Below are 72089 nucleotides of genomic sequence, written 5' to 3' on the forward strand. Positions count from 1 at the left end.
TACCCATTGATTTAAATGAAATGTTAGTACACCTTACATCTCCCTTTAATACAGAAAAGGGTCTGTTGAAACCTGTCTCTGGAATTGGTGACTTAGAAATTATAACCTTTAGAGGTAGTTGACAGGAGTATGCCTGTGAAGTTTTGTATGCTAGAGTTTTCTTTTTTTTTTTAACCTCTTTTCTCTCTTAGCCTTTAAAACAATGCAGGTGAGTATCGTTGCCATCATAATAAACCAATGAAAACATTCAGTTTGCCCTTTAGTATCTGAGATGAATAGTTCAGTTGTTAGATTAGGCCTCCCTCCCAATATCATGGCTTTAATTGGTTTCCTTGGCATTTAGGGTTCAGAAAAATTGAAGATAAGGAAGCCACTTGAAAGCTGTTGAAACATTCAATTTCAGATGGAGGATGATATGGCTAGCTAAGATCCCGTATGACAGTGAAAAGAGTTTCAATCCACTAATCCTTATTAATGAATAACAACTCCAAAATTCAGAGGCTTCGAACAGAAAGAGTTCACCTCACTCATGCTATATGTCTCTCACAGATGTGGGCTGTGCTCTTCTTCATATTTATTCCAGGCCACAGCAGTGGAGGGAAAGCAGGATGGTGAATCATGAATTTGCTCTTAAAGCTTCCGTTTTCAGGGGCACACGTGACTTCTGCTCACATCTCAGTGACCAAAGTAGGTCACACAATCTTACCTAACTCCAAGTGTTGGGAAAGTACAATCCTGAAAGGAAAATGCTAGAAATAGTGAGCAGTGCTAGTGACAAATAAGTGAGAAGACGTCATAGCTGTCATTAGTGCTGGCCACTGAATGAGTCTGTGGTCTAGGCTGCAGGTGGCCACGTTCTCTGTTTGTCCCTCCATGGTCTTTCTCTACCTTTTTTCTTCCTGCCTAGCCCCAGAGGCTGACTTCTATGCACTGTGTCAACCAGGCTCCCTTACCCTCTGGTTTATGGTTGGGGATTTGGCCAATGTGAGGCTTTGGCTAGAGCTTGAAGAATGCGAGCAGAAAGATGTTGAGACGTTTATTCCCCAATCCCTCCTTGCCAGTCTGTTTGTTAGAGGCTGAATTCCTCTCCAGAAGGTCATGGCCCCAGGTCGGGCGACCTTCTTCTACAGGAACAACTGTCTCCTGGGTCTTCAGGCTGTGGGTAGAAATGGCCTCTCTCTCTTGATACACCCTCGGTGCTTTACCTCCTTACTTGGTTTCTTTTAATCTGTACATACCATTCTATTGCAATAGAATCATCATTCATTTCTCTTCTTCTACCCATTTATAGTGATGTATCATCTGTTTCTTGCCAGGATCTGGACCAATAGGATGACCGGGAAAAACTCAGCAACTCTTGGATCCACATGGTGGGCAGCAAGCTGGCTGGGAGAGCTGCTCAGATTCCAAGAAAGGCATTATTTTCCAACGCCCCTGTAGATGTGGCCAAGGAGAATGAAGGAACAGGCAGATCTACTTAGAGCCAAGAGCCATGGATGGGAGAGCTCCTTTCTGGGTATCAGAATAGAGACAGGAGCAAGGAATGTTCCCTATTTATCCTAAGGGTCGAGGGCCCTCACAATGTCTCTCCAGAATTTCTATTGTCAGTGAATGTTCTGTATCTTCTGTTGTTTCCCTTTAGAACAGGTATGTTTATTGTGATCATCTTATCCCCATTTCATCATTGTATATTGAATATGCTGGGGAAAATAATTTGTCTAACTAATTTGTCTCTGCTCAAGAGGACTCATGTCCACATCTGTCAGAGGGAGTACTGTGCGTCATCACCCGAAACCCTGGATCTTGAGCTTGCTGCTGTGGTCAAATGGACTTGGGGATTTTCCCGCAGGGACAGTATGAATGTGCTTTACATGTGGGAAGGACAATGACTGAATGTTTGGTGACCAGTAGTGTGGTAGTCACCTGTGCTGTTCGTGAAATATTCCTGGCTTTCCTCCTTCTGAGTTTATGTTGGGATTGCACTCTGGAGTTAAACGTGGACATATAGCTTGCTTTGGCCAATGAAATGTGATGTGGGCTGTTTCTGGGTAGAAGCTTAGGAGAGCCAGTGCATGATTTCCCTGCTTTCACTTTCCCTTTTCCGCAGTGACCGGTAGTGTCTCAGAGAGGCAGCTCCCTGGCCTGCAGTGCAGAGCGACGAATGACGCAGAGTCCACCGTGACCCACACTGGCCGTGCATCAGGAAATATGCAACTGTGATTTACTAGCCTGAGATTTTGTGGGTTTTATCATGGCCTGATCTAGCATCTTCTGGCTCATTTGTAGTGAAGATAGTTCTAGACAGAGAGCAGCATGTGCATAGAGACCAGAAGTTTCTTGTCAGAGGGAACAGTTTGGTGTCCAAGGGGAGTAATGTTCTTGACAAATGAGGGGGATAGTGAAGCATTTTAATGCCTTGCAGAGGAGTGCAGGTTGGAGTGAAGGAGACATGTTTGTTGTCGTAAGAGGCTAATACAACCCAAACTAGGGCAGTGATTATGGAAATAGAAAAGAAGTAAGAAATGAGGGACCGTGTGGAGGTCACATTGATGCTACTTGATTTCATTCAGCAGGAGGTGGGTAGTGGGGACAGTGAGGGCTCCAAGATGACTGCAATAATTTGGGGGAGGAGCTTGAGAATCTTCGCTTTGCATTGGGTTGTGTGTTCGCGTTAGGAATTTTCAACAAATTGCCTGATTAGAACTCAAGGATATGCTTGTTCAGGGCTGGGAACACACAAGGTGATTGATTATTTGGTTGCTAATGTCAAGGGTGCATGTCTCCTCCTTCTCATCCTTTCTCTCAGTGGGATAGGGATGGATGTGGTGGATCACTATCCATATGTTTTTTCCTAGTTTTCTCCTCAGAAGTGTTGTAAAGGCCGGTGTTTGCCTCCAGAGAAAACAGCATTTGTCAACCCTCAGTTGTGCCATGTATTTTTTAGTACAGAAGAAACAGAAGAGGAGGGTGAATCTTTAAACCAATGAGATTACATGAATTTTCTTCAGAGTGCATTTCAGAGTCATATATACAATTTAAACATAGTCCTGAGGAAAACAGACTCTGTAAAAAAAAATTATAAGTGGAATAAGACTAATGACCTGGATAATTCACAAAATGACGTCATCCCTGCAAAGAGCACGTAGTTCAACTCTTAAAGGGTGAGGAGCATCTGAGATGTTTTAAACTGTCCTGAAATACTACATTGTGTCGGAGATGCAAGACTATTGGTTCCTTGACTTCAACTGTTTCTTAGATGCTTTCTTTCTGGTGTTTTATTAACCTGCAAGATGTAGTTGTTCGTTTTTTCTTCTTCTTGGATTCCTTTGGGTTCTGCTTCTACTTTTTTGAGAAAGATGGAGTTTCTTTTCATGCCCCACCTCAGTGGCACATGCCTGACTGAAACAGTATCACCACTGTGGCCATCACCCAGAGTCCACGCATCTATACCAAATCGATTTTGTGGCGGGGTCTCTCAAGTGAGGTTGCAGACAAGAAGCACTAGTACCACTTGGGAACACGATAGAAATGCACATTCTTGGGTTTCTACACAGACCTCGGGAATCAGAAATTCTGGGTTGGAGCTCAACAATCTGTTTTTATCAAGCCCTCCAAATGACTCTGAAGTGTGCCAAAATTTGGGAACCAGTTGTCTAGGGGAGCCTCAAGGACCTAACATATCCTCAATGGTGTGGAAAGATTTGAGAATGGTCTGTTGATGAGCTACTAAGGAGAGAAATCCCATTAAGTGGGCCTTGTGACGTGGAGCAAAATCACTTAACCTTCTCTGTCTCTCTGTGCCTTAGTCTCTTCACCTTTGGGACTGGGCAGTTGGAATGGTTTAGGAACCCACAAAGTAGTGTGAGGGGTTTGTCGACTAATTCTAATATTTCAGAAAACTTCACAGAAACTATGTTTCCCTTCAATATGCTGAAAAGACAGACCAAAATATCTTACTTGCTAGTTCTGAGCCAAAAATAAGCACTTAAACTGTGAGCTTCTTGCAGTCATTCATTTTCATGATTCCAGGGCTTAATCACACGGTCCAGCCCTAGGGGAGCCCTTCAAATAACATTATATAAAAAAGTTATGAACCAAGTTATGTAAAAAATAGTATGAAAATACAGATCACTTTATGTTAATCAGAAGCTGTGATAGACTTCCCAAAGGAAGATAATGGTGCCCACGTTTGTAAGCATGCGTCTTGAGGGTTGCAGCGATAGAGTCCTGCAAACAGAGGCTAGTCAAGGCAGGGACCAGCTGGCCTGCCCCCTACACTTGGCTTGTTAGTGCTTCTATGGACGATAGCCCAGTTCACTTATTCATAAGTCTGTGTGGTTTCAATTATTTATGATGTTCTGCTAAACCTGGATGTGGTTCATTTGGTCCTGGAGGAGGATCCATCTGGGTCACTGACAGGACCCCGCTGTGTCCATGTGTTCCGTGTGCTTCCTGGCAGTGCAAAATTCAGCAGCATGGCAGGGAAATCACATCTCCCAGGCTGGCGAAGGGGGTCTGGGGCCACATGGAAGAATGCAAGGTGTGCCAGGAACCTCCCAAATGCTTTGCAAGGGGGTCTCTTTCTCAGAATGATCAATCTGAACCTAAGGTTATCTCCTTCAGTCCTGAATGTTTTTTTAAGGGGAACAGATTGAAGACCTCCCCTGCCGGGCTGGCCTGTCAGAGGGAGAGAGAAGAGAGAGGCCGCCTGCAGCCCCAGAAGGGAAGTGAATCAGCAGGGCATTGGTTTCCTTCAAACACTAATTATTGTCTCTTGGCTTCGGAGATTGTCTAATCCCATGGCTACTCTTTGGAAATCTGAACTCTGGGGTCAGATATGTAAAGGGGCAAGAGACCAGACCGAACCTTTATTAGTTCACAGAACTCCAATTCTTTATTAATCACAGCTTGCTCACAATGACACAGGAAAATAGCACTAATGAAGAGTAAATATGCAGGCAGCAACCTTCAGGAGTTGGGATTTGGGGGAGAAACGACTTCAAAACTGCGATAGGTACTTATGGTGGGTGTCTGGTGATTCTTAGTTGGCACAAATGCCCTGCCTAGCCCCCTTAGCTGTACCAGCCCTCACAGATGGAGTTTCTTTTTATTTTAACAGGCAGGATTGCCTCACACTGGGGAAGAAAGACCAGCTTGAGTGAAAGTCCACAGTGTTTTTGACCTTGTTCGTATGTGTGTTTTAATGCAACAACCAGCTCACAGTTTCCAAGTGGAAAAATATTCAGTAGCATCATGTACTTGTACTATAGGTAAGAGCTTAAAATGACATCATCAATCATGGCATCCACAAATAAGCCACCTGACACATTAAGTAATTCATTCCATCAAAAGAACTTAAACTAGAGAATTAAGCCCACTTCATGAAGAGCGAATTCGTGGCTGCTTGAACCACTGGGATTTGGATCTGTGTTCAGCAGTTTTAAAAGGTTCAACGTTTTGCTTCTACCCCGACTGATCTCAGATCTGTCTTCTCATCCATCCCTTTCTAAAGCCAAAGCACATTTGTAGCACATAATCCAGTAGAAGCAGAAGTAAATGCTATGATTGGTGTGTGTTTGTTTTTTCTTAGCCTGGTTTTGTAGTTTCTAGGCAGTTAGTAGATTATGAGTGAACAAATGTGGAGGTTTGCGTGGAATTGTAATTAATACCTGTAACCTAGGCATGGTCTTAGTCAAGTTCAGAGATTACAAAGCCATCTAGGTCATTAGGCAATGGTGGGTTTCTAGCACCATGGACTGTCTACTGACCTCATTTTTCTGTTGGAGTGAAAAGGGCAGGGAATGGAGTTCAACATGAGGGCTTCAAAAAGAACAGACCTAGCAAATTCATTTGAGTGGAAAGACACAACATCAAAAGCCTGTTACAGGACATGTAAGATTATGAAATAACTTGCATAATGCAATACTTGTATTTTTTAACAAAAATGTAAGTATTTACAAAATAAGATCCAAGGTATTTTTTAAACATCAAGCAAAACATTCTGCAAAGAGACCGCATTGAATTTTTTTTTTAATTTTTGATTCTGTTTTTTGTTTTTTATAATGAGTTCTTTTTAAACCATGTCATACATTTCCCATACTGATATCGCATGATCCATTATAATATAGGCAGGGGGATTTACTAACAGTGGGGCGTGCCATCCCTCCATCGCTTCAGCCAGAAAGTTCAACCTGCAGCTCCTTGTTCCTGCGCACCTCGGCAGCATGCCTCTCCTGGAAAACACCAAAGGGAGAAGCAATGTCACAGAGCCCGGCTGTCTGCTCCACAGAGAACCAGGAAGGCCTGCCTACTCCTTTCCACAGTTTGTATCTCACTGGAAATCATGCAGTTGTTTGGTGTCTATCTTTAGGAAAGTTTCTCATTTCATGATAAATGACCACAGGAGACCCAGGAAGTGTCACGTTAGGGAAAACCGTATAAGACTTATGGAGACTAAAAAAACCGTCATGCCATATTTGATCAAAACCACGATCAGAAGGTCCTATGATTAAGAGAATTTTGAATATGCCAACTACTGTCCTAGATCCAGAAAATAGCAATAAAACATCACATTGTTGTTTACCCTGTCATTTTTAATGGTGTTCCCCCCCCCCCTTCCCAAATATATGAAGGGCTTTATAATTGCCGGTGGATACTTTGAGAGGATTAGTTGCAAGACTTTTTGTACGCTTCCTAAATGCTTACCCTGTTTGTCAGGGCCTTTCAAATCTTGTCCGAATCACCTTTCCAGCCTTGCCCTCCATTCTTCTCCTTTCCACGCGTACCTGATGCTTTTGTATAACGGAGTTGTCTTTTCATGAATTTTTAATGCTTGAGATTTCTAGTCTTCCGTCTCTATTTGGTCAGGATCTTAAACCTACTCTTTAAAGCCTGTAGCAGTCACGTTTTCCTCCATGAAGATTTTCAGGAGACCACAAAATAAAATTGATCTTACCTTCCCTTTGAACACCTGCATAAATGTTTGTTTATATGTGGCAGCCATTTTGTTTTAACTTGTACTATGGGCATTTCTGTTCTTGTCTCATCTTCTGTGTTAAGTAGTTGCTTATATATAAGCTCATTGAGGGCCAGGACTGTATTTTCTCACTATATAAGTTATGCTATACCTTGCTGGGCATAGCAGAGTGTTCTGCGTTCAGCCTGAAATTGGTAGACGTTTATTTATGTGGGGGACTGAGGTGCTAAGTTTGGTTTGGGAACTGAGCTTACTGTGGAGGGAACTGAGAGGAAAGGTGGATCAGGTATTTTTCAGTACATGGTTCTGTACCGAATGACTATAACCCCCTTGTCTTGCACATCATAGGTACTAAATAATTGCTTGTTGAATTGAAATTTTAAAATGCTAATGGTTACTAGTATTACTTCTTTTTCTACTTAGAATATTATTTATATTCCTATTTTTTTTCCTTGCAGTTCCAGAAATTTCTTGTGGCTCTATGGATTCCCTTAGTTCAGGGGCAAAGACCTGGACCGGCTATAAAGTAAATCTTACCATTAAACTCCAATAATCTCAATGAGTCTCTGCTTACTGTGTTCTTTATAATACTGAGCATTTATTAGGACTTAACATGGAATCAGTTCTGCATAAATACAGATTTTTATCTGTTAAGTTCCCTTTCTTCCTCACAACAACCCCATGGTAGAGGCGTAATTCTGGTTCCCACTTAACAGATGAAGAAACTGAGGCATGGAAAGCCTACCTCATTTGTCCAGGATCACAGAACTAACAAGTGGCAGAGCTGGGACTCCACCTCAGGGAGCCTGCCTCTACAGCCCACTCTGTTAACCACTGCTGTGCAAACTCACTGTTAGCAGAAGGAAAAAAATTTAATAGTTGTGAGGAAAAATGTGTCTTTTCAAATGTAGGTGTTGGGACAAAAAGGCATATAACATCTGACACTTTCTTTAAAGAAAGAATTGGAGTAAGCAGGAAGTTGACTCTAGAGAGTTGAAACACAATTTTATTTAATTGGTTTAAATGAGCTTTTTGTGTTTGTTGAAGAGCCATGAGGAGAAGGGGAAAAAGGCATTTTTAGGGAAGTCACCTCTGTCCCATCCAGAAATGTCACAGAGGAAGGAGCAGGGATAAAACGGGCTCTTCCTTCCTTTTGTCCCGCCATTACGAGGAAAAAGATGCAGCAAAACCTTTCTCAGGCAGAAATAAGCTAATTAGAGCTGAGCTCTGACAAAAATTGAGAAAAAGTCCAGACCATCAGTATACTGGAGCAAAATAGCAGACACCTAAGCCTAAGGATTGATACAAATTCAAATTTCTAACAGGGAGCATTATAATTAATATTACTGGGCTACCCTGGAGCGCACTTCTTATGAAACTCAAAATTAGTTGTAAGGAAATACGTTTTGCTATCGGAAAGAACAACTAGATCTGTGAGCTGGAGATAAACATTAAAAAAGGGAAATTAAATAAATTCTGAGTTTCTAGGAAAAATATTGTCTATTTTCAGGTATTTTAGTAAATACATTATTTGAAAACTTTCTATTCAAATCACCAAAGAGATACCCATGAAATTGTACTTTCACTTTCTATTAGAATGTGGGAGAATCAAAGGGCAGACATGCGGGAGTTTTTCAACAGTCTTTTTTTTTTTTAAATTTAAATCAGGAAACTCTAATTGTCAGAGGTTACTGACGTAGTTGTGATGCTCTGAGATAGCTCCTCAAAAGTCAAGGCTATTCTTTGATAAGATGCATCTCATTATTGAGCTTCTACTATTTGGTGGGTGCTATCAGACCTTTGGCAAGACAGACTGAAGCAGATCTACATTTACCAAGTTCTCTGCAATTTCCCTCCTTCCTCCTGTCAATATAAGGGAAGTGTAATACATCATCTTTTAGCATTGTATGCAACTATTCTCTTTTGATATACAAGCATGTATGAAAGGAAAAATTAGGAAAAATTCTGATTCCTTAAGAATATGTGATTAGAGATTTCTTTGAGGTCTTCCTTCTTTTTCCCCTTTACGTTTTAATGTCTCCCTTTCCTCACTAGGTATCAAATACAAACCAGGGATTTGAATTAGATGACCTAGACTATCAGTTCCATCTATGAAATTCTGTTAGGTGAGTCTATTTAAATGCCCAATGAGGTCAGTCAGTGTCATCAAGAATTCTTTTGACAAAAGAACAGGCACTTGTAAAATAAAAGAGGGATCAAGAGTGACCTGTGAGTGCCCGGAAGGCATGTTTTCATTTATATCAAGATGACAGTGATCACTGAGTATAAACTCCCAATGGTACTGCCCAGCTTGCTTACTGAGCAGTGTTTGATGATTGACAAAGAATTGCTGCTTTAGCTTAGTACAGACACTGGGAATCAAAAAGACGGGGGTTCAAATCTAGACTCTGTGGTCTACTTAGCTTTGTGATCTTGACCAAATGGTGTAATCTCTCTAAGGACAAAGTTCCTTAGATGTGAAATGGGGGCAGTAACAGGATCTCTTTTCAGGGTTGTTGTTTGGATTACGTGCAATAGTACGCTCAAAATGGTTGGTCTACAGGAACCAATCAGTAATAGCTGGGTTTAACTCCTCTTTTCCCTTCATTAGTCTTTCATCAGACATGTTCAACAGTAAATAGTTACATAAGTGGCACTTATGAATGAGAATGACCCCCCCCAAAAAAACAAAGTCCAATGAGAAGAATAAAACTTGACAATAGATGAAAACTAATAATGGCTGAAATCTTGATTTAAAGTTATATAACATTCTCTCAAACTATTTTTATTATTTTAAATTATATCACGTTATGTGATGTGATTGTCACTGAAATAATGGCTATGATGTTTTCAGTTCAACTTTTCTATATTGTTAGAGGTGAAATTTATCAATTATAGTAAGACAATATCCCTTATTTCCTAAGTGCTATCCTTTGTGGTTGGCTAGGTAAAGTAGCTGTCAAGGTCGTCTGTGTTTTTTTGCTTCTCTCACTCCTGAACGCCATGGAAAGCTCCTTTGGTCTCTTGTCACAATATTATGATCTGAGCTGTCTTGGCAGGGGCTAGTGAATGGTGGCATTGTGTTATCAAAGCAAGAGGATGTGGCACCTTTGAGTTAAGTGGAGAAGTCAACAAGATTCAGCGGAAGTCCTCTCAATTGACCTGCTAGGTTAACCAACATTCTCCATTCCCCCCACTATCTTGGACCCTCCTAAATGTTGGGTTGTTTGTAAGGCTGGGAGCCTCTTCTCTATTATCTCCACATACTTTTCCTCTCACTGGTTGAGCTATATAGCTTGCTTGCAGTCAGTTATATTTCCAGCCTGTTTGACCAGCTAGTTGAGAATTTCATTATATGATTCAGTTAAATATTATAGTAACAGAAAATTGTAAGGGTGGAGGGAAAGCTTTGGAAATACTCAGGAAAGGGAATTATGATCAGATAGTGGATCAAGGGGAAACTTGCTTGTAAAAAAGAAAAGTTGTAAAGATCCTATGTATCCATATTATTATACAGAAATTCTCACCCAATTTTAAAGAAATTAAAACTGTAAAACATAGCTAAGAGGATATAGGTGGAAAATGGGAGAAAAAAAGGACATGGGACCCCTATTAACTGATCCATTTCTCACAAAGGTCCTGGTCTACATCAAAAGATTGGTAACTGGCTATACATTTAAATGTTTGATGTTAAAGTTCTGTGTTTAATGAATGTATGTATTATTGTTAAAATGATTACACCTGTTTTAACTGATTTTTCAAAATTACCCACTACAGACTCTGTTCGGGTCTGATGAGAGAGGTGTTGCTCTTCAGGGCTCCTGAAGGGCCAGGTGGTGAATTTTCTGCAGGATACTGTCCAGCATTAGGGGAGGAAGAACATGTTAGGAGAGGAAGAAAGTGTCTCTTTAATCCTTTCCGTGTGGCAGGAACCGGTGCTTTTCTTTCTGTCTCTGTCTCTGTGTCTCTTTCTATTAAACTATTCCAAGAATAAGAACATTTGAAACTTCACCAGAGTGTCAATTTTTTTTTCTTAAAGATTTTATTTATTTATTTGACAGACAGAGATCACAAGTAGGCAGAGAGACAGGCAGAGAGAGAGGAAGGGAAGCAGGCTCCCTGTTGAGCAGAGAGCCCGATGCGGGGCTTGATCCCAGGATCCTGAAATCATGATCTGAGCCAAAGGCAGAGGCTTTAACCCACTGAGCCATCCAGGCGCCCCACACCAGAGTGTCAATTAACCCACAGACTACAGTTTCTAGTCCTGGGTATGACAATTTATGTCACTCAATTTGAAGACTATTGGGTATGTATAATTTCGATCTGAGTGACATAAACAGATCAGCCTAGTGTAGGTCTTTGTGACCTAGGCATTCTTTTTTCCACACCTTTCTCCATATTTGATTCTTTTCTATATAATAAGCTGGAGTGTTGAGATGAGGTGTTATGAAAACAGAAATTGAAAAAAAAAAGTGTCACATTCTTTTCTGAAGGAAAAAAGAACAGTTTTACAGAACAAAGGTAAAAAATATTTAAATATAATTTATGGGGGCACCTGGGTGGCTCAGTGTGTTAAAGTCTCTGCCTTCAGCTCAGGTCATGATCCCAGGGTCCTGGGATCGAGCCATGCATCCAGCTCTCTGCTCAGCAGGGAACCTGCTTTCTCCTCTCTCTCTCTGCCTGCCTCTCTGTCTACTTGTGATCTCTGTCTGTCAAATAAATAAATTAAAAAAAAAATCTTTAAATATAATTTATGAAAACCTAACAAAGCATATTTAAGGAGTCTTTAGCTCAGTAGTTCTCAACTCCTGCTAAATATTAGCACCTACCGGCAAATTTTAAAAGTAATGCTGATCTCTGGGTCCCATCCCAGACAATTATATCAAAATCTCTTAAAGAGCACTTTAGAGATTCTAAAGTTCAACTGAGATTGCTTTTGCTGTGGGCTTTCAGTTCTAGCTAAAGATTTTGAGTCTAGCATGGCTGGGTCTCCAAGAAGTCTGTGGAAATTTATCAGTGAATAACACCAAAGAAGCCACGAATACCACAGGAAGACATGCTCTGCTTGGATGCTCCGTTCTCTTATTTGAGGGGTCTGGGGGAGGGTGGCGGCGGGGCAGAGTGCTGGCAAGAGCTCACATGGAATTGTATCACATCTCCTGGTTAATTGATAGGGTCGGTGAGGCCTGTCAAATGGTGGGAATTTAGTGTGTTAGCCTTGATGTGGATTTATTTTTACTGACATTTTCCCAGTGTTTTTGTATTTACTATTTATATTGGTCCATTATGATATGTTGACTTATTCCCTAATTTTTGCTGCTAGGTCATTTATTGCTGGGTTTTATATTGTCTGCATGGGGAGAGAGATGATTAGTTAATGCTTTTTGATATTATGTTCCCTTCCAGGTTCCTAAGCACATAGTCGGTACTCTATCAATACTCACTGAATGACTTACTAATAGGTTTCATTTTCGGTGGTAAACATCTTTTGAAGTAGAGATTCCAGAATAACTTATGTATGTTAGCACTTTCATGGATTTTCAGCACGATTCTTATTACTGATTCTCTTTATAATTTTAATCTCATTGCAGTAATTTCATTCAAACAAAAGGCTAGATACTGGTATTAATAAAAAAACTTACTCTGTATTATTTTAGGAAAGAAAACACATATTTAAAATACATCAAAAGGAAGCAAATTTGGTATTACCTAAGAAATCTCTCCACTTCATGGAAAAGATAATAGATCTTGGGTAACACTGGCCAAAGATCTCAATAGATTTGGAAAATGTCTCTGTGGCTGTGAAATACCAGGGGAAATGTGGTCTTAAAAATGATCTGCATTATATCATTCAGCATGGGATAGAATATTGTCAGCTGAGGGAGTCTGGGTGGCTCAGTCGTTAAGCGTCTGCCTTTGGTCCAGGTCATGATCCCAGGGTCCTGGGACTGAGCCCAGCATCGGGCTCCCTGCTCAGCTCCCCCTGCTTGTGTTCCCTCTCTCACTGTCTCTCTCTTTTCACTGTCTCTCTCCCTCTGTTAAATAAATAAATAAAATCTTAAAAAAAAAAAAGAAGAATATTCCCCTGGGGGAAAAAATATATTATATGTTTATAAAATAAATAAATAAATAAAACCACTTCATCAAAAAAAAAAAAAAAAAGAATACTGTCAGCTGAGATTTAAATCAGAATAGGCTACAACCCCTAGTTATCAAACCTGACTGAATATTGGAGTCATCCGGAGGATTAAAAAAAAGAAAATAGGTTCTACCTCTGGAGACTCTGCAGCTTGATGTCAGGAATGCTAAGCTGTCCACAGGTTGATTATTTCCAGGACAAACTGCATGTCTGTATGCATCTGTGTGTCTGAAAGGGGGTAGAGACTAAATCTGGGTGAGAATGGGGAAGAGTGCAAGGTGCTGGGCAGGGAGTAAGTGAAGAGAAACGCACAGAGAAAAAGAAATTGCCTATTAAAATCCAACACTTCTGGAAATACTAGTTAAAACATGCAAATTTCATGTGCCATTTTATAATGTCAATCAAGAGGGACATGCTGTCTACTTGTATATGTGTAATTTCAAAAACAGTCATGGTCCTGGTTGTTGATAGTATAAATCTTGCACTGGATACTAAGGTTTAATGGAAAATACTGGAATATGACCAGTGTGCCCCATTCCTAGCAACTCCACATGATTTATTTTATTTTGGGCCTAGGATAGGAGATGGTTGAGCCATAATTATCCAGAAGAGAATACATGGTGGTCTTCTGCTGTCCATGGTACCAGCAAGAATCTCCTTGATTGTGCAGAAACATGTGAACTGAAGGCAAATGGAGGAAGACCGAATGGTTCAAAGTGAGGGGCATAAATTTTACCCAGTGGAACTTTGCCCTCCTGTATCTTAGCAAAGCACTGGCCATGGTACCACTATGTGTAACACGCAGAGAGTGGAAGGGCCACCTTCAAATTCTGACCTGATGTACCTAGATGAAGTACAATGACATTGTTCTGAGAGTGGGGAAACACCAGCTTATATAAGTAAATTAAATTTCAACTTTAAAGTTCTGACTAAGGCATTCAGCTGCTCTCCGTTCCCACCCGAGTCACCTAGTACTTCCTCTACACACTTCAGAGAGCCTCAGCGTCCCACCGCTGTATCAGAGCCCACACACACTTCCCCAGCAATGCTTTCAAAAGTTCCTCAAGAGCACAGATGCCTACCAAACTCTCCATGGAGTTAAATGTATCTATTTTCAGGTTTTATGCCTAATTTTCTTTGATTCTGGCCTGATATGTGTAATCAGAGAATGGGAGCAAAAACAGAGTCATCAGAATAGATGAGAACATCAGCACGGGATTGCCTGATCCTTAGATGAGATGGGCCAACTCTAATTGAAGACATGAGTCTTCCTAAGAAAAACTCAGAAAACAGGAGCACAGCTCCTGTTGTAGAGACTCCTAATGCTCTGATGACGAGGCAGTCCTACTTCTCTCTCCAGTGCCTACATGTTGTACTCAGTACTGGTGCAGGGGGCAATTGCTCAGAAAAGGACTTAGGCATTGTTTCTCAAAAGTCATATTTCTCAATGTTTCATCCAATTTCTGGAGGTGGACAAAGCTAAACCATTTGTAGCTATACTCCACATTTTCAAAGGAAAGTTTTCTGGGTGGTGGTGGTGGGTAGATAGCAGTGGAGCCCACAAAAGGGAAAGACAGAACACTTTCCAGAGGCTCTCCAGCACTCCTCATCCTGACTGAAGGGTTGGTGCGAAGGCACCAGGATATCAGAACTTGGGGAAATGAACATCCCTTACAAGCGCTTCCCTTTGCTTTGGTTTCAAGCAATGTTATTATACTCCAGTTTCCCATGTAGATTTTCCTACATGGAGAGTTTGGGCTTCCTGCTTTTTTTCATAGATATTCTGTCCTTTTCCTACAAAAATACAAATGTATTTTTCCAAGTTATTACTTTTATATTTAGCATCATGTTTTAATTAAATAAATTAAATAAATATTGAATTGAAATAAATATTGAATGTGTTATTTTATTATATATTATCATTACTTACTAATATATATTTGTATGGTCTAATTCATATTTCCAATTTAATATTTTTCTAAGGGATTGTTCTTCAAATTTGTACAGAAGTCTTTGCTATACTTGAAAAGCATGGATCAGCCTCCCTGAATTCATTCACTGCTTAAAAAAAAAATCAGACACAGTTCTAACTTTAATGTTGGATTCCCATTCTTCTACCATGTTGCAGTGCCCATGGAGTCAATGTTACAATGGGTGAACCTACCCAAACTGTTGGCTGTCTGTGCACTTGAAGCAGGTTTTGACTAAGTTTCTGGTGCCTGGACATCTGAGAGCTCACCCAGCTGTGTTGCATAGCAACACATGCTTATGCCCAGAACTTTGTTGGATTACCTTTTCCTGCAGACGTTCAATAATAGCAGCTAGATTAGCCTCACGGTTTTCTTTAATTTGTTCCATTTTCAGGATCAGCTTTTCCTCCGCCATTTTGCTGAAGTTGTTGTTCTCCTCCAAAGCCTTCTGGAGGACTTCTCGCTCATGTTCCCTCTTCTCTGCCAATTGCTTCAGCACCTGGGCCTCCTGAGACTGGGGAAGAAAAACATACTCATCTAAGAGTCACCCACACACAAACCTGGGGGAACAATGGCCTCCTGATTCGAGAGTGTTCTTTTCAAATGAACTCCACTTCTAGCCTTGAGCATGGTTGCCATTCAGTACTCATCTGCACGGCTTAGAGTTTTCTGTAGAATGTGGTTAGCTGGGAGATGTGGTCAGCTGAAATTTCAGCTGTGAGTTTTTTGGAGGCACTGTCTTAGAAGAAGCATTTAACCCCGACTGAGGAGTTTTTGTTTTTTTTTTAGAGTTAGTTGCTGCTAAGCATTTATGCAACCAGGATGCTGCAGTTAATCACTGGAGTGCAGCGTCCATTGAAGCCTCAGGAAAATATGGGAAGATTAGGGCAAGTTCTAGTCTTTTCCCTGCCCCATTTTTTCACCAGCTATAGGCTGAGTCCCGCAGAAAGCTTTCAACTCTAGCCAATCAAATCCCCAAATTCATTTTCTCATTTTATTCCACCCCCCACCTACTCCACCTCACTCGCCCCCCAACCTGCTTATTTTTCTTTCATTAGCCAAATTCTCTTTGGAGACTTGTGAACAGTACAAAATTAATGTCCACTTGGTGACAGAAAATAGAAAGCCCTTATTCTGGTCTTTTCTTGAACATGCTGGGGTCACCTGGGCAATCTTGGAAACCCTGGGGTTACTTATGATCAGAGTAGAAACATCAAAGCCAGACACACCCTACCCAGCACCCATCCAACATCCCCACATTTTGTGTCCTTATTTCTCCTGCAGCATCAGGGGGCTGTATGACTCTGTGCAGTGGAGGTTAGCAATCACTGAGGTGCTTGATGAAAATGCAGAGGCTTGGTATCCACCTCCCTTCCCAAATTCTAATTCTGTGGTTCTTTCCTGAGACCCAGGAATCTATATTTTTGATAAGCTTCTCTGGTGATTCTAATGCACTCTATTCACAGAATACCTTCTGGAAAATGCTCTGGCCTGGTATTTGATGTCAGGGCTGCATCGGTGACCCAGATGTGCTATTTAACTTGACTTTTTCCTCCATAATATGCAACGGAAAGAAGTCTTACTCAGTGCAGAGCTATCGAGGTTTAAGACTAAATTACTGCACACTCATTGTTCCTGGGTAATGCCTTAGGACTGGCCAGTGCTCTGAGGGGAAGCTTCACAGGAGTAATTGTAAATGTAAACACCTAAACAATGGCAGATCAAAAAAATATTTCATGGCTTGTCAAATACTGATTACTATTAGAAGCATTAATGGGAAACCATGGGGTCTTACAGGAGAGATCTTGGTATGTGAGAACTGTGAAGTATGACAGGGGAATAAGCTTCTCCTCAGATACAATTCTACAGGAATGGTAACATCAGGCAGCCTTAAAGACTCTTTGCTGATGTGTTTGCTCTGAAGTTCATCAGGAACAGGTCTAGTGACTCACTGGAGATTAGAACATTTTGGAAACTAGCCCCATGTCTCCTTTTAACCCCCAAACGGTTTCACTGACATCCTTGGTAGACTCATCAGTCTTGCTTCATTATAGCTGACAAAAAAAAATCAGTAAGAAAAATGATAAGAAAATGTTAACACAGAATAAATTCAAAATCAAATGGAGCTTTTTGGGAAAAAACATGAAAAAATATTTTCTAGCTGATACATCCTCCTGCCTCTAGGTGGGACTATTGGTAAAGCATCCTACACGGATTTTGCTTCCTTATTGCTAGGACTACTGAACTGGGACAGGGACACACTGACTACAGATGTGTGTGTGTGTGTGTGTGTGTGTGTGTGTGTATGTGAGCGCACACAGTTATACAGTTTCTCTCTATGGACTGCAGGGCAAGGATAGCTCATAGAGTTATCATGGATCGGTATCAAGGGGCAACTGAGGAACTTTTCATTTTCAGGTGCTCAAATTTACTGTGGCTCTTCTAAAATTGGGTTCTAACTTACAGTTTATATTTTGCATTCTTAGTTTTCTTTTGTGAAAGGCCTAAAGACAGTCAGGAGACGGCAGGGGAACAGAATCGAGAAGGGAAGCCCTGGGGACTCACAGGGCAATATGGCAGCATGTGTCTTTTCAAATGACTTCCTCGGTGGGGGACGTTTGGTCTGTGTGAACAAACACTCCCCCAGGCCCCATCACTAGTGACGGAGAGAGGCCTATTGCCTCACTGGGTGGAGCGTTTGGCTCCGTTCGAGCTGCCTCAGTTAATGGCATTACTCCTTCGGCAGTCGCTGGGACTAAATGAAGACTACCCAGCATCGCCGTCAAGTGTATTTCTTTAGCACAATTAATGGGGGTGAAACAGAAACAGAAGGCAGTCCAGAGCGTTCTCATGTGAGGCCACTGCTAAATGATGAAGGCCGGCCAAACTGGGCCAGGCCACTTCAAGGCTGTTCCTTCCTGTCGTGCCTTTTCTTCTATAGAGGAAAGGTCATATTTGCGATCGTCTCAACTAATCCATTTTTAGGACCTAATGATTACCTGTGTTTCAAATATATAAAGCTCAGGTCCATTAAAGAAATATATGACATGAAGTTGATTATGGAAAGAATTCCACACCGAGAAAATATTTATGACGGGGCCCCATTTTGGTTTCTCCTCACAAGTACTTAACTCTCAAACACATTCTTCCACAGAGCCAATAGACTTAGGGTCTTTACCTCAGTTCCTAAGGTCTCCATAATTCCACTGCTGCGACAGTCATATTCCTTTTTCTTTCTTTTGCAGCCTAGCACCCAGATATCTCTGCCTACAACTTCTCTGAATTTATTCTTGGGGAGAAACTGATTCATTCATATATACACCTTCATCTCCCAAGGGTGCCTGGATGGCTCAGTTAGTTAAGCCTTCAACTCCTGGTTTCCCTTCAGGTCGCGATCTCAGGGTGGTGGGATGAAGCCCCTCATCGGGCTCCATGCTCAGAGGGGAGTCTGCTTGAGATTCTGTTTCCTTTTCCCTCTCCCCCTCCTGCTCACGCTCTCTCTGTCTCTCAAATAAATAAACAAATAAATCTTAAAAAAAAAAAAAAAAAGGGGCACCTGGGTGGCTCAGCGGGTTAAAGCCTCTGCCTTCAGTTCAGGTCATGATCTCAGGGTCCTGGGATCGAGCCCGGCATCGGACTTTCTGCTTGGTGGGGAGCCTGCTTCCCCCTCTCTCTGCCTGCCTCTCTGCCTACTTGTGATCTCTGTCTGTCAAATAAATACAATCTTGAAAAAAAAAAAAAAGATACACCTTAACCTCTCAGTCACAGCCTCACAGACCGGAAGAAAACCGGTTATGGTTCTAATATTTCCATCAGTGAGCAAAAAAGAATGCAGTTTAAAAAACTGCCTTAAAGTATAAGGTGTGTGTAAGGATGTAGAATAAAAATATGTGTTAGACAAAACTGGATAAGTATCCCTTCATTTTGGCAGATGCAATGTTCTCACTGCAAGGTGGAAGAGGTGTTTTTTTATTTTATTCCTTGCTTGGGCAGATTAGCAGAAAGAGCCCTGACTGGGAGGCTTGAAAGGTAGGATTTGTTGAAAGTTGTTAAAAATAAATTGTTTAAGGGAAGAAGTCTGACCATGGAGGACCATCTCTGAAGAGCATGTACTTAATATAGAAGATCACGGACACAATGAAATGGAAAATTAGGGCATGATAATCATCAGCTGATACAATGCAAATGTCAAGGCAAACTATTTATAGGACCGAGACATCCAACATGACATTCTGGGAGATCAGGGAACTTTCTCCACCTTGCTTTTGTAATAATGGAGGTGCAGAATTGGTGAACACCTTTTCTAGGCATCAACCTCCTCACACTGAACTAAGTATCACTGCAATGATTACATGAGACTACATGAAGGGAAAAATAATGAGACAGGGAGAGGAGTTATTGTACATTTAGGAACACTTCAACATTTTCTAAAGAGGTTCATTACCATTCCTTGTATTACTGAGTATGAATTTAATTACTATCCAAATGAAATGGAAGATAAATTTGAGTTAAGTGGTATATAAAACTCACTTTATTTTATGTACACATAAGAGATTTAAGACTATATTTTAGATAGTATTAGTGTTCCACTTATTTCAGAAGTGAACACACTTCTAGCCCTTTATTTTATTGTCTCCTTTTATCATTTGAATACATTACTTGCCACTAACTAGAACCTTTTTTCAGACACGGAATCTCCTAGTATCTCAGTGTCTTCACAGTGATAGGTTGGAGGATGTGTCTTCAATTATTGGCTTTACTATTAACAATGAAAAAACATTAGTAACCCAGCTGGAGCATAAAAATGTCTTATTAAGATATAATAATTGAATATAATTGTGTAAAACAAAAGGGTGCCATATTCACTTTGTGTTGGCGTGAGAAGTATAATAAAAATTTTAAAATGATTAAAACCTAAAGACCTTTAGAATGAGCTCTTAGACTAAAGCCTGTACTGATTTTACTGTGATGAACTAGGAAAAGAACTACCGGGGGTAGGGCTGCTCTTCCTCGAGGGGACCACACACAAGAAGGTTCTGTGGACCAAGGGTCAGATTCACCAAGGAGAAGATGCCTTCTGAATGGTGAATTACAAATAATCTAGCACTTTAGCTCATAATCCACTGCTGTACAAACCACCCCCTCTTTTCCTGGGTGCAACTTTAATTGCCATCTAGGAGATGCCAACAAACAGAAAAGCTAAGTCTATCAAGTTTGGTGACCAATGGTCCACTTTATTCAATTTTCTTAAAAATAAGCAATGTATCTTTCTTTCAGAGATTCAGGGACTTTGGAGTTGATAGGTGATAATATAGTCAGTGTGTGTATCTCACTGAACCGGTTTGAGTAGCGCTCTTTTTAATTCAATCTATTTTAGGTTGAGATTTTATCCATGTCATTAGAATTCTTAAATTTTCATCATTTTTTCCTAATACTAATTTTTTTCAGGCCACTGGTAGTTGTGCAGACCTATTTATATAGGTGTCACCTATCAAACTGTTTCTCCTTCTTTGTAACTTGATAAATAATATTTTATAATATTTGAAGAATTTATGAAATGTACGGTAACATTTCAGTATCTTTGTTGATAAGAAACTTTTCTTTATAAAATTGTGAATTTTCAAAATCAGAGAGGGAGACAAACCATAGGAGACTTTTAGGTATAGGAAACAAACTGAGGGTTGCTCTAGGGGAGCAGGGTGGGGATGGGGTAACTGGGGGATGGGCATTAAGGAGGACACTTGATGTAATGAGCACTGTTATATGCAATTGATAAATCCCTGAGTTCTACCTCTGAAATGAATAATACACTATATGCTTAATTGAATTTAAATAAAATAAAATTTAAAAAATTGTGAGTTTGCTGGACTAAATGGGAAGGAACCAGATGTGTTTTTGCATAATAATAGCTCTTTGTCTCACAGGGCTTGTCAAGTGTCTTCATGTAGGATAGGTCTTCTGGTTCTCACATTAACTCCATGACAGAGGTCCCATTACTAGGCTCACTTTACAGATGGGTAAAATAAGACATAGACAGGTTAAGGACTTGTCCAAGGTCATACAGCTATTATGTGGTAGAACCAGACTTTGATCACAGGTATTGTCTTAAACATATGTTTTCACCCACTGTGCTTTTAAAGATGCTCTCAAACACTATGATCAGCTTATGGTGACCATATAATTTATTGTCCATACTGGAGTACTTGTAAAATTGAAATGATAATAATGATATAGAAAAAGCAGGATTAAGCTGGAGTTGTCCTGGGCCAATTGGGACTTTGGGTTAGCTTAGCTCTGCTGTTTCTTGCTAAACGTTTGTTGAATGAATAAATGACTGGCTGGTTGGCTGAACGGATGGATGACTGAAGAGTTTCACCCATGGGGGTCAGTTGCAGTATGGAAACTTTGATTTCAAAATATGAGCTTCAAGCTGACCTCATGAGATAATTTGGTCTTACGGAGGCGAACGCTGATTCCCACAGATAATCAAAGAGAGGAGGAAAAGCAGGAAAAAGACTTATTTCTTGCGTAACAAATTTCTTCTGTGAACCAATCAATGGGGATTAATTCTGGTTCAAAGGAGCCTAAGGGAGGACTGTCCAACCTAGTAACCAGATGGTCGGTGCTGCAATAGAGTCAGCAGATGGTATGAGGAATTGGGGACACTGCCAGAACATTTACTGTGAAGTGAGTTTGAGCCCACGTGGAGATGACTGCATTGCAACCCTCCAGTTATAAATCCAGAAGGCCTCTGCAACATAGTCTAGGTCATTGGTTCCCAGATGTGGTCCCTAAACTCTCAGAAGCAGGCCTTTTGATGATACTAGTGGAGGGGAAAGGGGCTCATAAACTTTTATTATGTTTCAGAAATCCTATCAGAAATCATATTTCACCTTTTTCTTTGTCTATTTTTATACTCACATTGAGTTAGAATTAAGTCAATTTAGTGAGAAAATACTTATTTTTAATGATAATCAAAATATTAATTAGCAGTTATAGTTTTTTTCCTTATAACCATGGCAAAACAAATTTATTAATACTATTATATTTATTTTATTAATACTATTATGTTAATATTATACTACTATTAATAACATGTTTGATAGGCAGAATCTTTAAAAACTTGTAACTATAAGAACAGAAATAGACCCAGAGCAAAATGTTGCTGACCACTGGACTAGGTTGGACATGTGTTTATTTTTGAAAGCCTTTGGTGTTTTTTTAATGTCTTCCGTAATAGAGTTTGAACATCCAATCTGGGTGCTTCAAGGCCCTCCACAATCTCACCTCATTACTCTCCATCTCCCTACCCAACTGCACTAGTTCACTGGTCTACCCACTGCCCTGAAAACATACATTATGCATTCTTATCTCTGTGTATCCTTACTTCTGGAACGATTCTCTTAGTCTAGAACACTTTCATGTCTTCTCTACCTAACACTATTTATTTTTCTAGTCAGCCAGTTTTTTTTTAGTAGATATTTTTCTAAAGAGATGCTGTGATTCACATCAAATAGTGAAATGTTTTTATTTTCCTCGATGATCTCCCATTTCAATTGAAGTCTAAGTCATTAAAATGCTACCTTCTGACCCCAATTCCTGCTGGCCCCTCTTTGTTCTTTCTACTTCAGTCACACTGAGCTCTGTGTACTTAAACTGTCCTAGCACACTCCTATCTCAGGGCCTTTGCACTTGCTAATCTCTTTACTTCAAGTGTTCTATCCCCAGAGAAGAGCTGTAAAGCTTACTCCTTTCTTTCATGCTTCCCCCTAACCCCCCAAAATGTTCTCATATATAAGAGGCCATTTTTGGTCACCCCATATGAATAACGCCTTCCACTCCAGCACTATCAATTACCTTTGCCCTGCTTTATTTAGTTATTAGCTATTTTTTCCCAATTGGATTAAGATTGATGAGGCATCTCTAATAGCTAGAACAGTGCCTGTCAAATAGTAGGCTCTTAAAATATCTGTTGATTGAGTGATTTTTCCCAGACTAAGAAGTCTTATAATTTATTTAGTGCACTTTCAGAAGATATCCTTTGGAAATATAGTAATTATAATTTTGTTTTAGTATGTGAAGACAAAATAAAAAGTCAAAGCAAGTGATATATTGCCACTTTAACGTTTAGTTCTAAAAATTATCATTTCCTTAGTCATTTAAAAATATTTGCAGTACTAATTTTTCTAGGAACTAGTAACAAAAGACAGAATCCATGCCTTCATGGAGTGTATAATTTAACAGTGGGGACATTAGGGCTAAATAAATATATATGCAGATAAACATATGCTTACTAATTGTGCAAAGTGTTACAAAAAAAAATAATAATAAATTTGAACACCAGGAGAGAGATCAGCAGGTGAAAATTGGGCCCAGAGAAGCTCCCTCCCCACAGTGAGGACTTGACAAGTAAATGCACAGCCCACGGAGCCAAAGAAGAAAGTGTGAGATTTAGAAGATCCTATTACTTCCAGTAGGTTGTACTGGATTGGTTGGTTCTGATTACATAAAGATTGAAATCACAGCATGGCAGTTTCTTTTTAACTTTCTGAGTTTATATTTCAATGTAATTCTTAGAAAATATGTAAAAAATTAGTAAAGTTGAAACTGAATAATTATCTGGTACCAATTAGAAACAGGCCTAAAATTCCTCCATGGTTCACTAAGATTTTTCTGGTCTCATTTTTATCTGTGCTGTCCAACTGAATAGCTACTAGCCACACACGGCTGTTTCAGGTTACTTTTTACTCCTTAAAATGTGACTGTTAGAAAAACTTAAAATACATATGTGGCTCACATTATATTTTTGTTGGACAGCACTGTTCTGTGTAGCTGCAGAGATCGCTTTTTTCATGCTGACAGGGCTAGGAGAATTACCAGTTGAATAGTGTAGGAGCTAAATAGTTACTGCAATTGTTATACTAAAGCTAAGCTTCTAAAGATGAAAATTGTGGCTGTCATTTTGCTTGTCGAAATTCCATTTCCCCTTCTTTGGATAACAACACCTCAATTTCCTTTTAGGGCTCTACTCCTCCGCATTTCTCTGCAGGAATCTTACCTCCCCGCCTCTGAAGGTCATGTGATCCAGGCTAGCCAATCAAAGTACCGCATCCTCTCAACCCCAAGGATGGGCTCAGGGTTCAAGGTGTGACCCCAGGACAGGACACTGAGGATCAGTCCCAGGACTTTCGTGGGAAAGAATAATGCTCTTTCTGCTCGAGTGTCTAATTTGGGAGGAAAATAAGTTGGGAGCGACTGTTGGAAAGGAAACGCTCTTGGTCTTGAAATCAATGAGAGGCAGGAGGAGATCGATGATAGATATAAAGAGTTTTATCTGGCCACATTGCTTCGTCTGGATCCAGCTTGTTTTTGAAGCTGCAACCATTTCTAGACATTTTAGTCACATACCCACTTTGTGTTTTAGCTAGTTGAACTGAGTTTTGGTTATATGCATGTTTTCACTAAGGTAATCACTGACATATATCCACTAGCTAGAGGCTCTTTGAGGAGAATTAACAATTCTTCTAACGAGCACTAATTAAGTTGGCACAAGCCAATAGAATAAAATCAATTAATGGTTTTTTAAGTTGGTACTTTCTGTTAATTAGTTATATTCTCTTCTAATTAAAACTCTACTACCAGGACATAATCTATATAATGATTTTTGCCTTGAAAATTGTAACAAGTAATACCATACATGTGAAGGAATACTGATTTTAAAGGCTTTCAAAAATTTTTCCTGGTGTCGTAATGCTGGATGATTATATTTATAAATGTCTTAAAAGACATTTTAAGGCCAATTTCTAGTTCAATTCACTTGTATAAAGGTGTAATTGTTGATAATTTATCATTGTCAGGGTGTAGGAAATTTTACCAGAAAGAATTAGTAATTAGCTAACTCAGGAGTTTTATGAAGCTACCAAGTTAATTTTGATAATCTCTGTGTTTTTCTTTCCTTTTAACAGTATCCTTCAAATTAAATACGTTGCCTGGAAACACCAGCAACATTCTGAGCCATGATGCTGAATTTTCATCTCAAGTTTCAATCTCAGCTTAGTCACTGACCTTCTATTCTAATCAAGTCCCAGCGTCTCTACAGGACAACCTAGGACCTGTACCCATTGCCCTTTACCTGTAAGAGAACTTGATCTGCCTTGAATGTAACACACCATCACTGTTGTAGTTAGTAACTTGTATCTGTTGGCAGCAAGTTAGGAGATAAGTTCTCATTATCTGATATTACATATGTATGTATATATATGTGTGTGCATATATGTACACATGTATTATACACACACACATATGCACATAAGCATATTTGGCTTTGTGTCATGTTGACTGTTAGAGAATTCAGCGAGAAAGACTATCTTTGTTTTCTTTGTAACTATCCAACCTATAGGTGTTGAATGTATTGGCTAACTTTCTATAGGCAATATAAAAATAAAATAAAAAATTATTGTAAATGCAGAGTTTCCATTCAAGTAAGACAGTGCATGGAGCATATTCTTAGTGACTACATGCTTCTAAAAATATTTTGTGATAAAGTCAGTGAAAAATACAATAGAGGCATGAATTACCTAAAAATAATTCCATTTGGGTTGGTCAAGAGCATTTTGGTGGGATGGACTTTAACAATCACTTGGTTGGTACAGGCATATTCAGATGTAACTTCTATCTTTATGTGTAGAGTCCTTGGGATTTCTGAGTCCCCCCCCCCCATTTTTAATACCTTTGGCTTCTTAGTTATCTAATTGTGAACAATTAGAGATTGGGCAAAAGAAAAGTGCTTTAATACAAACAGGGGCCAATGGAAAAGAGAGAAGAAAAGGCCATCAAGGCTTAGAACTGGGGAGAGGAGGACACCGATAGATTTAGAGGGTCCTGATCTTGGAGGGACCAACTTCAAAGGCAGGAAGTGAGGCCTTGAGGACAGAGGCTAGCTTGGGGCCCTTATCCTGGGGCGAGCAGCATCTGGGCAGAGATATTTTAGGGGGAGGATCTGGTGGTCTATAGTTTCAAGGAAAACCATGCACCACACTGGGGATGGGACACCAACCCTGAGAGGAGTAATCACCACTCGTATATCCCTCCTCACCTCCAAACCGTGAAGCTAAGTTTCCTAAGTTTATGCTTTCCTGGATATGCACAGTGGACTAAGGCAGGGAGATTTTTATGATAAGGGATCTAAGAGAGGGAGAAGGGCACCAAGGTATTGAAGCTCTTTTAGTGTCTAAGATGTTTGGTTTCAAGGAGCCCAGAGGCAGCAATGTTTACTTGAACTAGCCTGGCTCTGTGTCCGTTGAAGACCTACATGTGCTGGGATATTGTAGGTTTACACATATTGTCCCCTGGAACCTCTGCTAGAATGTGTGGGGTGGGGGGAGAAGAAAGGAGAGAGAAGAGGAGGGAAGGGAAGAGACAGAGAAAAGAGAGAAGAATTGAAAAACCTATGGGAGAAGTTACCTTTCTTCTTTCCTCTGCAGCCTCCAGTTTTTTCTGGATCTCCTCCAGAGACAGGTCTTTCTTCTTTGGAGAAGCTAAAGTCCGTGGGGCTTCTGAGATGGGAGATGGTGGCTTCAGGATCAGCTCAAAAGCCTGGCCAGAGGCACGTTTGTTGATTTGCTTCACTTCCATATCTGAGGAATGAATATTGGAGGATGTTAAGCATACAGAGCAGTGAAGCAGGGGTTTATTGAAATAATGTGAGTTCTGGCAACTGAAAGCAGCCTTGTTATTCTGGCAAATAGGAATAAATGTTGCGTGTGATTATCTGTTCTACATGGTTTTGAACATACAAGATCTCTTTTTTTACTATCATGACAGATATATTCCAACAGAATAAATATGTACAGTGTTGGGAAATTCAACAACGTCCATAGGGAGTCGATTAAAGGCAGGCCTCCTTAGGAGAAAAGAGCCCAAATTGATTTTAAACCGAACTTTTTTTTCCTTTTGAATAAACATGAGCTTCACATGAAAATAAAGTGGCACAGATTTTGATTTATCCTTTGAAAATTACCATGGCTGGAGGTGTTTTCAGGCTAAATGAGAAAGAAAAAAAATAACAAAGGTTTATTGGAAATTTGAAATGCTTTACCAGTTCTTCTAGGAAGCAGTGCACGAGCAATGTTGAACTTACCTGTTTAGCTTCTAAGACTCAGCTCACCCATGACTTCTGACTTTTTTTCTACCCTGTCTTCAATCCCTAATGCTGTAGAACCTGTCACTGTCTTCCCAGTACACTTTGTGTCACCTCCAGCTTATCCCTTAACCACACTGTGCTCTCCTTGCTGATTATTTGACTATTGGACGTATGTCTCTTCTCTTCAGCTCTAAGTTCCCCCAAAGAGAGGCTGTTCCATATTTATCTTTGCAGCCTCTGTGACAGCCTGTAGTGAGGTATTAGAATCCCAGAAGAAACTTGGCCGGATTATGGGTCACAGCTGTATCTAGCAGAGGAAGCCTCTGTCTATCTGTCGACTGAATGAATTTACACAAGGTAGGGATTGGCCCCGCATTCTAAAGGAAGTTTGGGTTGGAAACTGAAACCCTTTCACAAGGACATGGTTACGAAAGAGTTAATTAGCATTTATGACACTTGTGCTATGTTAGCATAACTTTGGAAGGAAAAAGCCTCTAAGTCCTGGGCCAGGCTTTAAAGGCACAGAAGAGGGGCGCCTGGGGGGCTCAGTCCTTAAAGCGTCTGCCTTCAGCTCAGGTCATGATCCCAGGGTCCTAGATGGAGCTCCATGTTGGACTCCCTGCTCAGGGAGTGCCTCCTTCTCCCTCTGCCCCTCATCCTGCTCTCTCTCTCTCTCTAATAAACAAATAAAATCTTAAAAAAGAAACACACGGAAGGGGTCAAGTGCCACAGATGCCTTCAGCTTATCTTTAATGTATAACTTTACTCATCTGGAAAAGAAACATGATAAGCCAACAAGTAACAAAATATACCTCAGCTCTGACTGCTACACATAGACCTCTATCAAACACTGTCATTACACTGACTGAATTAAGTGAGGATGAGATCATTGGCAATGATAGCTACCATTTTTGAGGCCTTGTAAGGGGTCAGCCTTGCTGCCAAGTGTTTGACCTGCATTAGACCATTTAAACCCTATAACAACTGTGGGAAGAAGATACTAGAGTTAAATAAGGCTCCGAAAATCTAACTAACTTGCCTGAGGTCACACAGATAGTTGCAGAGCCAGGAAGAAAAGCAAGCTAAATAGACTGAACTTTGATAAATCCAATGGAAAGTGTTGTACTACAGTGAAGTTTGTAGTCATGCCAATTCTTTAAGCTGGGTTTCTTTCTTCCTTACTTTCTTTCTATTTTAATTTCAATTCTTATTATCTGGGGCCTCAGTCATAAGTCACTTTTATCATGGGAACTTGTTAGCTTGTTGACATGCATATTCAAAATATGGGAATGTTATGGAGAATATAATAAGGGGAAACAGTGATGGTTGTTGATTTTTTTCTTTTGAGTTTCCTGAGTATAAAGCATTTTCTTGCAAATTACTCTTTGGTCTAACGAAAGCTTAGCATATTATAGCATTTGCAAAGAAAAGCCTTAGACTTGCTATCCATGTTGGTATGCTGGATGTGGCTGCTAACAGCCATCTCACTCTATTTCTGAAGAGACACAAATGTGCTCTTGTTAGCATCAAACTGGAACTGTTTTAGGGGCGTCTGGATTGCTCAGTCAATAGAACATGTGACTTTAAAAAAAAAAGATTTATTTATTATTTTAGAGAGAGAAGGACATGGGGGGAGCAAAGGACAGAGGGAGAGGGAGAGAGAGAGAATCTCAAGCAGACTCTCTGAGTGTGGAGCCCCATGCAGGGCTCGATCTCATGACCCTGAGATCATGATCTGAGCCGAAATCAAGAGTCTGATGCTTAACTGACTGAGCCACCTATGTGCCCCAAACGTGTGACTCTTGATTTCAGGGTTAGGGTTTACTTAAAAAAAAAAAAACAGAGAAACACACACACACACAAACCACAAAACCCTTAAACTGTTCAGAGCAAGAGGCAATCAATAAGACCAAATAGCTAGAAGCAACAAGTCAATAGTGAGATCTACAAAACATTGATTTAATTCGATCAGGAGCTGTGAGAGAGAAACAAGTGTATGTAAGCCTTTCCAAACAATGTTAGTGGGAGCATTTCTACTGCAGGCAACTCACCGTCATAAGTATAGATGTTGATGTTGCGAGGTTCGGGGTAAAAGCAAGAGCAGATCAGTGACAGCATGGACAGCTCCTTCATTTTTTCCTTGTAGGCTAAAACAAAAGACTCAGGATTAGTACCTTTCATTTTCTGAATTTCCTCTTGGTGCTTCTTTTAATCTAAGTAACAATTACAGACTCTTTCAGAATGAATGTTGGCAGGGACACAGCTTCGCAAAATATAAATGAAAGGAAGACTGAAATAGGTGCATATTCCTTATTACAGAGGACATAAATGACACATTAAACCAGGTTAGATAAAAAGCGAGAGAAAGGGAGTGAGAGAAAGAAAGGGAAGTAGGAGGAATGAAGATCCAGCAGGACAGGGAGGAGAGACAAAGAAGACATAGAAAAAGGAAAACCAGACAGAATGCTCCGGGAGACAGGTCCGTCCGAGTACACGTGTATGTGCATCTACCGGACATAAGTATGACTCAGGAGGTGTCCTTTGTGGCCCCGGCCTGTGTGGCCACGGATGCAGTCGGGGACAGGCAGAGAACCCAACAGGATTGTTCTCAAGTGGATGCATCCTCCAAGGATCTCTGTTCCTGCTTTCTCTTTATCCCCAAGCAACTTTCTTGTCCCAACTTCTTTCCACACATACCATAAAGCTAGATCTGAGATCTGATAAGGCTGTTATCTCCTCTGTGGAACCCGGTTTGGGGGCCCACCTTGCCAAGCAGCTGTAGGCATTCAGTGAGGGATCTCCTTCCTCCTTCATGCCCCCTCCCTATTTCATTTTTCCCTTTCTCCGTCAAGAGGCCTCCTGCCCAGGTAACCTGGGAAGGCATCTCCTCAGTGCTGGTTGACACCAGGACGAGAGAAGACCCGATGGGTATAAGGAGGTGGGATTGTCCCACCATTGTTGATTATTGATAAATTTTAAAAAAATGGAAGAGAAATGACAGGCATACTGTGCACTAACTTGAGGAAAGTTACAAACAATGGTGATGGTCTAATGTGTTGAATCTCACGGTAATGTTCATCTTTTGGCAGGGGCTTCTGATCATTATGGTAATGCAAGGGAGGGTGAGTACCTTGGGAAGACAGAAATTTCCAGACGATTAATTTGGGCATTATTAACAAAGTCCATCTTTTGTTGGCTAATGGGAAACAGCTTTGACATCCAGATGCTCTAGAGCTACCAAATGCTAGATGAGGAGGGTCCTAAAAGATCATTGAGCTAACAGTCTACCTACCCCACCACCAATTTTGCAAATGAAACTGGCCCCCAGAGGCTAAAGTCATATGTGGCCTCCAGATAAAAATGCAGTAAATCAATCAATATCAAGATTGCCAAGTAGCATTTTTCTATTTCTACTTTTAGGATGAGGTTCAATGTCAGGGCTAGACGTGCTTGCATATCATTGAACCACATACAAAGATCAAATATTGCCATAATGCATATGGTTCAACCTAATACATTCAGAGTCACTCTAAGAGAATTTTCTCTCCTTGTGTAGCTTATTTCCTTTAAAATAAACAACACAATTTGCCTTTTGTTTTAACAGTCCTGCTAACACCTACTTTGAGAGAATACATTAGATGCTTTTTGAATTTTAAAAGGCTGAAACTGTATTTCTTTGTCTTGTTTATTTGGTTAATAAAATTATGTCACTTCTAAAGTTCCAAGCAGGTCGGTAAAAAAAAGAAAAAAAAAAGGTCCAAGCAGGTCTTTACATGGATGCTTAGTGTGAATCACAGCTTCTGTCAGATAAAAACATTTGGTGGTTTAATACATTTGATCCCATGAAGAATAAAACTCAAAACAGCAAGTTTTTGCAGGCTGGTGCCTTTTTTTTAATAAGAGAAAGCAAAATGGTATCAAAAATATTTTGCAAAATTAAGCACATACAAGGAACACATGTTAAAAATACCAACTTTATTAGGGAGGGCTAACCCCAAAATAAAAATAAAATAAGATCTCTATCTCATAGCGCAGTAACAGATTAAAGCTACAGAAGAACATGAATTTCTACTGAAAAGAATACTCTTCAACATCTGTATTCCGTTTCTTGGAAATGAAATTCAATACTTTTTAGTAAGGCCACTGCTCTATTATACTCCATAAGTTAATGAAGGTGGAAGCTAGAAAGGTTGTCTGAGACCAACAGTTTAGAACCCTGTGTGTAGTGTATAACCATGACTGATGAAAAGTTTGTCTTTCCTCTCCTAGGTGGTTTGGGGACAAAGCTCAATTGACCAATGTGGGCAATTACTTAAGGGAATCCTTACATTATTTTTATTGAGGGCCATGACTCTCCATGGCATGAACATAGATTCTCATTCATATATTTGCTCTGAATCCTAAGGAGCTCCTTAAAACCACTTGCAACCAGTCCGAGCATATCTTGACTTTCCCCGCAACAAAGGCACATTGTCCAGTGAAGAAAAGTTTCCTCTTCACATGGTAGAGTTGCCCAAATTTTCCCCAGGTGGCATTGCTCTTCCTAATCCTCTCCTCTCAACTAAATTCCTGCCAAAATTTCAATCCCAATTCCAGCCTTCCCTCCTCAGGGTTTCTCTCTCTTAGGGGTGCTGCCCACATTGATATCCAATTGCCCTTAGCTGACTGTACTACCCAATCTTGATTATATACTGTTATATGTGGTTCTATACTGTCTAAGATCAGTCACTACTGGGTTTTGATGTATAATTTTTGCTTATGAAACCATAGGCTCTTTGAAAACAAATACTACATCTTACTCATCTATGAAAACATTCACAGCACAGGTCTGGATGGAACAGAAGACTATTGCTTAATAAACTGTTGTTGGCTACCTTGCTCATTGATTTTAAGTCAATCTCTCAATTAACAAATATTTATGGTGGTGGGTATTATGGAGGGCACACATTGCATGGAGCACTGGGTGTGGTGCAAAAACAATGAATTCTGTCACACTGAAAAGAAAAAAAAAAGTATTTATGATCACCACTGATGGAGAGGAGTTTCTGTAAGGCACTATAGAATTACAAAGAAATACAATAGTATCCTTATTCTCAAGAAGCTTTCAAATTTAGGAAATGGAATACATGGATATAAAAATATGGAGTATATGGATAGAAACACATGCAAAATATGGTGTCAAATAGAGGTACAGGTGATTTGTGCTAGAAATTCAGAAGAATCTCAAAGCCTTGGTGCTACTGGGAGAGTGGTCAGGAATGGCTTTACAGTTATGGTTGCCAGATTCAGCAAGCAAAAATATGAGGTGACTAGTTAAGTTTTAACCCAAAAATTGCATGGAACATACTAAAAATCATTCCTTGCTTTTCTGAGGTTCAAATTTCATTGGGTGATTTATATTTTATATAGCAACCAGAACAAATGGACCTGGATGGTAAAGACTGAGTGGTGTTAAGGAGAGCAAGGAAGGGAGAAGGTATGTTTATTATTGTTGACATGGAAATGGGGTTCTGAAGAAGCTATCTGGAAGGCTTTTGTGGGTGGGCAGTGAATTGAATTCATGCAAGAAAAGGATAACTGAACTACGGGGAGAATCATTCACTTCATTTTCATGGACTACACTACAATGAGGTTTTCAGGAGTTGTGTCCTGACAGAAAGACTTCCTGGGGCTCAGTTTTGCTCTGTGATGTTGGGTAAGATGTTCTGAATTTTTGTTCATGTGAAAAGGTTATGACTTAAGATATTGTATTTACATTAAGACAACCATTCTTATATTTTTTACCAGAAAGTCACAATATCATGAATTTTCTACATGTTACTTAAAAGAAATTTAAGCTTGAGGGTTTGGTTTTGAGTCCACTCTCAGGAATATTTCTGTGGGAAAATTTGAGAAGCTCAGAGGTGAGAATGAGTGGTTAGCTGGAAGTCCTGGTTTGCCTGCACAGTTCTAGGTGAAGCCCGTTAATAATATCCTCTTTCACTGTCAGAATTTGGCCATTACAATTATCTTAGCAATAGGGAGCCACTGAACATTTTGTAAGGGGCGTTACCTGGTGAAAGCTTCTTCTTAGAAAGATTTATCTAGTCATTTTATTATGCAGGAAGGACCTGTTACCACGAGATACACTTAAGGTGCAACCGAATAAAGTTCAGCAGGTAATGTGGTAGGACTTAAGAAAACAGTAGGGAATGGGAAAGGGAAAAGAAAGGGAAGATAGTTACTAGAGACCGTATGAAAGAACAATGGAAAGTAAACAATAACTGTATTTGGAGTTAAGGGCAGAGGAAGAGAGCAAAAGAGCCTTACAGATGGGTGGTTAAGGAAGCTTTCCAGACAAACTGTCACTAAATCTGAGTCCAGTAGGATAGGTTGGCCACACCCTAGAGTATGGGTCAAAATATATGGAATTTGGATTACCTTTTTTTTTTTTTATCAACAATGAAAAATCCCAAGCAAATATGAAGGCTATTAGAAATACACTAATAAGATTTCACTATTGATATTTCATACTTTGAACTGACAATCCCATTGACTGGTTTTTGGAACTCAGCATATATTAATTTTTTCGTTATACCCCAACACCATAAAGTTCTGGGCAGTTTGTAAGGATGTGGGAAGTAACAGGTAATTCCATATAATCTTTCTCATAGTTGGTTGCATTTGCTATTAACTATTAATGTTTTCAAGTTAGTGTATTTCTCTAGTGAATTCATTTAAAACTCAACCCATATGATGTACAATGATTCTATAGCAATACTCGTTTCACCTAATGATGTACGAACACTAATTCTTTTTCCATTCTTCCAAATGGCTACAGTGGACTATGAATCATGGTAGCAGTGGCTTATTTGGGTTTGGAGCACAAAGAATATATCAGGCACCGTGCTACGATATATGCATGCATTTCTGATTTAATCTTCTCGATAATGTTAGGAGAAAGATACTATAATGAGACTAGATTTACAGATGAAAGAAAAAGATGCAGAGAAGTGGAGTAGTTTGCCCAATAGCCAACAGATTATGAAGTGTGGAGTTCAGTTTGATTATGGGTCTGACTGGTTCTATGTGCCTTGCCTGTAATGCCATTCACTTCTTCCAACTATCTGTTCAGATGCATTACACATACCTTCACCATCTCCATATTGTTTTTTAACAAGAAAGTAATGCATGTTACTACTGCCTTTGAAAATAAAGAATCCAAGACTTTTTTCTCTTCCCATTTTTCTTTGGCATTTGTTCCTTAATTAATTCCCACATGTGACTTACTGACTACAGAACTATAGGTCAAGTACAGAGACGTAGAGAAATAAAGTATAAGGTGTTTTTTTTTTTTTACTTGTATGTTTTACTTGGATAGTAAATACTGGCAGAGATGGCTACAAAACTCAGGAACAGTTTCTCAAAAGGAACTCTGAGTATGTGTATTCTTTTATGACTGAATATATCCTTATCCACTCCTATCACAGCTAATGAAGTAAGTGGTAATTATTTAGGCATTTTAGGGGGAAAATGCATTGCATTGGTTATTTGGATATTTTAAGAGCAATATATTTTGCCTGGCAATTACCTGAATTTTTTTCATTTTCTTCCATTTTCCATTTGTGTTTGCGTGTGTGTGAATCTGAGGATTTTTTTCTTTGAAGAACAAGGAGCATCCAGGAGAAAAATACAATTGGTACTAGAGATTTAATAGATTAGATCTTCGTTTAGATTAAATTAGTAGCAGAGAAATTAATTGTACTTAGTAAAATATGAAATAGACAAACACATATATAATGATTTCCTCACTCTTCTAAATATGCAGTCTTCACATAGATCAGAATCAGTGATCTTACAGCTTTCTTTGGCACCTTTTTCCATGTGATAAATTAAGCTCCTCATCCTTCTTTTAACTTGATTTTGACCATATTTTGTGTGTGTGTGTGTGTGTGTGTGTGTGTGTTGCATTTGATAGTTTGATTGCTTTGGGGTCCTAGAGCTTGAGGTCAGATTATTTTCTAAAAGTCAAATCTGTTATCCTATTTAGAAATACTTTTGGGTGCTCTATCACTATGATTTTCTTCTTGAAAGAGGAAATAAATGAAATGGATTTTATTTAAAACACTTGTATACCACATTAGCTTGAATTTGGACCTTAAAAAAAGGTTGATGAATATAGTTGATGAATATGTAATTGAAGATTCAACATTGACATGAAAAATAAATCTCCCATTTTTGAAGGTCTATTTTAACATCCCAGAAGATCATTGATATGAGGTAATGTTCTAGATATTTCTGCTACGATGATGTAATGTTAATTGGCTTAGCACAAAAATGGATTCAGTCTACATTCATTCTACCCACCTTCTTCCCACCCCCCAAATTATGGTTTCCTAAGATATAATTACCAGGGAGGGTTTGAAAGATTAATGTTTGATCAGCTGAAACGGCATACTTTTTCTGCAGGAAATAGATATCAAATCAAATTAGGGGACATTTAAGAAGGTCAAAGCTGTACAACCCATCGCTGGGTTGCACAGAAACATATGAGGCTCTTAAATTTCAATTTGATTGATTTTTGGCAAAGCTGCTGTGACAAGGAAAAGAAATTGGATGATATGAATCAGTCCCTGTGATCAAAAATGTAATAAGAGTGGTAAATTGTACCAATCTGAGACCTCACCTTACCCTTGATTCCAGTTAAACCTCCTGCTGAGTTTAATGAGAATCCCACTATATCATGCAGGGTTTTGCCCTTTTTTTCTCTCCCTCTAATGAAAGACATTCTTACAGTTCTACATGGAGATCTACACTGGTTTATCGGAGTAATGAAAGCTCTTTATTCTGTTTATATTTCAAGACTTTATTGCCAACCTAATTTTGAGTATTCAAGGAAATTTTTTCTTAGGCCTTAACACTACCAGGTAGTATGAATAAAATGATAGCCTAATGCGATAGCTAGATTTGTGGGTACTTAAATGAGAGAACGCCATCTCAGACACTCAGGAGAGTCGGCTCACCTGGGTGAGTAGAGCTCTCTCATCCGAATGACTCTTCCCTTCCTGTAGCCTCCTGAGCTGGAAGCAGCTGTCATCTGAGGCTGCCATGCCGTTCTCTGAATTATGTCTGCAAAACGGCTTCCTCCGGCATCTATGTAATTTAAATTACTCCCCATTACTTTTTTCCCCTTCCCATTACTTTTTAATTTTATTGGCTGAAAACTGGAAAAATACTTCCCAACCATTCTTAATTCAGCAAAAACTCATACTTCCTATCCAGACTAATTATTGCATTTGTGGGCTCAATTTCTAGAATCCAAAATGTTTTAGTTATCAATGATAGGGATGTCAGTTTCTTCTTTCACTTTGTTATAATAATGTGTGGACTTTCTCCGGAAAAAAAGCTCTGGCTTCTACTTCATGTGGATTTTATTTTATTTTTAAAAAGATTTTATTTATTAATTTGACAGACAAGAGATCACAAGTAGGCAGAGATGCAGGCAGGGAGAGAGAGAGAGGAGGAAGCAGGCTCCCTGCTGAGCAGAGAGCCCGATGTGGGGCTCGATCCCAAGACCCTGGGATCATGACCCGAGCCAAAGGCAGAGGCTTTAACCCATTGAGCCACCCAGGCCCCCTTCATGTGGATTTTAGAATAAATTCCATGACGTGTGTCTTTGCATTGAATAAAGTGGTGTGAAACTACAAATACAGTAAGTTACCTACTATGTTCTCAGTGAAAGCAACACCTTTCAGAAATGGAAAATGCAAGACTTTTATCACAAGTGCAAAAAAGAAAAAAAACCCTCTCATATAAGATTCATATGATTTTATCTCAGTTAATGGGCCAGTTGAGTTTCCCCTGAATGGACCAGTGGTTTAGATACTGAGGATACAGAAAATGAATTCAGAGAAACTTATCTGTCAATCACAGGAATGGGCTGCCTGTATGCAAATAAAGGAACACGCTAATTTATAGAAAACACTGTGAAGAAATACAGTAGGATTAAGCCGAGACTCCACAGCAACTTGTGTGACAAGCCTTAGACGTTAATCTTGATTTAATTAATCTACTGGGCTGAAAACTTACTAAAACTTGAAAGCGTATTTCTTGAAGCATTTCTATGTAAACTTCTGCTTCCTTGGAATGGTGTGAGGTTTCTATGCATTCGAAAAACTCCATATTGTTGTTTTAATTCTGAGCGTGTTCTACAAAATACATTCTACTTAGAACAGTTCCTAGCATCAACCACGAATAGAGGTATTTCACCTTGGTGTGATTGTCAAACGTTTCTTAAGGGTCCACTGGATAGAATCTTCATCTGGATAGTATACAGACTGCATTCAGATCAGTCTCCCTAAATGTTTTCTTAGGAAACCTAAATGGTATGTAAATAATTAATAGAAAATAACTATTTCGGGCAATGGCTGCAAAAACCTCATGGAAAGGCAAGCATTCTGCTTGTTTCCAAAAGCCTAATGAGAATTCCAGGATCTCATTTAATGAAACTGCAAAATGCACAGTATATAACATTTACTTAACGACACCCTAAAGTCAGATTTTTAAATCACGTTCAGTGGTGTTTTATTTCAGCCATCCATTCAAAAACCTCACATTACATGCTTCTGTAATTGGTATAGTGAACCAAAACTGAATAATCAGGTAATTTTTCCTTCTGACCGAAAATATATCCGTGACTTTGCTAGTCACATTAGTATATGCTCCGGTCACTCTGTGTTACAGAGAATAGAATGAACAAATACATCTTTAAAAAATAGTAAATATAAATATTGTTAAGGTTTGAACTACCTGATAGTAAAAAAAAAAATTTATTGTAGTAACATTCTTGAGTTGCTCCGGGAGGATGTGGGAGTAGCAGAGCATTGGAGGGGAGCGTGAAGCACCTTAACGTTAACTGTGTCCGCAGGGCCATCTTCAGCGTCAGATCTCCAGGCATGAAAGAAGCCCTTCAGGTTAATCCCGGAAGGTGACGAAAATTGCTTTTTTGTTTTGGAAATCAAATGCTACTTCCTCAAGATCTGCCAGGTAAAGACTCATTTTCTGAAACAGGATTCCTCAGATTGTACACTGGCGCTTGAATTAGTATAGTTTTCTGCAGGGAATGTAAAGCACCATACAAAGCCAGTAATGCATCCGAAGTCTGCATTCTACGGTCAGCTGGGGTCATCGCTGCTACAAATGGGGTTGAAATATAAAAGACAACGTAGGGGTCCCTGGGTGGCTCAGTGGGTTAAGCCTCTGCCTTCAGGCTCAGGTCCTGATCTCAGTCAGGGTCTTGGGATCCAGCCCAGCATCAGGCTCTCTCTGCTCAGCAGGGACCCTGCTCCGCTCCCCCCCACCCACCCCGCCACCTCTCTGCCTACTTGTGATCTCTCTCTCTCTGTCAAATAAATAAAATCTTAAAAAAACATTTTAATTAAAAAAAATAAACAAAAGACAACATAGTCTAAAGCAGTTGGAATCACTGGCCACAGCGATTTAGGCCTGGAAGAACACTTGAAATCATCTATTTTTCTTATTTTATAGATGAAGAAAGCAGATATAATAACCTTTATTACTTTGAAGGCTCCCTTTGGGGGTGATCGATGGTGGGGTGATGCTCGTGGCAGACAGAATGGAAAACAGAAATGGGAAAGGGTCATCCTAAATGAAAGCGATGGCAGGCTTTTAATAAATCAATGTCTCTCTTCAATATTTGACTCTCATGTTTCTAAGTCTGACCTTTTTTTATGTTGGCGGTAAGAAGCCATCTTTTTTGCATTGTGGCAGGGACCTGGGAAGTCTTTAATTTCCTCTTTCAGAGCACTTGGGGGGCAGCCTTTCAAAGACGGTCACATAGTTTAGATCCTCTTGGGAAGCAAATCTTTCTGTGTGGAAAGACTGCTGCCTCAGGTGTGGATACAAAGTTCCTGGGATACATCGTGCTTATAGCTGCTTCTACCCACAAATACTAAACGTGTATACTCTGTATTACTTCCAGAATTCCTTCCAGTCACAGAATTTTCAGGAAGAACAAATTTTTCTTTTACTTTGCAAAATCATGAAATGTGTGGAGATCCTTTCAAGTGAAACTATAATCCCATGGAGTTGCCCTCGGCTGGATCAGTCCCACGTGAGACGTAGGAAAATAAGCCTGAGATGCTAACTGTGTTATAGGACCTTGAAGATCTTTTCAGAACTTTAGGTTTTTTATTTTATGACCTTGAGCAAGTCATTTAACCACTCTGGACCTTTTCCTCATCTAAAACTAATAGCTCTAAACTCTGAAATATTATGATTTTACAAATTTAGTAATCTTGTCTTTAAATAAGTAACTTTCCCGTTACCTACAGATTCATCTTGTTGTGTTTTCTGCAGTAGGCATTTTCTTTACCTATATATTTTTTTAACAAATTATTTTAAGGCATTGAATTTTTAAAAAGGCTTATATATTTATTTGAGAGGGAGAGAAAGGGAGAGAGCAAGAGTGGAAGAGCAGGGGTGGGAGAACCAGACTCCCTGTTGAGCAGGGAGCCAGAGCAGAGGGCTCTAACTCAGGACACTGGGATCATGACCGGAGCCCAAGGCAGACGCTTAACCATCTGAGCCATCCAGGTGCCCCAAGGCATTACATTTTAAAGAAAACTTAATATATTTCTACTTGGCAAAAATGTTGCCATTTTCCAAATTTTTTTTTTAAGTATTTATTTGTTTATTTATTTGACAGACAGAGATCACAAGTAGATAGAGAGGCAGGCAGAGAGAGGAGGAAGCAGGCTCCCTGCTGAGCATAGAGCCTGATGTGGGGCTCGATTCCAGAACCATGGAATCATGACCGGAGCCAAAGGCAGAGGCCTTAACCCACTGAGCCACCCAGGTACCCCATCTTTTTTATTTTGATATTCCATAATAAATATTTGTATGACATAAAATATTATAACATATAATGTTCTTCATAAAACAATTCACGTTTTAAATTTCAAATTGTCCAACTATTAGGACAAATTTCACTTTCCCACATGTAAGATAGATTTATTTTTGGCTTTGGCTTTAAATATATAATTTTCACTATTAGAGAGAACAAATGATGCACACAGTGTAAGCTTCTTGGATACCATTTAGAACTCTTTTGGAATCTGTAAGTCATTCTTAAGATATGTGAAGGATTACATGTTGTTTTACTGATTGAGGTTGAAAGAGCCCATGCATTTTATTCATTTGTGGCAGCAAATACCGTATGATTTGGTGATAAATATTGCCAATAAAATAAAATAAAAGCAAAAATGGAATCAAGTGTTCGATCTGCAGAGACAAATGTGGGTTGGAATGTGGCATAAGTGGCTGATATTGTTTTACAAATGGCAATGTGGTAATACATAATATATGAAGGCACAATATTGCCTTTATCTTATGGTCTTTTTTTTTTCTAGATTTATCCTGCCCAAATATTATTCATAAAAGAGTGGCCTTGTGGTTGGGAATATTGCTCACATCTTCAAAACATTTGCCAAATAATAATAGAAGGAGTAGGACAGGGGATCTGTGTACTGGGATGTGGGCCACTTGAGAAATGTCTCCCACAGTTGTGACTCATGCAATTCCATAAGGCTGGGCTTGTATCTTCCTCAATACAGGAGTGAGTCAACCCTAATGGTTTCCATTGCAAGGGCCTTTGAGTTTCTTCTCTTTTAAAAGACAATCATTTCCTGGCTTGTTTTGTAGAGGTTAGCCCTCATTCCTCTACTATTTTGTTTGCTGCTTATTGTTTCTTCCCAACTATATTTAAGTTTTTTGAGGATGAGGGAAGGTGTCTCACTTAATGTTTTCTATAGTTTTCCCCCCAACATGTAGGAGTGTGTATGGCAGTTAGAAGGTGTTCTGTGAACACTTATCCATTGGGGGCCAAGCAGGGTAGGGCTGTTCATCAGCTGCAAATGATATTTGAATGGGTCATTGGCCCTGGAGCTCTCCCACTGAAAGTAGGTATAGAGTGGGGGTTAAGAGCCCTGATGTTGGAGCAAGATTGAGTTCAACTTTTCTCTCCACTAAATGTACTAGCTTCATGTTATGCTACAGACCGGTATTTCTGCATACTTGAAGTTGTTTGCTTCTCCCACTTAGCGCTTATCCCCTAGCTGTAGCTGTGTGCACAGTTTCAAAATGGCACTAGTAAAGGGCACAACTATGGTTGTGTGGTTCCCTGACAAAATTTAAGAACCCCCCACCACCTTTATTTTTCACAACAGCGGGTAATCAACTCTCTCTATTCAGGAGAAAAAGGAGACAAGTGAATGTTTCCTCTACATGTATACGTTGTGTTGCTTTCTTTCCCTCCTCCTCCACCCCCCTGGCCCATGGAAAGAATATGAATAGAGCTGAAGACTTAAGCTCTTGTTCAGGATCTTTTCCACTTTGAACAATTTATTAAACCTGAATAGTTTATTTAGCCACGAAATGGAGATAGGATGTTGTTGTAAGGATCGACTTAGGTATGTGTTGGGAAATTGAAATGCTGTACTGACATAATGTATTGTTAGTGAAGATTCTTCTTCTATAAAGTGATCTATATTCTTGAGTGACTTTTTGAAGTTTTATTGGGTTTGGCTAAAGTGAAATGTTGTAGAACTTTGCTTCGTACAGTTCTGCCTGCTTCTCTTAGTTCATCCTTATCTCATTGAGTCAACAAACACAGTCAGAGCTCCTACGATGTCCAAGAGAGACATAGTGGTTAAGCGGGTGAACCCTGAGATTTGACTGATTTGTCTTGAATCCTGACCCATCACTGTGGCGGGGGGGGGGGGACCCATCTTAGGCCGTGTGTGACTTCTCCTCTCTCCCTTTCTCACCTGTGAAAATGGGGATGATAATACCCCTTGCAAGTGTTTGGCATAGTCACAGAACCCAACAGAGTTAGTACTCAGTACATATTAGCCAATAGCAGTGTTATTAGTACCAGCCACTTACAAAGTAAGTGGAACATGGCTCAGTCCTAAAAGAAGCCCTCAGCATAGTTGGATCAAAGACAAAGAAAGGTCTGTAGCAAAACAGGAACTAAGAACAGCTCACGATGAGTAAGCTGGAGTGTAGTGAGGTGAGCGCTAGATTGAAACCTAGCGCTGCCCTGAATATTTGAACCACAGGGCAAGTCACTTAACTCTCCTTGGCTTCTGCTTTCCTTCCTTGTCAGGTGGGGATAATGAAACTTTTTTGGGGGTTCCCATAAAAATTAAATGGGGAAAAGGAGCATAAGGAGGATGTGTGGCATGTGGATGGTTCACTCGTAGTAGGGAAGAAATAAGTGACCAGGAAGATGTTAGCAAAAGGTGTATTTGATGATATATGGCCAATTCCCACATTTACTGGGAGACAGTAAATCTGCTGTAAGAGTTCTCAGGAAGGGAAGATTAAGGAAAGCCAGACTTGGGAAAGCTGGTAGAATTTGCTTCAAGGAGAGCAAGTAGTTTCTCAGAAGCAATTCTGAGAAATCCTGTTTGACTTCTTAGCTGACTACCCTACTTATTGCCCATTCATTTCTAAAATTTAGCAGAAGTGATAAAACCTGTAGTTTTCTGCATAGAAAAACTTCAGGGCTGTTTGTTATTTGTCGTTCCCCTTGCAATTAATTTAGATGCATAAGCTTTTGTTTCACCAGGCAAGCAGGACAGAGTCCAGTGTTCGGGCCAAGCTACAACTTTCTGCATTTTTCTTGGATATGTTGTAACATAGCTTGTAGCAATTGGTAACCAATATGGACTGCAACTGGGAACACTATTTTGAGACTGCATTTTAAGAAAAATTTCAGTGGGTGAAATCCAATTCTTTCAAAGCTACTTAATTCAGTATTTCTTCCATGTCAACCCTGAACTTAGAAAAAAATTTTCACCCTAAATACTGACTTTCATTTTCTTTTCTTTTGTTGTTACTAAACTTTTTTTTTTTTAAAGGTTTTATTTATTTATTTGTCAGAGAAAGAGAGAGAGAGAGCTCAAGCAGGGGGAGTGGCAGGCAGAGGGAGAAACAGGCTCTCTGCTAAGCAAGAAGCCAGACACTGGGATCATGACCTGAGCCAAAGGCAGACACTTAACCAACTGAGCCACCCAGGCATCCCAACTTTTTTCTTTTTTAAGCCAAGTTTTTGTCTGATAGAGAAGTGTAGCTCTTTGCTCTCTACTTTGTGCTTGGTAGCTGTTTCAGAACTCTTCTAGATTTTTTTTTAAGTGAGGAAATATCTACATTTTCTTTAAAGCTGGTCTTTCCTACCAGGTGCATGTATTATGAACTTGTGAGGATTTACATTGTTTTAAGGCTTTCATATAAAGCTCCTCCTTTGTCATTATTCTATGTTTATGAGAAAGTAGGAGTCTATTATTACCTGTATTTTATGGCCTTTAGATGTGAAAAAATATTGAGTACTTTTATATGGAGAGAGCTATAATCAACAGTAACTAATTTGAAAAAGGCCTATACAACACTTATAAATGTAAGCACACAATTCCATTAATATGTCTGCAGTTATGTCATAAATATAATTCCTAGTTTATGCACCATACATTTATATAAAATTTTGGAGGCAAATACTTAAAATGCTCTTTTCTATTGGTAGTCAATTATCCTCCCTTAAGCCTTTGTAAAGTCAGATGTCAGATGAATGCTAATTTGATTTCTCAGGATATCTTTATTACTCTAACAATTATATTCTGCTAACATCTTCCAGATTTATATTGGCTGGTACCTGAAACACTATCGATTGAAAAAAATATTACTGTCATCAATGACTGAGGAATAATACTAACCTCTACGTATCCATAGTCTTTTCCCATCACAGTCATCTAAGGAATATTACATTCTTACTGTGTGGCTCAAACTGATGGGTTTATAAGATTGTAAGGAGAAGAGACTCTGTGTGTGTGGTGTGTGTATATTACATGATATAATCCCCACTTCTCCACTCTTTTTTTCTTTCTTTAAGAGGGGGCGGGGGGCTGGGGAGGCAGAGGGAGAAGGAGAGAGAGAATCCCAACAGGCTCCATGCCTAATGTGTGAGCATCTGCCAAGGGGCTCAGGCAGATCTCACAACGCTGAGATCATGACCTGAGCTGAAATAAAAAGACAGAGACTTAACCCACTGAGCCACCAGGATGCCCCCCTTCCTGCTCTTTCAGAGAACTCAGTGTAGACTTTTACATCTTATTGTTCTTCTTAATTATTTCTACTGAATGTGACATTTTACGTAGATGAGCCTTGCTGGGCAGACAAGAACGCTCAATTTTATTGAAGTTTTATATATATTTGAAGTTGGATGAGATATGAAATATGACTGTGAAACATGCCATGAGAAATAAATGCAAGAGAGGTGTACTTTTAATTTTGGCATTCTCTGGAGTTGATCTGTCTTGGAGATATACTATATTGGCAGCTGCATCATAAATATAATATCAGCTCTCTCTGTATCACAAAGAATTGTTGAATAGTGGCCATTTCTTAAATTCCAAGTAATTTCTGGTAGATTTGTTACTACATTCACGGAGCATAAGAATTTAGAAGTTTACTTTAAAGGATTACTTTTATTTAGTATTTTCATCATCTATTTAGGGGGGCTTGGAAGGAGATTAAATTTTTTTTATTAAAAAGTACTTAACAGTCAATTGTTTAATGACGCCTCATAACAACCATGTGATTTAGGTGGCATTATTTTTCTCATTTCATAATTGAGAAAATTGTGGTATAGAAATGATAATTTGCTCAAGGATTATCTGATAGCGAGTAGCAGGGCAGGGTTCAAAACTCTGTCCATCTAATATGCAACCCACCTCTAATTGGCCTGACCTAAGTTTTTTTTGGGGGGGAGGGGGGCTGTTTTTAATTTACATAGCATTTTGCATTCTTTTGAGTTCCATGACAAGTTGCATTTTCTTATTATACAAAGCCTTTCCCTTTTGTTTTTAACTTTTGGAGGTAGCTTTAAACCAAGCTTTCAGCAGCATGAACATTTGGGTTTAGGTTGTTTGATCTAAGGTGGGCTTGTACTGTTGCTTGATGGGGCAGACTCAGAAGGTAGAGAACGTCAAGGTGGTGCTGGTAAGGGGCAAACATGGACCAGCATAACAATTTGTATTGAGTTTTATCCTTTCCTTTTCAACCCTCTGATATTTCCTATTTCTAGTTGCAAGGGCACGCCTACTTTGCCCAACAATTCTCTTACCTTGATGGCTGCCATCTTGGGCCACTATTCATCACCCTTTCCTTAAAGAAGTTTGGGCTGGAGAAAAAATGGGGTGGGGACTGACTGCAAGAAGTTAAGCTTTGGAGAAGTTAGTTGCTTCTTCTCAGCCGATGTTCATTTAAAAAAAAAAACTTTTAAAAAAGAATCTTGGGTGGACCTAAGCACAGGACTTCTTCAAAATATCAGATACTGTTGCTCAAGCAATTCACTCGACATTTTATTTTAATTTATTATTTAGGAAGTGGTTTATTTATTTATTTATTTATTTTTAAAGATTTTATTTATTTATTTGACAGACAGAGATCACAAGTAGGCAGACAGGCAGGCAGAGAGAGATAGGAGGAAGCAGGCTCCCCACCGAGCAGAGAGCCCTATGCGGGGCTCGATCCCAGGACTCTGGGACCATGACCTGAGCCGAAGGCAGAGGCTTTAACCCACTGAGCCACCCAGGCGCCCCTAGGAAGTGTTTTTCAAAGAAAACCAAAATACACCGTTTCTGTGCTCCTTGTTCCTTCGTTATTCATTCTAAATGTGCATCAGTACATGGGTAAAATATCCAGGCATTCTATCTGATGACACGTAATGCCACGGGCTGCATTTACACAGTGTTTGACAGATACTAATCACTTTCACATTTGTTTCCTTGGCTCCGGAAAGGACCCTCTGAAGCAGACAAGGCAATATCTTGCCACTTTATAATGCTACAATAGGGGCACAGAGAGGAAAAGGGACCTGACCAAGGTTGGCTAGCTGAGACAGTCAAGATGAGAGCTCAGGGCTTCAGAATCCTGCTCCTGGGCTCTTCCAGCAATGCAACACTGGCCGCATGTAGAGAGGAGGCAGAGTTGTTAGAGCTTAAGTCCTCTATTCTCTCAAGTCCAGAGTTGCAGAGCTGTTCAGAGGAGGGAAATCACACTAGAGGACCATGCTGCTCCCCACACTGTTCCAGGTACCCCACTGGTCACCGGCATTAGGGTTGATCCAAGTGTGGTTCTGGACCAGGAGCATCAGCAATGTGCCCCCCCACCTCCCAAGCTTGTTAGAAATGCAAATTAATGAGACCCACCTCAGAGCCAGGGAATGGGAATCAAAACCTCAGGGGTGGGGTGGCTGGTGCAGGATGGGATCTGAATGCTACTGAGGCTCAGTTAAGGTGGAGAAACCTTTTAACTAGGGGATTCCCTGGCTGGATTGGTTGATAGAGGACACTAGTTAGATATTTCAAGTTTGTATCCTCTGTGTGGATCACAGTACTTTTAACTGATGTTCTTTGTGTAGCATTATGTACTGTCTTGTAATATGGTAGGATAGTATAATAAAATTTTTTAAAATGGTGGAGACTTCCAGTTATGGTTTTAAGCTACTACTACCGGCATTCAACTTTTTTGTATGTACAGAGTCTTGTCTTCTACGAAAGACTAAATTCCCCCAAGCAAGAGAATCATGTTTATTTATAGTCTCATGATACTTAGCATAAGCTTCAGAAGAGAATTGGTGCTTGAATCTATCTTACTTTGGTAAGTCTTGTCATTAACTATTAACTATTAATGACTTTGGACTAGAGGCAAATACGTTTAGTGTGTGACCTCCCACATGTATGCCCATTTGTTTATAGGACTTAGAGGAGTAAGTGCTAAACTTTATTAGTTTTATTCTTTATTACATAATATGTTATATTACATAATATATTATACCATTATAATCATATAGAATATATAATTATCTATCTATCTTTATTAGACACATGTTCTGGCCCTGGCCCTGAAGCTTACCACATATGAACTTGACTGAGTAAATTCTTTGAGCTTAAACTGACTCATTTTAAACAAAGCAACACATATATTATGCCCATTTCATAGGGACTATGTGAAGATTAAAAAGGATAGAGGAAGTAAATATTTTCTAAGAACTACAAGGTCCTTACAGGTAGATCATGCTATCTAACTCTTCTTTTGAAACTTTTACATTTCTCAGTTTTCTATGTTTACTCTCCTTTTTTTTAATATGAAAGGAAAAGGTAAGTCTGAAGTAGAATGGAAAGATTTTTAAAGTGACAAGAAGTCTTGGATAATCATGTAATCTGTATATCAAAAGACTAGAATTGACTCTGGTAATTTTTCATGTGTTTGAATGATGAGAATGAGAAGGATGCTAACTGGTGCTTTTCAGAGAAAGCTGCAAGACTTAAATTACAACAATAGATATTAGTGTTGGGAATAAAAAAGAACTTGGCAGGCATAAGGACAAGATGTTCTATAGTAAGATTCCAAGGGAGCCTCCAGTAACTCCAGGGTTGATGAACTGCCTGACGAGGTTGATGCCCCTTCCCCTGAGATTGGGGGAGTGCTATCAAGGAACGTCTTGAGATTTTCTGGTCTCCGTTTTGCAATGGTCAGTATATTGCAGGTTGAACTTTGTCACGTGAGTTAGACTTCTATCTACTAGGAACCCGGAACTGAAAGATTATCATTAGGTTCATGTTGAGTGTTGTTGTTGAATGGAAATCAACCAGGGCTGCGGTGCATGGGGAAATCTTCCAAAAGACAGAATAGAGTGCTAACAAAAAATTAAAGTTTACAATGCTCTCTCGTACAAGTATTTCTGGAACAAGGTTTAGATAAAGTTCATCAATTTCTTTTTATTCTGATAAAAAGACCTGCTACTTGAATGGTTGAAAGATTGACAGATTGATATTCGGATGATCTATTGTTAGACTAATTATTTGTCCAATGTATGGTGTACAAACTCTGACATCAAAAGTCTTATTCCAAAAGAATAAGTGCTAAATAAGCACTCATACAGGCATTGCTTTATAACTTCGCTTAAAAAAAAAAAAAAAAAAAGAAAAAGTCAGGCCCCGACAGTGTTATTTTTAGTGTACTATACAAAAACTATAATTATCTATTTCTGGTCAAATTTTTTGAATTTCATAATTTTTCCGAGTATTAGATATTTTAATCTGGAGGTCGACAAAATTGAAAATGAGAAAAATCTTAAAATTTTTGCTATGGTTTTGTAGTAAAATGTATGACTGCTTCTCTTAAGTACAGCTCCTAGAGAAGCTGTATTTCCAGATGACTAACAAAATGATTGCTGAAATGCATTAATTAACCTTTATATTCACATAAAAGTGTTTTGTGAGAACAAATGTACACAAAATGTTATCTTTAATCATGGCTAATAAAAACGGGTTATATAAACACAGGTTTTACTACTGCAGATGTCTCCTTGACAAATGACAGGACCTGATTCCTTTATTAAAAGATAATTAAAAATGTTTCACAAGGGATTCAGAGCCTTCCTCCTGCCCACTTGCTTTTGAGATAATAAGGGGAAGAGTCTTGAAGTAGTATCTAATGATTATACTAAATGTGGATGCCAAGGCGGTATATCTCTTTTAGTTCTAGATTTATTTCATAAAAAATATTAAAGCTAAATATCTAGTGTCTATGTAAGGAGGTAAGTGTCCATTTTAAAATGCAATAACCATGATGACACTGATTAGATTAAATCAAGATCTTTTTTTCTTTCTTTCTTTCCAGACTGGTCATCATGGTGTGTCCACATGAGAAGTCTCTGCTTCTCTCTTAGCCCTCAGACAACCATGTGTTCCATACATTACAACCCCCAAGGTCTCATAGCTCTTGTTCCCCCAAAGCCTAAATCAAGACAATTATTTTAATAAATCCCAGGTTAGCAATTAAAGGTAGCCATCAATTTGAAGGCATCGCCTCTTTAAAGTGAATCAGTGCTAAGAAAGGATAAAACCATCTCAGGCTTGTTAGACAAAATGGCAGTCTCACGGGTTTGACCTCCATGGTGGGAACACCTCTGACATGGAGCATTTATAAGAGTAACTGGTACTGGTTAAAGGGACAGATTCTGGAACCAGATGGCCTGGGTTCAAATTCTGTATCTAACTGTGTGACCTTGGATAAAAGTTACTTCCCCCCGTGACTCAGTTTCCTCCTCTGTAAAAGTACTTACTTTTTGGGCTTATTGGATGATTAGCGTAATGAATATGTGTAAAGGGCTTGGTGCCTAGCATGTTATATATGCTATATAAGGGTTAAATCAATCAGTAAAAATCCTTTCTTATACTCTAAAATTTATGTCTATGCTGAAAAAAATGAATCTTGAAAGAGAACAGTGGCAGTGGAAAACTGTTGATTGACAACAACAGCTACAAAACAGGACTGGATAATCTTGAGGCTTAATCCAACTTCACGTTGCATAATAGATTATCCTACAGCTGTGGGGCCAGTTTTATTGGGGACTGTTTTTAGTGCTCTATTTGGGAAATAATGTATTTCTAATTTGAGATATTTTAAGTATAGTATAATTTTGTAGGATAGCATTTCCAGAAACGTAGGAATGCACCCCACTGCATGGGAGCACTGACATATGGTATTTTTGGAGCTATTTTTCGAAGTCCAGTTTTTTTTTTCCCTTTAGGTTGACTTTCTTCCAAAGTTAGTATGGAACAATGGAGGTCCTTTATTGGCTTAAGTAAGGAGAAAACACACACATAATCTGTTTTCAATTATGCAGCCATACTCAATAAATTATTAATAATTTTCTCATGTGGAAGAAATTCTCTGTTAGAATAATTTGGTAAGTAACACTTATGGGCTATGTTGAAAGGCAATTTTAGTGCTGTTTAATCTGTTTTAGTTTATACAGTATGTGGAGTACTTGTAGCAAATTATCTCTGTGGCAAATGGGATTAGCTATATGGCAAACTGAATTAGGCAAATTTTAGATTATCCCATAACTAAAAGATTGTGAGTTGAAGTCTTTGTTCTGCACATTGTTTTGTAAATAACACTAAGCTAGCAATATTGATTTAGCATCTTTCTCCACTGTGCCACAAGCCATATTCATTTTTTCTTAGGCACACACACACACACATACACACACAGAGCCAAATTCTCATTTTCTACATTTTCTTGAAGGTCTTCTGCTGAGTCCTACAATATGAATATATTTTTAAAAATCCAATTATGAGAGACTGATGGCAGAGAACACATAAGTCCCAGAGGAATAAATCCCTAAGAGTATAAAGGGGGAAGTGAAATATTTTGTAAAGATTGCCATGCATTTGAAAATATTAAGACCCAATACCAAAGTTTATTAAGTGAGGAACACCTCTATCACAATTCTCTTTCTGAAACTGACTTATTGGGTGGTTAGAATCAGCATCACCTGGGAGTTTGTTAGGAATGCAGAATGTCTGGTCTCAACCGGTCCTACTGTATCAGAATTAGCATTTTAATGAAAATCACAGGTAATTCATATGCACATTAAAGTTTGAGGAGCACAGTAATATGAAACTATTAAATATTTTACAGATGGATTATAGTTACGTGAAACACAAGAGAAAAAAAAAATCCCTGCCAATTCAAACCTGGAAAAAAACTACTTTTGATGATCCTAAAAATTAGTTTAGGCTTGCTTTTGGTACCCCCCTCCTCAGTATCATGTTGTATCTATGTTTTAACTTCTAGCCTAAAGCTCCCTAAAGGTGGACACTGACATTCAGGTATGTCCCCAACATCTTGAGCACATTTTAAATAAATGAATAAGTAAACAATGTTTTTGTTTAATTTATTCCTTTATTTAAACGTTACAACTCTCTGTTCCTAAATAATTTTGCTATTACTACTGATCATTTTCTACCATTCATCCACTACAAACTCCCAAAAGTAACATAAATGATATTATAATAACAATGTAATAAAACTAGAAAGTAAAATCATAAGAGAAGGACTAACCAGGGTTAACACTCATTTCCACTCATTTTTAATAGTCTCCTTGAAAATGTGCACAAATTTTCATCCAGTAGGGTAAAGTATGGCATTAATTTATTGAATAAGCAATTGAATGTTCCAGATTAAAAAAAAAAAAAGATTTTATTAAATAGTATTTGAAACTGGGTTTAAAAAAAAAAAAAATCAATCACCTATTTAGAGGACTTGATTGCCCTCTAGTGGGGTGAAAGCTTATGCGGACTCCAAGGTTTTCCAATGGAGAGAACAGGAAACGAGAACCAGCCTCGGTTCTGGAAACATCTGGGTCATCAGCTAATTTGGTATTTTATGTGGCCAATTTCTTGCATTTTTCATATAAGGTCACAGATCCTGTGACAACAATATAGCATGTGTTTCTCCAAGAAACAAATAGGAAATTGGCGTGAGCTGGAATTGGGTTTTAGCAGCTTGGGAATGGCCACACCCAGAGCAGGCAGCCACCTGCCCAGGGCCAGCATCATCCAGCCTTGTGAGCAAGGAGCTCCTGAGATGGAATGGGGCATGTAGTCAGTGCTGCTCAGTTGGAATAAAAAAAAAACGTGGTGATTGACAAGTGAGGAATTTTCCTAAAAATGGTCTGGATTCGTTAATGACAAAAATGCTCAATTAAATGATTGTTTCATCTCCCATTTCATTTTTAACCTTACAGATTTAACTTGCAATTCTGGATGAAAGAAACTACTAGATATTCACAGAACTCAGTAACTATTTTGATCCTACAGTGTAGGGTTTTATTGCGTGCGTTGGCTTTATCCACTCTGAAAGGACTGCCAGGCACTGTGGAATCTGAGCAAAATGTAGCCTCTTAAGCCTCTTCATCACAGGCTACTTGATGGAAGACATACTGGCTCAAATGACTGAATGCTTCTATCCATTAATAATTTTAAAAATCTCCAAAGTAAATAAATGTGTTTTTAGTGCAACAAATAAAAATCCTGCTAAAAATGTTAATGACTAAGAGCAGAGGCACTCATTCTAACAATAAAAATACTCCCCTCCTCCTTAGGATAAAACTATTTTCTACAAAGCCATAGGTCACTTCTCAAAACTATTGCGAATAGTGACTGAAAAAAATTCCAGACTTTAATACTAAAAACCATTCAATCTTATTTATTATTTTAAAGTACACTTTCAGAGAATTTTGACATGTGTCGACAAATGCCACCAGGTATACTAATTTATATCGTCATAGTAGCTTTTTGTATAGGGCTACACTGGGTCACATAATGCTTACTACAGGTTCAGCTTACTCGCTGGTATTAACCATATATATAATTAATTGATAAGCTACTGCTATTTCTCTTTCAGTTTTTTTGTTTGTTAGATTTTATTTATTTATTTGACACAGAGAGACAGGGAGAGAGGGAACACAGTAGAGGGTATGGGAGAGGGAGAAGCAGGCTTCCTGCTGAGCAGGGAGCCTGATGCGGGGCTCAGTCCCAGGGTTCTGGGATCATGACCTGAGCTGAAGGCAGACGCTTAACGACTGAACCACCCAGGTGCCCCTCTCTTTCAGTTTTATGTTGCAATCCTGACTAAATCCTCATTTTTCCACTTCTGGTTATTTATATATCCATTTAAAAGGTGCCCACTTTATCAGAGAAGATAATGGGGAATACTATATGCACCTAGGACAATCATGTTGAATAATTGTTTAATGAATCAGGAAAAAGCACTGCCCTGGTGATTAATTGATTATACTGTGCAAATGAAACAAGTCCAAAATCCATTATTTTAGTATCGCAGAGGTTGTACATCTCTTCATGATTTGCAAATACAGCTTACTCACGACAGAAAGAACCCTTGCATTTGTCATATTTTGGGTGGGATTTTTATTAATGGAATGGTGGCTACCATTTCAGGATCCAGGTTTCTGTGCCGAACTGAGACACTATCAAGAATCAGCAATTGGAAGAACAGTTTCAGAAAAAAAGAAAAGAAACAGTTAAAAATGTGTGCATCACCTATGTATATTGATTGGTAGATATGACCTTATGGAATACACAGTGAAGATCATTACATCTCAATTATATATGTATAATTTTACCCTTTGCAGTCACAATTGTCTGTGAAGAAATTTTCCAGCAATCTCTGGCGCACAAACCCTATCCTTAGTAAGCACCTTCAGGTAATACCCGACCCACAAGAACATATGTAATCCAGACAGGAATTGAAAACACATTCGCTTTATAATGTAAAATGAACAGAACAAAATATTCCTTTTTTAAGGGGTGCTGAAGGAAGGGAAGAGTAGAAGGAAGAAAAAGAGAGTGCAACAAGGGTTAATCTCTAAATTCAATCATTCAAACCTTTTGAACAAATAAGGCCATTGAATCATGAAGTAGTAGTAATAATAACAATCATAATAATATGAAATAACACTGATAGTGATGAGTTTGTCGCCCCCCTCCTGCAGCAGAAAGCTCCCGGTGCGGGTGCAGAACGCAGAGCAAGATCGCCCCATCCCTCATTCTGAGAACCTTTCTGGACTTGCGGGTGAATCGCGAACTGTGGGAAGTGGGGGTAGCTTAGGACACTGCGCAGAAACGCGTCTCCCAGGCTGCACCCGCGGGGGCGAGCGCCCAGCTCCGGGGAGGGGAGCACAGGGCGCGGCGCGGGGCTCTGCAGGGCTGGCAGCGCTCCACGCGCCGGCTCGCCAAGAGCGCCCCCACCCGGCCAGCGGCTGATTAGTCCGGGCCGCAGCTGGGAGGGGTGGGGCCGAGCCGCGCCTTGCTCGATTAGTGAGGGTCCCTTCTGGAGAGACTATCCAAAGGGACTACGTCCCGGGAAATGATAGAGAACCCCGTTTGGGCCAAGGGTTTCAACTGGGGAGAAAGTAGCCTGAACTCCGCGGGTTGTGGGAGGGCGACATGAGAAGAACCCTCCCCGCACCCCTGGGAAGGGGTCACCTCTGCGGTCTTGCCGCGGGCTGGGGTGGGGCCGCGCTTTTGTATGGCCGGGCGGGGCTCGAGCCAGCTTTTCTGCAGAGACACCGCCTTGGCTGGGAGGGGCTCGGCACCAGGACTTGGGGCAATACCGGGTGTCTGCGCAAAGCAAGGGGGTGTCTGGGTTGTTCTGGACTGCGGGGCTGAAAAAAGGGGGGGGGGCTTTAGGACAGCAGACCGTTCATCGGCCCCTCCCCAACTCCATTTCTTCGCCAAGCCTCGGAGCGGGAGGTCTTCCCAGCACCGCAAAAAGGGTGGGGCAGGGCGGGGCTGTGCGGAGCAAGCCCTGTCCATCGCTTTATCCCTTCTCCGCATCCCGCACCAGTGTCCCGGGGGAGGGGTGCTTCCAGCAGTCACCAGACCTCGGGCCCATCCCTGCCTGTCCACCCCGGGGGCCACCGAGCGCTGAAACCATGGGGGCACTTAGAGGCGTACAACCGGTTGGGGATCTCTCGGGTCTCAACTGTTTCCCTGATATATAGGTTGAGATTATGGAAATTGCCATTATTTGGCCCTGTCTGACCTAGAAGAAGGGTATTTTCACGTGGCTCAATTTATTAAGAAGTTGACCTGTTTTGTATCTGTATTATTATATCTACACTTATCTAGGTTCCCGAAGCTTTTACCCAAAACGATTAATGAGCTCAAAGAAGCCTTATCTGCGTCAATGTCTAGTTACCCTACGCAATGTGGTTTTGAAAAGAAGAATGTTAACCCACTTTTTTCCTCCTCTCGGTTAAACAGAACAATGAGGCCAGGGTGGGGAAGGCAGGGGCAATCGTCAGGTCTCATTCGGAAGCCGAGTCGGAGTCAGTAGCTACAAGCGCGGGGCGTGGCGCTGCTGTTCCCCCCAGGGCTGGGCTCCTGGGTGTCGCGCTGCGCTCCCCACCAGGCCCTCTTTCCCCTGAAGCTGCTGCACCCGGCGGTGGGGAGGAGTGAGGGCGCCGGCTCGGCTTCACACAGGGTGGGGCCGTCCGCATTGTGCGCCCAGCGCTGCAGGTGCCTCCCCCTGGGGCCGTCCGTCCTCACACAAAGAAACCCCACCCCAGCGCCTGCGAAACCGCTGTCCCTCCACCCCTCCCCACCGCGCGCTTCCCCGCCCCTGCAGCTGCCCACCCGCGCCCTCCCTGCCCTCCCCGACTTCCTCTCTCTTTCCCCTCCCTTTCCCTAAAACAAAGGAGCGTAGCACCCCATCCCCCGCCCTAACCTCCCCGCACCGCGCCCCAGGACTAGCGGTTTTTCGGACGAGACAATACCATAAAATTTGCCCCGTTCTCCACCCGCCCCCCCCCGTCTCCACCCATCTTTCAAACAACCTAAAAGGGACCGATTTGACTTCGCATTTTTCTTTTTCCTTTCCGCCACCTCCCTCTCCTCTTCCCCATTTTCCTTTTTTTAACTAGAGAAGAAATAAAGGATGTTACAAGCACTTTCTAAAATGTCCCTTAACCCCATTTAAGGCAAACAGTAAAGGTAGCTCCCTCCCCCCACGATTGAGCCCTAATTTAAAACATGGAAACAGAACAATTCTCTTCCCATGGGAAGGCAACTTACCTGCTTCTTCCTTTCAAAAGAAAATTTTAGTTTTAGATTTCCAGGGACCCCCTCTTTGCCCTTCTCAAACCCCCAGAACTGCCTTCGTCCTTCTCGGTTTCTGTTTTATCACTAACATCTTTCTTTTTATAAAATATTTCCCAATGCCTTAAAAGCTCTTAAGAAAGAAGGTGAGAGGTGGGCTCCTGGTCGAGCCGAGGGAGAAGGAGGCGCGATGCCTTACCCATTGCTGTTTTAGCCATTGTAGGGATGTGCAGATGCTGAGCGGTGGCGAAGGCGAAGGGTCCAGCTACAGCAGCGGAGAGCGCGAGAGAGAAGACTGAATAAGGCACTGAGTCTGCAGAGTGGGACCGTGCGAGAGAAAGAGCAAGAGGCAGGAGCCCATGAATAATTATCACTCAGAAGCTCAAGCAGATTGGCTCCCAAGGTCCCCTGACATGACTCCCGCAGAGTCAGAATCTCCAAGCATTAAATATTGATCGGCCAATGGTGCTGGAGTACAAAGTACCAGAATGCAGTTTGAAATGGAAATCAGTCCTTCCCTGGCAGCTCCCCCCCGTTTTGGGGGCCTGATAGTACAGTCCAAGTAGAGTGGAGCCTTAGCCCAGAAGCCTCCTAGGAGCTAAGAACTGGGCTGTGTCTACCTGGGAGCCGGGAGGATTGACTTTATTCACACATATTTTATCGCACAAATAGACATAAAAAGGGGAAGGGATTTAGAGCTTTGAGAAGTCTTCACAACTTGCTGACTATGGAAACATCTGTTTGAACATCCTGGGTTTACTTGTTCATGTTTTCTCCTTCACCTTTGGCCCTGCTTTGGTAGTGTCTTGTCTCCCAGGGTGACCTTGTGTCTTGCTATGGTGGCAGCTTGAAACAGAACTGCATTATTGTCCTTTGTCTCTCAGCACAGTTGGACTCAGATGTCTTGGACTGTTGAAGGTCTCTCAGCAGAGTGAGGCCTGGTGTTTCCTACTCTTGGCACAGAAGGAAGGGGCTATCTGGGCTGTTGGCAATAGGGACAAATAGTTATGGTCTACCTGGGACCTCATGGAGGAGGATGAAAGTCAGTTTCCTGTCTTGTTCATCTGGCTACAGGGCAGAACAAGTTTGGCTGATTGACTGGAGCACTGGAGGAACCATGGGTGGGTAGTGCCATTCTGACGTGGAGATGTAGGGTTATAGGGATTGAGATCTCAGTGACTTTTGCAGGTCTTAAAGGAGAAACCTTTACAGTGAACAGTTCATGGAGATGAAGGGTGTGACCTGGAGCAGGATTCTTCAGAGATCCAGAGACTCCATTGATATGGACCAAAGAAAGATGTGTTCAGGTTTCAGGCTGAGCAAAGTGGTGTGTGATTATCTCCCAGATCAGGTGCAAAAGGTGACCTGTCATTAGAGAGAATACATTCACTAACTCATTCCTGTTGACTTAATGAACATCATTCATTAATTCATTCTTTCTCAGAAGACTCACATAAATATTCATTGAGCATTTATCATATGCCAAGATTTGAGGACACAATGGTGAAAAAGATTTTAGACCTTGTTCTCATGGAGATTTTAATATCTGTTAATTTAACACTTCTTGATTTCACTGCACCTTCCTCCATTCTAGATCCATTCAGAAAATGTGGTTTTTGACATTTGAAAAAAAGGCAAAGGATTGTTAATTCCATTGCATTTGAAAGTTGAAAGAATAACACGTTGAAATCATGAACATACACAAAATACTGGCAATTTTAAATTTTACAAAAAGAAATGATTGGGATTATTCTAATGAATGAAATAAATTATTAGCAACTTTCTATTAAATCACATTTCAAAATTTCTTCATAACCTCATGAATAATAAGCAGTTTTGAACACACAAAACCATTAAAACAACAACAAACCCCCACAGGCACTCTCCTTGGTGCTGAAATAAATTTCTTCACCTCCTATTAACTTTTGAGACATTTAAACTCCATGGACATCTCGCTGAGTGATAGAAAGTACTGGAACTAGAGCAATTCTGACCTGCTGAATCACAGGAAAAATAAAAGATAAAGTGGAGATCAATAAAATTACTTCTTGAACAGGAAGATTAGAAATTATTTTTCCTGTCATTGTACAGGTCTGTGGCTATGACACAGCAATAGAGCAGTATGGAAGTTGGCAAGGTCTGGAAATAAATAACCATTTTCTCCCTTTCTATGGTCATTTCCCACTTTAAATGTGAGAGCTAATTCCTTCTCAGTGGAGTAGTTACCAGTCATGAGATGAAGGATCTTTAGCATTCTGTGTGACTCATATCTTTAGAATATTCTTCTCCCAACCGCCCCCTTCCCCCTCAGGCTATGTAACATCTTTACACATTCTTTAGCTTCCTTGGAGAACAAGATCCCTAAGACATGACATTAATGTCTTTAATAATTACCACATAGCAGTTGAATAAGATCTTCTGCACTTTTAATCAAACAAAACAAAACAAAACAAAACACACATTCTACTGTCTAATCTCTCATCCTATGATGAACATGACTTACTAATGCATAGGAATATGAGAAGGAGGTCGGTATCCATAGGGACAACTGTTACATGTGTTTCTCTTTTCTATTTCTGACTTTCTGAGTGCTAGCCACCTAACCTCACTATGTGTGATTTTCAAGTAATGTCAAGCAGGGGAGAGGGTAGGTTAGTATGTTTAACTATAGAACATCGAGATAGCACTGTTATCAAGTGGCGAAGAAAAACTCAATAAATTCAAAGAGCTGACTTATCATCAATTATTGTTCTTTCTTTTCTTTTAAGATAGTAATTTCAATCATGGATTTGGCTTGAGGGGTAGGGACAAACAGGAACAGAGAATTATCTTATATTCAGTAGTTTATTCATTGTTCATTCATTTATTCAGCTAATTCATTCACCCAACAAATATTTTTAATGAAATTTCGGGCTTTAATAGTATGAAATCAGCCAACCTTTTCCCTAATGTCTCAAAAATACACAATGAAAGAAAATGTAACCCCCATTTCTTCAAGAATATGCTATTAATTTTGGAAGACAAATATTGTCCTGTGTATCAGGGTGTTTTGGTTGCAAAATATAGAAAAGATGACCAAACTGACTCTGATAATAAAAGGTGTTTTTTTTTTTTCCTTTTTATTCATCTAACTACATAGAGGTAGAGTAGGCCCCAACAGTCCGGAGATAAGAATCAGCTTTCCCTGAAGCAAGTGGTTTTTTTTTTTTTTTTTTTTTTTTTTTTTAAGCTTTATTTATTTATTTGTCAGAGAGCCAGTGCAAGCAAGGGGAGCAGCAGGCAGAGGGAGAAGCAGACTCCTGGCTGAGCATGGAGCCCAATTTGGGGCTGGATCCCAGGGCTCTGAGATCATGACCTGAGCTGAAGGCAAATGCTTAACCAACTGAGACACCCAGTTGCCTGAAGCAAGTGATTTTGATAAGGATGGGTGGATACCCAAATTAAGGAATAGGTACTAGGTCTGTAAAATGTATAATAAGGCCCAAAGTTACCTATCCTCCAGGATTTGGGGTAGGCTGAGGGTTATCATGTATAAACAGCCTAAATCACTATGGATACTTAATAAATTATACCTACTATGTTTGTGATTTCCAATACATTTAAAGTTTTTAAGGGTAGGAACTGGGTAGTGTATATTTTTATGTCCTTTTTAGTGCTTGGCTTCATGATTCACATGGTCGTAAGTCTGTAAATGCTCGTGAACTAACAATGACAATAATAAAACACTGTTGAACATAATTCAAAAGGATTGAATGTGAAGAAACCATTGTGATACTTTCAACCACCTTTCTTTGCTTAGCTCATGTTGGGAGCAGTGAATAAGCTGTTTACTATTGTTCCTTTATTTATATACTGCCCATTTCCTAAAGGACATAGGTGGATAGAACTCACATCGGTAGAAGACCCTTGTTAACTTTTTAAAATCTTTAACAGCTGGAAGAGGAAGTTGTGGAAGTCAAGATGTGCTAACAGAGATTTTAATTACTGTGGGTTACAGTGTATTGTGTATTATCTCAGGGAGGAGAACTGAGGTGTTGATTTCTTTCCAAACTGGAGAGGAACAGTTGCTTTGGAGGATTAGCTGATGTAATCTAATGTAGTCATATGATTTTCTGCTATTAATAATCAAGTGTCTGGGAAAGAATCCTAAAGTAATTATTAGAAGTTAGTAGATACAAAAAATATTGTTAGAGTTAAATTAATTGTTTGGGTCTGGCCTCAGTTGATTACAAAGGAAGTTTGTTGGGGGGAAAAAGGCCAAAGAATTTTTTTAGGTGGTTGGGAATGCAGCTATAGCTGAAGATATCTAGAAATGCATCTAAAATAGTAAGATGAAAAAATAGTCAATTGACTAACATTTTGACTATTTTGCTATTATCTATTTATTTATTTATTTAATTTTTTTAAAAAAAGATTTTATTTATTTGACAGAGAGAGATCACAAGTAGGCAGAGGCAGGCAGAGAGAGAGGAAGGGAAGCAGGCTCCCTGCCCAGCAGAGAGCCGGATGCGGGGCTCGATCCCAGGACTCTGGGATCATGACCTGAGCCAAAAGCAGAGGCTTTAACCCACTGAGCCACTCAGGCACCCCTGTTTTGCTATACTTAAGCCCTTATAGATTAATGAAAAGTAAGAAGAATCAAATATTCTTTAGTAGCATTTTTCCAATATGGTTTATTTAAAAGGAAAAACATATGAGGAGGGAGAGTTAGTGTTTCTTATTAATAATGAAATCTGTATTGTTCAGGATTTTCCACCATGTTAGAGCTGTTTTCTGCAATGGTAAATGAACATATCTTATTATTTCTCCTTAGATCAATTATTTAAAGATGAAGAGTGCTTAGTTAATTATTTCCTTTTTTGTACCTAGGGTTTCTTTATGTTCAAATGGGACTTGTACATATTAGTAATTAGTATAATTTACCTGGAAGGAAAATGACCTATTGAAATTAGTAAGTCCTATCGATGATTTTATAATTGAACTTCTCTGAAAACAAATTTGTTCTAATCGTAAGAAGGACTTAATATAAATTAAACACATTGAATCTTTACATTAAATCGGTATGTTGAAAACCTGTTTGCTATTTTGGCAGCAACTCTATGACTGTTTCCTTCTCTCTATGAGTTGATTTACAGCTTGAGTCCAAGAAGAGTATTAGTTGGACATCACTGAAGCTGGGAAGTTGATTCCTCTTGGGATTCCGCTCAGCATTTTAGCTTACAACATTTGAGTGGGAACACAATGGATACAATACTGAAGTGCTGGAGGAAAAATCTAGGGGAAGTATGACTCACTCTACTTAACTCATAGGTCCCATTTTATTATTTTATTTTATTTTATTTTTTATTTTTTTTAAGATTTTTATTTATTTGACAGACCGATCACAAGCAGGCAGAGAGGCAGGCAGAGAGAGAGAGGAGGAGGAGGCAGGCTCCCTGCTGAGCAGAGAGCGCGACGTGAGGCTCGATCCCAAGACCCCGGGACCATGACCTGAGCCGAAGGCAGAGGCCTTTAACTACTGAGCCACCCAGGCGCCCCTTATTTTATTTTTTAAACAGAAGTCCCACTATGAGCATTACGCAGTAAATACTGTTAACAGTAGTTGCCTAAGAACTTTATTTTAAATCACACAAGGAGGAGGAGGATGAATTACGGAAGGAAAAAGCAAAAACATTTTATTATACTGCTTTCCAGCGATATTTTGCCATTAATCACTTATTAACTCATTCTCTGACCGTCTTAACTTCCCTCACCCCTGTTCTGCTTTATTATCAAATGGAATTGAATTAATAGATGTAGGTAGGATTTTTAAAAAGCTATTTCATCAAAAATTCAATTTGACAGTAACATTAGCCTTGAGTTCAAGCATCATGTATTCAACTATTAGTTAAAACTTACCAGGGGAAAATGTTCCTGAAGCAAAAATATTCCTTATCAGGGAAAGCAATTGTAGTTATTTATGAGTATTCTGATAACTCTTATTACTGAAAATGATGTGTTTTGTTTCTGGATATGGCTATTGCTGAACTCTTTGCTGGACTTTGTTGAATTCTCCTCCTTAGTCAAACTGACTGTACCTTTTTTCTTTTATAATAACACCGTTGTCCTTTTGTCCAAAGTGGGCTAAGTGAGCTGTAATAGCTTCAGTTTTTTCTTTTCTTTTTTTTTTTAATGGTGACAGCACCAGCAAGTGTCACTCTGGTATAGTGGCAGTGGGTTAATTTTTAAGCATATGACTCAGTAGAAAAGGCAAGATGTATTTGCAATCCCGCTTTGTATCTAATTTTTAATTTGCTCAGAACCAACAAGGAGTATAAGTCTCATGGATCAATTTGGCCTACCTTAACAACTACGTGCCTTTTTCTACCCCTCACTGCCGCCCCCTACCCTGCCAAATAAATGATTCCACTTTTCCTGAAGTGTTTCCCAGGCGTTAGTTATTGTATTGACTCAGGATTTGGTTGGCCTGTAAATAGTCAGGGACAATTTTATTAGCTGGAACTATTCTAGCCAACAAATTTTTGCGGGTTGAGTGGACTTCTAAAGCCTAAGCTCTTTTATTTGTCACATAGTTATAGTCTGTTGTAAATTGGGGATCACACATTTCAGTCTGAGAACGACATTTTCATGATATCTGGTGTCTTGGATCTTTCTGATAAGTTACCTAGCCAGGTTTCTCACAAAAAATATGAGATGTAGAGGGATTTGTCTTGAATCCTCAGAAAGGCAATATGATCTTCTCAAAGTGTAAATCATATTTTGATATCATTAGCATGAAAGGCCCATCTAATTATATAGGAAAAAATAGTCCCATGTGCGTATATTGAGAGAGCATAAAAATAATCAGCTGGTACTAGTTGCTTCCTAATTGTAATTGGTCTAATTGCAAAGAACATCCTCGGTAGTTTTAAACAAATGATGTGATGGTCTGCATTGATTTATAACAAGGTAGTTGAATTATAATTTACATTATTAGTGACCTGTCGCTTTCCATTTTTGACATTCTATTGGTGATCATGAGGTCTTTGATGTGTATAATTGTGGGAGGCCTAGAGTTCAATTGATTTTGCATTAGATGTGTTTGGGTTAATACTCTTTAGGAATATCTGGACCAGATAAGAAATTCCACAATTGGCAATTTTAATAGCTATGGCAATTGTCTGTTGTAATTGTCATTTTATTTCTGTAAATTTCCTGTTTCTGAATTAGACCTCCAATGGAAATTGTTATCTAGATTATAAACTCCTTGGTACATTTGTTTTGGGAGGTATAAATCCATGGATTATATGTTCTGGAATTTAAGAACAGCGTTGGTGTTTGAAACACTTGAAATGACCCTGTTTTCAATACAGTTCTAAAACTGACTTTCACTGGTGTCTTTCCCTATGTAATCAGTCTACTGGTTGTGTATTATATAGGGATATGTTCACTGATATCTCTTTAGGAAATAAAGCTTGCACCTGTTGGATATGATTGTATATGACGCTAGGTTTTGAAAACACCTGATAAGATCAAAATGTGGTAAGGATAAGGTTGGTCAATAAAAAAATGAGAATTTATGGGGATTTTGTATGTACATTATATCATAATTAAGAACTTTAAGATAAGGAGGATTAAATTCTTCCATAAATATTAACTGTTCTAATTATAAATACCATTAGTTCACAACTTTTAAACACAGTGCTTTGATTCTATAATCTCAGTTTAAAGACAACAAAACTGTAACCCCCTTGCCCAAATCTGAAACAACTACCCCAAAATCCAAAAAACAAAACCTTGAACATTTCTTAATTATTTCTTATATGTATAATATGGATGTGGAAATTCTGGAATCATTTTGTACATACATCCTATGAATGAGAAACTGAACCAATGTTAACCTTATTGTTGGGAGCCAGACAGTTTGCCTCTGTGGCAGAAGAGATATACAAATGTGGAATTTGGGAAGGTGGAAAAGAATATTGTGGTATTATATTGGAATTAGACATATAACAATTCATAGTATAAAAATATATATGCGTTTCTTAATTCATGATTTAAAATATACCATATATATAATAAAAGTCTGTGCTTCTTAGTTTTATCTACTCAATGCACTTAGAAGCAATTATACACTGGTATAACGAGAACAGCTAGCACCCAGAGTTTGTTTTCGTTTTTAAGATTTTACTTATTTATTTATTTATTTGATATATAGAGAGAGACAGCAAGAGAGGGAACAGAAGCAGGGGGAGAGGTGGGAGAGCAGGATTCCTGCTGAGCAGGGACCCTGATATGGGGCTCAGTCCCAGGACCCTGGGATCATGATCTGAGCTGAAGGCAGATACTCAACAACTGAGCCACCCAGGCGTTCCCAGAATATGGTTTTGAAATACCATTCTCCACTAAAAGGAGCTTGGGCAGTATGATCTTGCCAAAATATATGCCACATTTTTATGTAGCGAGCATGAGAAAGCCATCTAATTACTAGGAAGAAGTTTCCTTGAGATTGTATATTGAGGAGACATAAACTTATTGATATGAGAATGAACAGTCTTCGTAGATTTAAACAAACCATGTAATGGTTTCTGAATACCTTAGAGACTTGGCTGATTCCAGGGCTGGGACGGAGAAAATTCAAGATGAGTCTGAAGCATGTTACTGAGTCAAAAAGAAAGTGTAAGGGCCTACTTAGCCAGAGCGACTCCATCTCAGTAAAACAGCCATTTTGTTGTTTGTGCAGTAAACTTAAAATAACCCTGCCCTCCCCCCGCCCCCCCAGAGAAATTTACTTAGAAACAAGTTTGGGAAACCAGTAAAATGTAGCTGACCAGTCCCTGATAACAGAGCCCAGATACAAAGAATGGGTCAGGTTAGGCAGAGATAACAGAGCCCAGATGCAAGGACGAGTCAGGCCAGATGGAAGCATTCAATCAGTAAAGCACACATACTATCTCTCTAACCACCAAAGAATGTGGGCCCTGCCTTTTCGGGCACCAACTTGAGCGCCAATTCTGACCGAAGTGATAGGCTAGTTCAAATAGCTACTATAGGGTAGATTGTAATTCAATTGGCCACCCGTGTGTGACCTAGCATGACTATGCAACTTTCTCTGTGTATTACAATCTCATTGGCCAGGATCTACCACATGGCCTTTGCTTTGTAAAAGCTAGTCTGTGAGGCTGGGGGTTGTCGCTCTCTCTGTAAGAGATGCCCTGGCCGGTCGGTTTGATTCTCGGTGCTGGCATGAAATAAAGCTTTGCTTGACCTTCACTTTGTATCAGTCTCACTCCTTTGATAATGGACCTCAACAGAAGGAAGTTCTAAAACTAATGGATATTATAAAAAGGGCACAGGAGCCGGCTTGAAGAAATCTTAATGACCAAATCTGGGGCAATCTGAGCATCGATAAAATATAGCAGCAATGGCTAAGAATTCATTAAATAAAATTGAATTCCTGGGTCTCCACTGATGATAGAAAAATAAATGGGAGAGAAGGAAAAGCTCTTCTTTACCATGGAATTTTATATAATTAATGTAGAAGGGAAGATAAGGTTGGAAAAAAATCATTCTCCAATTGCCATAGTGATCATTGACTTAGGCAAGAATCATTAATAAATGCTAAAACTGCTAGGTGAAAGTTTGATGGGGAAGAGATAATTAAACTCTCTCAGAGTATTTCCTCACAGATTACTTACTAATTACAGAGGAAATATTGATGATTTTACATGGAACCTTGAAACCTTGCGGAAGCCAACTGAGCCAAGCGATTGAAGTTAACATCACTAGTAATATGATAAATAAGCATCATGTACCTCTAGATGTGACACACTAAGGACATATCATCAGTTACTTGACATTTCTGCCAAACATACACAAATTAATTGTGACAAAAACATCAAAAAGCCCATACTGATGGAGAGTCTGTAAGACACTCGTATTCTTAAAAAATATCAATGTCATAAAGGCAAAGACTGATGAGTAACTGCTGAAAAGACATGACAACTAATTGCAATGGATGATTCTGGAATGGATTCTAGGTCAAGAACAACATTATATAAAGAATGTATGTGATAGAAGTATAGTTTATGCTATTGTGACATTATATTACTATCGATTTTTCTGAGTTTGATGACTGCACTGAGGTTATGTAAGAGAGTATATTCTTAAGAGGTAAACATGGAAGTATTTAAAAATAAAGGATCAAAAATTAAAAAAATAAAAATAAAGGGTCATAATATCTGTAATCAACTTTCAAATGGTATAGCATTTTTAATAATAATTATTTTATTATTTTTATGAGTATGTATAACATATATATAGAGAGAGAAAGAAGAGAGATGTATAAACTGTATAAATGTTAACAATGAATGTAGGTGAAGGTCATATAGGAGTTAACTGTTCTTGGGACTTTCTCTAAATATGGATTTTTAATTAATTAATTATTATTTTAAAAGATTTGTTTATTGAGGAGAGAGTGCAAGTGTGCAGGGGGTGGGGAAGGGCATAGGGATATGGGGTGGGAGAAAAAGAGAGTCTCCAGCAGACTTCCCACTGAGCCTGGAGCCTGACACAGGGCTCTATCTGAAACCCTGAGATCATGACCTGAGTAGAAATCAAGAATCAGAGCCCAACCCACTGAGCTACCCAGGAACCCTTAAATTGGATTTTTAAAAAATAAAAATGTAAAAATTTAAAAATATTATTAATTCATCTTACTTCCTCAGGTTAGGCTAATAGATCAATGAAGATTCTGGGTTGGGTGGTTTATGTATTTAAAGATTTATTTGCTTTAGAGAGAGAGTGTGTGCACAAGAGCGAGTGGTGGGAGTGGCAGAGGGACAGAATCTTCAAGTGGATTCCCTGATGAGCTGGACATGGGGCTTAATCTCTCCACCTTGATGTGGTCAGTGGAAGCCAAGAGTTGGTTGCTTAACTGACTAAGAGACCCAGGCTCTCCTTCTTTTCTCACTATGTGCTATTTTTAAGCAGTGTTTTTTTCAGTAGGACTTCTCCAAGTCAAGCTATGGGCTCAATTTGAAGTTATATATATATATATATTTTTTTTTTTTTTTCCATAAGAAGCTCTTCTTACATCTTGATTTGGCTCATTGTGTGTATTTCTATGGGATTTCTATTTCTTTTCTAAAGAGAGGAGAAAAAGTCATGCACCCAGGAAAGTTCAGGTTTCTTGGGAGGTCCTGAATCTTCAGACAAGCCAGAAGCTATGACTCTCATTCCATCTGCATCCCCTTTCTAGTGTATTTGTATAAGTATCATACATAGAGTTCTTTGTTTTTCAAACAATGCAAATGTTCATTAATTCCCTATTATTTTTGTAATGTCTATTCAGATTTCTCTTTAAGTGTCCTTTTTCTTCCTGACATTGGTAATTTGTATCTTTGCTCTTTTTTCCTGGGTCATTCTGACTGTTGGTTTCATTGATTTTTTTTTTTCTATTGTACTTTGTTTCATATTTCATTGATTTGTACTTTTTTCTTTATTATTTCCTTCCTTCTGCCTGCAGATCTCAGAGAGAGCTAGCTACCTGTCCTGGAGCTGACTGACAGTAATCATGGAAGAGGGCATTTTCAGCTATTTTCAAAAAATGCTTATGACTGTGGAACGTGTGTGGTATGTAAATTTCTGGGTAATGGCTGCCGGTAATGTTCTGGGTATCTCCATTTGTGGATATGTCTTATTCCCTTCATTGTAATTCCCCCAAACTTTTTGGTAAGAATCTCTCACAGGTGGCACAGGATGCCTTATATCACAACACATTAAGGTGCATGCATTGTTTAAATTTTTGTGATGCCATAAATGGTCAGGGGGTTTTGGGTGGTGGCAGCCTCGTCCCTCCCTCCATTGTAAAGGCCTCTGTCATGTAATGATTTCATCTATTGATGAGGTTTGAATCAATTATTTCATTTCAGGGTATAAAACAGGTTTTTACGAATTCTACATTACAATCCCATAAATTCATCCACACCATACTACAAAGAAGAACTTTCTCTAATTAAGAAGAATGACTTTGGGGAGCAACTGGGTGGCTCGGTTGATTAAGCATCTGCCTTGGGCTCAGGTCATGATCTGGGCATCCTGGGATTGAGCCCTGCATCAGGCTTCCTGCTTGGCGGGGAGTCTCCTTCTTCTTCTCCCTCTGCCCCTCCCCTGCTTTACATGTGCTCTTTCTCTGTCAAATAAATAAACAAATAAATAAATGAACAAACAAAATTAAAAAAAAAGAAGAGGAAGAATGATTTTGGATCTCTGAAATAGTAATGACAGATGGACACTCAATTTCATCTTCTTAATTGACATTTTTTGAAGTAAGGTTTTTAAAAATGTTTATTAAATAGATTTTTTTTGCTTTCTTTCCTTTTTCTTATTATTTACTCATTTAAAATACACTTAAATTAAATGTTTTAAACAATTACATTCATTATTGTATTTGACAGTCAGATCATTTCAACTTTGGCCAATAGGCACCCCTTCATGTTGGCTTAGTGTGTAGCCTTTGGAAATGACTCTTTGACTTTGACAATTTCCTTCCTCCTTGACACAGCAAAATGTTCATCTTGTATATTTACAGATTCACACTTAGAATCAAGTCTTCCTCTGAAGTTCCTGAATCCTTTTAGAAGGCATTTGGAAACCACAATGCTAGTTGTGTTCAGTATTATTTGGCTATCATGACTTCTAGGTCTCTTCAGTAGACAGAACTAAGGCACTTATATTTTTTCAAAGGAGAAAAAAATTATGAATTTATAATGATATTTCAAACTCAGATTTAGCATTAAAATATTTAAGTCAAATTTTTGATTTTCTACTTTTCTCTTGCATTTTACTATATAATAATATTAAACTTCATTATATATTTGCATATATACACATAAAATGTCAAAATAAACTTACCAATATTATTACCAACAAATAGACTACTGTTAAAATTTCTTTTGAACTCTATTTGTCCATGAAATACATCTTATTCCATTAAGTATGAAAAGTCAAAACACTATGTGGAAAAACAATTTTTTGTGGGTGTGTGCTTATGTCTTTAACTAGATATATAATTAGGTTTATTTTTTCTTTTTGTTTTCATATTTTAGGGTTCTTGCTTCAATTCCATGTATTCCATCCTCTTCCCTCTCTTTTTCTGTAGCTATCCACTTTTTTGGTAACAAGTTGTGATTAGTACAAGTTTAACACACAAAAATTCTTTTTACAAGTGTAATTTGCTAAATAAATGAAAATTCTTACTAATACTAAAGATTGCATATTATATATGCTATTCTGAGTTTTTTTCCACTTTATATATTTTGGAGATCATTTCACATCAGTGTATAGCAATCTTTTCCAATCCTGTTTATGGTTAGATACTATTTAATTTACCATAATTAATTTAACCAACATTTGAGTGACTTCCTGTTTCTGGTTTTAAAAATATATATTTTTAAGAATTATTTATTTTAGGGGGAGGGGCTGAGGCGGAGGGGAGAATCTCAAGCAGACTCCCGGCTTAGCACAGAGCCCCTCAGGGCTGGATCCCAGGACTCTGAGATCATGACCTGAGCCAAAACCCAGAGCCAGGCACTTACCCGACTGAGTCACCCAGGCACCCTGGTTTTTAAAAATAATTTTGCAAAGAATAACTTTGTACATAAAATATTTCGTATTTCATACTTTTGCCATTTCTTTACAGATATTTAGAAGTGAGTTAAAAAATGCATAAATAGTTCTTTTAGTTACTGTCACATCCCCCTTTATCACTGTTAACTTCTTTGTATTCTTACCTGCCATGGGTTTGTTCCATCAAAATAAAGTAGATATTATAAAAAAATTTTGGATGTTTCCCAATTGGAGGTGATATCTTAATAAAATGTTCATGTATGGTTGAGGTTAAGCACCTTGTTATATGTTTCATTCTTCTGTTTATTGCTTGTTCACATCGATTGTCCCTGTTTCTATCTGGTTGTTGTTTGGTTTTTGTCTAAATTTTTAAGATATCTTCATGTCATAAAAATATCATCCCTTTGTCTATGATATTAGTTATAAATATCTTTTTTTAGTTTGTCCTTTGCTTTTGATTATGATATTTTTTCTTATATGAGTTTTTTCAAAATTTTAGTTTAGTCAAACTTATTATTCCCTTTATTGTTTTTAAATTGCGAATCAGGGATATTTTTCCAATTTCCAAGTCATAAAGAAACTTACCCTTATTTTATTTCTCTATTGCATAATTTCCTTAACTTAATTTAATTTTTATATTTTAGATCTTGGATCTCCTTGGAGTCAGTGTGAAATGAAAATTCAGTTTTCTTTTTCCAAATAGATATTCCTTATTCCAATGTCATTTAAAAATGTCCATCTTTTCCTCACTAATGTACAATCCCATATTTGTTGTAGATCAATGGAACAGAATAGGGAGCCCAGATATAGACCCTCAACTGTATGGTCAAATAATCTTCAACAAAGCAGGAAAAAAACCTTTTTTTTTCCAATAGAAAAAAGACAGTCTCTTCAATAAATGGTGCTGGAAAAATTTGATGGCTATATAAGAAGAACGAAACTTGACCATTCTCTTACACCATACACAAAGATAAACTCTAAATGGATGAAAGACCTCAATGTGAGACAGGAATCCATCAAAATCTTAGAGGAGAACATAGGCAGTAGCCTTTCCCACATCAGCCACAGCAACTTCTTTCAAAACATGTCTCCAAAGGCAAGGAGAACAAAAGTGAAAATGAGCTTTTAGGATTTCATCAAGATAAAAACCTTTGCACAGCAAAGGAAACAGTCAACAAATCAAAGGGACAACCCAAGGAATGGGAGAATATATTTGCAAATGACACTACAGATAAAGGGCTGGTATCCAAGATCTATAAAGAACTTCTGAAACCCAACACCCAAAAAACAAATAATCAGTCAAAAAATGGGCAGAAGACATGTACGGACACTTCTCCAAAGAAGACATACAAATGGCTATCAGACAAATGAAAAAACGTTTATCATAATTATCCATCAGGGAAATTCAAATCAAAACCACATTGAGATAGCACCTTATACCAGTTAGAATGGCAAAAATCGACAAGACAAGAAACAACAAATATTGGAGAGGTTGTGGAGAAGGGGAACCCTCTTACATTCTTGGCAGGAATCAAGTTGGTACAGTCACTTTGAAAACAGTGTGTAGGTTCCTCAAAAAGTTAAAAATAGAGCTTCCCTGTGATCCAGCAATTGTATTACTGGGTATTTACTCCAAAGATACAGATGTAGTGAAAAGAAGGGCCATATCCATCCCAATGTTCATAGCAGCAATGTCCACAATAGTCAAACTGTGGAAAGAGCTGAGAGGTCCTTCAACAGACTAACGGATAAAGAAGATGTGGTCCATATATACAATGGAATATTACTCAGCCATCAGAAAGGATTAATATCCAAAATCTGCATCAACAGGGATGGACCTGGAGGAGATTATGCTGAGTGAAATAAGTCAAACAGAGAAGGTCAATTATCATATGGTTTCACTTACTTGTGGAACATAAGGAATAGCATGGAGGAAATTAGGAGAAGGAAGGGAAAAATTAAGGGGGGAAAATCAGAGGAGAAGATGAACTATGAGAGGCTATGGACTCTGGGAATCAAAAGGAAGGTTTTAGAGGTGAGGGGGGTGGAGGTATGGATGAGCCTGGTGATGGTTATTACTGCATGGAGCCCTGGAATGAATGAATCATGGAACACTGCATCAAAAATTAATGATGTACTGTATGGTGACTAACATAATAAAAAAATTATTAAAAAAATAAAGGTCAAAATTCCTATAAGTATTTCTGTACCAGAGCTAGATGTTTACGTCAGTATTTAACAGACACAACTGCCTTCATTTCAAATAATGTCAGGTTAAACTCATTTTGATTTTGACTATAGAAATTTCATGTTAGGGGGTGCCTGGGTGGCTCAGTAGGTTGAGCCTCTGCCTTTGGCTCAGGTCATGATCTCAGTGTCCTGGGATCGGACTCTTTGCCTGTGGGGAGCCTGCTTCCCTCTCTCTCTGCCTGCCTTTCTGCCTACTTGTGATCTCTCTCTCTCTCTCTCTCTGTCAAATAAATAAATAAATAAATAAATCTTAAAAAAAAAAAAAGAAATTTCATGTTAGGTCTTATCTAAGTGTAAACAGTTTAAAAACAGAGGCAAAATTTCCAAGACACTATCTTATGCCATACCACAAAATTGCATAAGGCATAGATACTGTAACTAGGAGCTTATACTCTAATGAGAGAGACAGATACACAGAAACCATTTCAATATATTTTCAATGTAAAGGTTACTGACCTATGCACAGCAT

At 39.1% G+C, this 72089-nt stretch overlaps 1 protein-coding gene across 1 annotated transcript; it reads right to left on the reverse strand.

Annotated features, from left to right (window-relative positions):
- Positions 1 to 4871: 4871 nt before the first annotated feature.
- Positions 4872 to 56240, reverse strand: STMN2 (stathmin 2). Its single transcript, XM_032869146.1, has 5 exons — positions 55962 to 56240; positions 29279 to 29374; positions 26549 to 26721; positions 15408 to 15599; positions 4872 to 6233 (listed from the first exon to the last, which is right to left on the reverse strand). Exons 1-5 carry the CDS (start codon positions 55978 to 55980, stop codon positions 6174 to 6176), a joined length of 540 nt encoding a protein of 179 aa, XP_032725037.1. The 5' UTR covers positions 55981 to 56240; the 3' UTR covers positions 4872 to 6173.
- Positions 56241 to 72089: the final 15849 nt, after the last annotated feature.

This window comes from Lontra canadensis, unplaced genomic scaffold (genome assembly GCF_010015895.1).
Source record: "Lontra canadensis isolate GAN:19392208 unplaced genomic scaffold, GSC_riverotter_1.0 scaffold37, whole genome shotgun sequence".
In the NCBI taxonomy this organism is placed as follows: Eukaryota; Metazoa; Chordata; class Mammalia; order Carnivora; family Mustelidae; genus Lontra; species Lontra canadensis.

Bases quoted from the DNA above. Each gene is read 5' to 3' on its own strand.
- STMN2 (XM_032869146.1), bottom strand. The intron at 26,722-29,278 runs GTGAGTTGCCTG...TTCATTCCTCAG, and splicing joins CAACATCTATACTTATGACG to ATATGGAAGTGAAGCAAATC. The intron at 6,234-15,407 runs GTAATCCAACAA...GGTGTTTTCCAG, and splicing joins TTGAACGTCTGCAGGAAAAG to GAGAGGCATGCTGCCGAGGT.